Consider the following 67,753-nt stretch of genomic DNA (forward strand, 5'->3'; position numbering starts at 1 on the left):
TGTATTTGTCAATGGGGACTGTATGTAAATTTTTTCATAGAATAATCAATATGACGAGTGAAACACTTATGTATGACATCTATAATTCATTATATATTTTAGATGAAAAAGATAATGTAAAAAATATTAACGCGCGTTGATACAGTTTGCAATTTCTGTTCATGACTCTTACAAATATTTCGTTGCGGACATTACTTCCGAACACCTGATCACGGAGATCAGGGACCATATCAAACTCCTGTATATATCCTACCCATCTATGAGTAACCATGGACATTTATGGTTATTTAAAAAAAAATGATAGGATTTATAATCATATTTTGGTATAATATTATGTATAAATTATAATGAATTTGATATACTGTGGACCTCTACATGCGGAATCATCCGAACCAGATTTGAGATATTTAGAATTGTCTAAACGCCCGTTGGTGAGATGGTTCAGGCATCAAAACTTATTTAGTATATATTTTTTAATTTTATTTTAAGATATATTATATATATTTAGAGTTTAAAATTTTAAGATTTAAAAATTGGATTATAATGAATCTGAATCAATAAGAATTTTTCTCTAAAGTTCATACTTCTTTCTTAGTTTATAGTATTCCATATTAAAAATTTTAAATGCTCATTATATTATATATATTTAGGATTTAAGATTTTATAATTTAGGAATTAAGTTATAATAAATTTTAGTTAATAAGATTTTTCTTATACAATTTAAGTTTTTCTCTTAAATTATTCTCTTGGATTAGGATAAATAATTTTTAAAATTTTTTCTTGGATTATAGTGTTTAGGATAAATAATTTTAATGATAATATATATATATATATATATATATATATTATCGAGGATGCTTTAAAAAAAACATTTTTTAAAATAAAAACATAGAAAAAAAAAAAAGGAGTTTGGACGCTGGATTCAATCGAGCTCAACAAAAATAAAATAAAAAAATTAAATCGTATATATATATATATTTAATATCTATTAAATTTAATAGTTTATCAGATATAACAGAATATTTAAGGTGAATATTGTAGCTAATATGAGCATATTTACTTATTAAAAAATTAATTTTAAAATTTTTTTTATTAAATTTGAGTAATTTTAATTAACTTAATAAAAAAATTATATAAGAGTCAGCTATGTATATTGATTCTGTCCGAGCGCTGAGTCGATGTACGCTGAGAACGTGGCGCTCTCCGCTGTCTACGGCTGGTGAGGTGGATCTCCGCCGCTACCTGTAAAGAAGTCGGGCCGAGAGGAGTTTCCCTCCGACGATCCTCCGACGCTCAAGTCAGGCAAGAGGAAAACGATGAAGTGGCTCCAAAGATGAGAGATCGCATACCTCCGGTGAAGTTTGTGGGCTCTTATATAGAGCTCTAGGGAGGCTTGTGCACACCTGTCGAGACGTACACGTGTCCTTTACCATACATCAGTATGGGCTTATAGAGGAGCATGCCTGACACCATACTGCTACAGTTCGAACACCTCTCTGATGGGACAGCAGAACCTTCCGTCGTAGGATTTTGCATATGGCCTGGTCGTCGAACATGTTTGTTGTCAGAAGATGATGTTCCCCAATGTCCTTGTCTCTTTTTTCCCCGAACCAAGCGTCCAGCCGCTCGACAGGCACATCACATCCGACCGGGCGCGTGCTCGACTGAGACTGTTCCTTCACAGCATTGCTGCTTTACGCCTCGGCTGAGCGGGCTACCCGCTCGTCCCGACGACCCTATTCGCCATGAGCGTCGGAAACCCGACTCTTCGTCGGGTTTTCTTTGATTCCGCTCGGACCCGTTCAGCCGGTTGACCCGACCTTTCTCCGATCGACTGGACCTCATGCTGACCCTTTTGACTTCTGACCTCTACGTGTCATTGACTCCTCACAAAGGGGATCCCCATCCTTACTGTCGGATCATATATTAATTTTAATAAAGTAAGAGTAATTTTGCTCTATATTATATTTACTATAAATGAAAAATATATTAAGAGATTATTTTAATATATATTTTTTTTAAAAGGACATCTTTTTAAATTTTTATCCTTAAAAAAATTAATGCAAAGATATATTCAATGCTATATATGGAATTTTTAATATAAAATTTATTTGATGTGTTATAGCAATGATGATAGCTCACTCTTATCTAATTATTATTTTTTAAAAAACAGACGCCTTCGCAGTATATTTTGAAATATTTGTTTGTTGTATTTATTTGATGTTGTATTTATAGCAATTGATGCACAATTTTTATTAAATATGATTTTAATATATTTATTGACTTATGGTGATGGCGAGTGCGTCAATCTCGGGGGCGGCCGTCTCGTGCTGCCATTGGCTTAGTAGGCGCGGGCCCCGCAACAGTCGGGATGCCCGTTCCATTCCCAAGTCAAGCCGACGACCACCCACCCACCAACGGCCAGAGATGCGGAATCCACCACCTATAGAGAAACGTGGCATCGTTTTTACCGTACATCTTGAAAGCGTGTCGGAGAGGGAGGGCAATAATGGTAATTCAATCAGTCTGTTCTTTTATTGGCGTGGTGGAGCAGGACAGCGATGCCACGTGCTTAGATATATGTGGCCAGTGGCATTTTTTGGGATTGTTTATTTTACTTGATTTTCTATATCTACAACAAAAATGCTTTTAGAAACAATTTCGAAAAAATCATTTTCTTTAGTCATGTTTCTATTACTTTTCGTCATTGTACAGCTGGACCTGGTAAGATGCTAGTCGGTAGGTGAGCTCACCTGCGGTTACTCCAACGCGCCTTAAATCGACGGCAATTTCAGCAAGGCCGAACACTCTCAGATTTCGCCTTCCTTCCGGCTTTCCTGCGCGCTTGACTTTCCAGTTTCCAAGATCGGAGCCCCGTTCTACTCTGGGTCAGTCTTCTACCTCCCTCTCTCGGATCCGGTTTGTGGAAATCTTCTTTATAAATTCTTACTTTGATTTCTAGTTCATCGTCTTTGATTCTCAAGGAATCGGTTATCATCGAAATTTTGAGTGATTATTTGGGACTTTGATGTTCTTTTTCCGAACCAGTTGATCTTCGTTATTTCGGTATCGGATATCGAGTTGATCGGTGCAAGTTGTTGAACAGTGGCAGTTAAAGCCCTAGAAACATTGTTGGCTTCCAAATCTCCGCAATCACTAATTTTATTTTTCCTGTTCTGGTCTCAATTCGGTTACTATTGTTTGGTCTATTTTTCACGTTACTCAAATAATGGAAGGATTGGTAGTATGTGCTGAAAGTTGTTTTGCTAAAACTGGATGATAATGCAGGTCATATACCTCTGTATGTTCAAGTCGCATATGTCATATTTTTCACATTAGGATCTTCTCATTGATATATATATGAACAATAAAGAAAAATAGTCATTTCGAAACAAATCTGTGAGTTGAGTAATATTTTGTTTGTTGTTTCGTGTATGTCCTTTACATTAAGGAGTTTGCTGCTACAGTCTATTATTGCCCATATAGTTTTACTTTTATCTTTCAGATAAACTAGAAATAAGTCTATATTATTTATTTAATGGAATTTCAAATCTGCCCAGGAGACAGTTCATTAAAATTCTGTGATTTTTTTATATTTCATATTCTTTTAAAAAGTTAGTAATTTGTATGGTAAAGCAACATCATATGCATTGTTGTGAATAATACTTTTGATTTGATTGGTAAAAGGAAATTGGAGGATCTTTTACATTTATTTCTTTGCAAAATTAACAATATTGTTCTACCATCAGAGAAAAAGATTATGATTTTTTAACTACCTTAGTAGTTGTTCACTTGCTGCTGTGGCTATTTACTGTGGTTGTTGCCAAGTACAATATTACAGTTTGAATTAAATATTTATTTAGCTTATTTTTTGGAATATTTTCATATTTGTTTTCAATAAAGTTGCAAGCTAGATTGCTGCATTATCTAATACACTCATTTTGATTAATCTTGTTGCATTTTATTCCTTTCATACTTTGCCTACATAAATGATATACTTCCCAATCCAACCTATATGCATTCTGGTGACTTTTGTTTATTTTACAAACTTAATGAATAATGTTTACTGGATTTTTTTTTTTCTTTTGTAAACAGGTTTTCTTAGTTACAACTTACAAGTCTGGTAGCATCATCGCAAGCGCTCTTAAAAAACACAAAATGTCGTGCTTTGGATGTTGCGAAGAGAATGATAATAATCGAACTGCTGCCAGTGGTGGTCCTTATGTTGCAAGCCATTCCGCTGGTAAGGATACCTAAAATGGCCACTAGAGTTTTTTTATTCCAAATTAAGTCTTCTTCCATTTCAACTGGATGACTAAATCTATTTTAGAGGTATCATTAGCAATTTTTCAGTTCTAATGAATATGGATACCTATTTTGCAGGAAATGATGGAGCCTATCTTTCTGCCAATACTCCTTCTAAGGGTGCCCAAACTGTTAAACCGCAACCTATTGCAGTCCCAGCTATTCCTGTTGACGAGATAAGGGAGATCACAAAAAATTTTGGTGATGAAGCTTTGATTGGGGAGGGTTCATTTGGTAGAGTGTATTTTGGTGTCCTAAAGAATGAGAGAAGCACAGCTGTAAAAAAATTAGATTCAAGCAAGCAGCCAGACCAAGAGTTTTTGGCACAGGTTTTAGTCATACTTAGTTTAACCTTATTAGTTGGGGTGTCATGCTCATATGAACAATTTTATAGGTTTCCATGGTGTCACGGCTGAAGCATGAGAATGTCGTGGAGTTGGTTGGTTACAGTGTTGAAGGAAATCTCCGTCTGTTAGCATATGAGTTTGCTACAATGGGGTCTCTCCATGACATTCTTCATGGTATGAACTTTTCTTAGGCAAACTTATCCATTATTGCAACCATGTTATTACAATGGCACACTGATTAAAATCAAGTATTAGAAAACATATACAAACAATATATGATTCGTCACTTGACTGCATCGTTTATATAAAGGACACGAACACATGTGGACATATATGTCACCAAAATATTTAAACCACTCAACTGCATAGTTTATATAAGGAACACAGATACATGTGGACATCTATTGCGTCAAAATTTTAAAGTTAATTATGTTGATGAAAGTATGTGGCAATGTGTATGAAAATATTTAAGCGTACATCAGTTACAAAACATATCCTATGATAAAACCTAAGTAATCCGTTTAAAATAAATTTTCACATCTACCACCCTTATGTCATTTTAATCAAGCTAAGTAAACTAGAACTTTTCACATCTATCACGTAGCACACTAAAAATCAACATACTGTCTCAGGCAGTTTAAGATTCCCCTTTTTCATTAAGGAGAGCCTCATCCTTTGCCTTTGTCAATTGTTATTTGACAACTTGTAATTTTTGCAATGGATCTTAAGCAATACTATTTTGCCACATGATAATATCCATAACAATGTTTAATACAAACTGAACCTAAGTTCATCAATTAAACAGAGGGAACCATGTGGTGTTCTTTCCTTTGTATGCTTATTGAACAGGTAAATGTTCGGCTTAAGTTAATGTCAGGGATTGAAGATAAGTGGCTAAGTTGCTTTTTCATGGGAGCAGGACTGCTGGCTTTTGTCTATATTTCTCACCAACATGTACAACCTGTGAAGTACAAAGAAATGTGCTCATTAAAGAATTTAGTAGAATTATTCAAGGAACACAGAAAACTATAATTAATTAAATGTTATTCTGAATTTGTTTTCTAATCTCCTAGTACAACCAATTGTGTGTGGCCCATCTCATGATCATTCCAACTGTTGAAGATGTTTATCATTTATATGTCACATTAAATCCTTCTTTCTCCGTGATGGATAGTAAAACATCTATATGGTCAGATAGTCCAAAATCATTTATGTTTATTTTACTCCTGAACTAAATGATAAAATAGATACGCAGAGTGAAGCAATAGATGAGATTTTATCATCATTATGTTGATGCTCTATTCGATGATTTCATGTATCAAGCTTGCCTTGAGAGTTCTAAAGTGACAATGGATTCAGAAGATTAGCACTTCAAGTAATTTATTTAAAAGTAGTAAACAGTGATGTCTATAATTATGCACAGGACGAAAAGGAGTTAAAGGAGCACAACCAGGACCAGTGTTGTCATGGCTCCAAAGAGTTAAAATTGCTGTCGGAGCAGCAAAAGGATTGGAATACCTGCATGAGAAAGCCCAGCCTCATATCATTCATCGTGATATAAAGTCAAGTAATGTTTTACTCTTTGATGATGATGTTGCAAAAATAGCTGATTTTGACCTATCAAATCAAGCTCCTGACATGGCTGCTAGACTTCATTCTACCAGAGTTCTGGGAACTTTTGGATATCATGCACCAGAGTAAGTTTTTGTTAACGTATCATGCCAATTTTAGCACTAGAACCAATGTGCACCTGCATTGTATTTGTTTTCCATGCAATATGACTTGAGCTTTTTGTTGGAGCCTGCAGGTATGCAATGACTGGTCAACTTAGCTCTAAAAGTGACGTGTACAGTTTTGGTGTTGTTCTATTAGAGCTCTTGACTGGTCGTAAACCTGTGGATCATACATTACCGAGAGGACAACAAAGTCTTGTCACTTGGGTAAAGTGATTAGCCCTTTGACTTATTTCACTTTAATCGATTGGAGTGATGATGTTTGCAGCATCATAAAGACGTGGCAACAACATTTTGCAGCTTACCTTTTTTTGGAATATTGAAAATATACAGGCAACACCAAGGCTCAGCGAAGACAAAGTAAGGCAATGCATTGACTCAAGGCTAAATGGAGAGTATCCACCCAAAGCAGTTGCCAAGGTAATCATCCTATACTCCATTAGTGATCTGGTCAAATTGTGAGTTCTTTCAATCTCAACCTGAGTTCAATTTTCACATTAGGTCTTGTTTTCTAGAAAGCTTGGTAATCTAGAGCTAATTTTGTGTCTGTAGATGAGCTCAAACTTGAAGTAAAGAATTAAAATTTTCATTCATAACCTTATCAAATATGTAATGTAAACCTTTCTATAAACAAGTAAATCTAGGTCTTAGAACTTGTTCATGGGTGTTTTCCCATCAATAGTATATCTACGATCATACCAAATTTGATAAGAAAAAAATATCTAGTTTAAATTTTTGCTAATGATATGAAAATGTACGATATTTTACCCACTGTCTTAGGTATATATTTAATTTTTTTATAGTAAATCTTCAATTGCATTTTTAAACGACCCCCCTCTATAAGCACTAAATTATTGATAATCCATCAAAAAAATGAGCGAAATTTATTCATGCCTCTATATAGCCTACGTCATAAAATACTAAAACAAACAATAGGAGCTTGTAGGTGGACATAAAACACAGTGGGGAATGCATGAGTTTTAAGGCTTAAAAAGCACATGAAAGCAGGCAATAAACAATTAAGTTACTCCATAATCCATATATAGTATGTTGTGTATATGTGTCCCTCTTTTTAGAAAAGAAATAGTATTAATTTTATATTAATAGTTATATTAGCAATAATGTATAATGCATCTAAAAATGTTTTTATACATAAATTACATATTATATGAAGATAATCTACCTAATTTATTAATGAAAATAAAAAAATTATTATTTACTAGACAATCAAATGGATTCCCTAAGAAATTCATAACGCTGTACAAAAATGAATCTAATCAAATATCTTTAATATAAAACATAATATTCAAATATCCATGTTAACCAACTAACACAACCTATAGTTAAGAAATATGTATATGTTCATGATTTCATCATGAAGGTAAAAATGGTCATCTGTGTGTTTTAATCATCAGGAAGGTCAAAACAAAGTTATCGACAACTACTTCAGAAACAATTGCTTGTTTATCAAGCTATTTTTTAGAAAATGGTATTTAAACCCATCTCACCTACATCCATATGCATTTTATAAACCTCAGTTGAATTTTTAGGCCAAGAAGGGGAGCCTTGGCGTAACGGTAAAGTTGTTGTCATGTAATCAAAAGATCACGGGTTCGAATCCTGAAAACAACCTCTTGCAAAAAGTAGGGTAAGACCGCGTACAATGAATCCTTCCCCGGGGCCCCGCATGGTGGGAGCTTCGTGCACCGGACTGTCCTTTGTTTTTAGTTGAATTTTTAGGCCAAACAACTTTTTGGCGATTGTCTGCAATTATATCCCGTCAGTCATGAATAATCTTTGTAACTTTTAGCCATCTTCTAAGATTCCAGTAGCTTTCTTGTAAGATTCGTTTGGCATTGGGATCTTGTTTGTGTCATAAGGTTTGATAGGAAATATGCATAATCTATATTTGGTTATCATAGATACTTGATAGATATGATTCAATTGGTCTAAATAAATTTTAATGCTACCTGTGTAGACGTAATCAATTAACTTTAAAGTTGAATATTAAGAGTGATAGTTAAGAGTTCTAGGATTCGTATAGTCAATTTTTAAATGTAGTAGATTCTAAATAGTCGTCACTAATACAAGGAAACAATACAATGATGATTTCTTAATTGTGTTCAACAGTTTGCTGCGGTGGCTGCATTGTGCGTGCAATACGAAGCTGATTTTCGGCCAAACATGAGCATTGTCGTTAAAGCTTTACAACCGCTGCTGAATACTCGGTCTGGCCACCCCGGTGAAGGCCCCGGAATGTGAACCCTGATATGATTCATTGGCTCAGATTATGTGTGCAGAGTTAAGTGCAGTCCTAACCTGTAGATTATATATATCACCATTGGTTTCAAATGATCAATTATTTCAAACCTCTGCCCTCTAGCTTTGAATATCCTTTGAATTCAAACGTGCACCTCTAAGTTTGATCTCGATTTGCCACAATATGGGAAGGATTGTTTCACAACTTGTATCTTGCTTTCTTTGTTCTGAATGCATTTGTAAAATGCGATTCGATTTTGAAGAGATTAGGAATTGGTGGATAACAAACTCATGGATTTCTTCATTCCAAATGTTAATCGCAACAGACAAAAATATAATTCGTAAGGCACCATGCTACTACTCTTATTAACGGTACAATTTAATGTTAATCCCAAACGTGTAAATATGAGTACTATGCATATTTTCAACTTTTACCATTTAAACGACTACAAAACACACATTCCTAAAACAATCTTAAATCTATCACTCGCAAGATAACAACTTTGAAAAAACAAAAAATGAACACAGGCAAAGTAGATGCCCTCTAAAGTCTAATCAACATATCATTAAAATGAAATTAATATATGTTGAGCATCATCTGAACTTTAGTTGTCCCTCCTATCATTTATCTGCTTGTCTCTTGTTCCTTTGGATTTAGAATCAGGATTGGGATTTATCAAAATCTTCCAGTTTTGTTTCAGTATCTCCTTTCGCAACTTGATTGCGCAGTCTTTGGTCCTGTAAAATGAATTTGTTAGATATGAAGTATCTACAACGGCATGCACAGTCCAAGATCACAAAGGTAAACAATGTTACTCAAACTCATACTAGTATCATAGATAGTTGTAGATCCAAGTGCCATTTACAAACTTGATTCAATTTCAACAGAAAGTAGTAAAGATGATTTTCAAGCTACAGAACTTAACCCGCATCGAGTCTTGTGTAGGCAAATGCCATTAGTATAGTAGTACAAGATAACTAGATTTAGATGTTCGTGTTTTCAACAGATTTGGCTATGAAATTCCTTGAACGTATGCTTGTGTTTTAGATTTGCATAATTCCAGATTTAGATTATAGTTCAAAACCTTTGCAACTCCAGACTTGTTAACGATCAGAAAGGTTACATAAATTTTAGGACTGAATATCTTCTTTTTGTGAGTTAGAAGGCCCTATCACATAGCAATATGTTCTGAACTTTTAGCCCCATCATATAGGGAATGAAAAACAAGAAGGGTTGAAGGTTTTGACAGAGTTATTAATATTGTGCACAAGGAATAGATCGTGCAGAAAATGCAGTTGACATTCAAAATGTTTAGCATAAATAGAAATTTCTATCTTGAACTATCACAGCATCTTGTTGGATCGAATATAAGTACTTGTTACTTCATCCATAAGCAGATTTAGACTAGTGATTTCCATAACCCAGATTTTATATGCTGTTAACTCGTTAATTGTTATATTCCAGTATGATCATGGTTGTGCGTCAGCCTAGCCTTTCAAAGATCATAATTAAATACAAATGAACTTGGAAGCCTACTAGTCTCTTTTTATCGACTATTTATATTATTTATGACTGAATTAGGAGATTAAAAAGTGAACCTCGCATGATTTATGGTTATCAGGTTCCAGCATTTGAACAACCTGCCCCATTGTTGGTCTCTTCTCTGAATCAAGTTCAACACACCTCAATGCTACTAAAAGGGCTTTTTTCAGAGCCTTAGAAGTTGGCCTAGTCACTATGGTTGGATCTCCCACTTCTTCAGAACGGCGGTTGGCAATCATCCATTTAAGCCAGTCAACAAGATGTACCTGCAATCATAACAGGAAAATATATTAGTCAGATGTGGAAGGTTCACGAATTTGCTGAACTAACATTTTTTTTTTTTTTGCATAAAATACATAGCAACTCATATTATGTTCAACTCTTTCGCAATTATCATATCAATACAGGCGACAGATATTAACAATCAAACTCAAAGTTGAAAGTTGATGCAGTGAGATTCTTAATGTGGATTAACATATGATAACAATTAACTGTACTCGAAGTGTCTAACTTGGACAAAATTTATGTTATTGCAGTTTCCTTCCAATGCTTTACACGTAGATCAAAATGAATTTTCCTAAGATTTTGAGTGATTGAATCACAATTTTATACTATTACAGACACAGAATTCCAGTCAGAAATAGGAAGACTTGTTATTCTACTTCTCCAGATGGCAAAACCTGAACAATAAGAATCTTTGAGATATACTACCATAGGAAAAGTAAATCAGGCAGTGTTTATTAAATTTACCAGATCTGAAAAGCTTATTAGTAAGGATAAACCATGGTAGTATTTCAAGTTGAACAAGTGCATGTAAATATGAGATATCATGATTTCCTAAGAAAAATTAGGTTAGCAGCTTCCAGTATCAGAAAACCAATTCTGAACAGGAACTAGAGTTTTCATCATGTCGTGCATGTTGTTTAGGCAGCCTTCGGCATCTTGGAAAACAGAGTTGAGGCCTATAATTGGCACAAATCCATTCATTCTATTTGGTTGGCATGGAAAAGAAAAGGTTTAACGCAACCAGATAGTAGTTATTGAAATCGTTCAGAAAATATTTCAAGGTTACATAAGCACAGCCGAATGATGCTGTTTTGGATTGCTTATTTAAAGGAAAAATATTATTACTAGCTAAGATCAGTACTCTACCTCATCAGGAGGATGTTGATAGTTAATTGGGTCCCTCCCAGTAATGGCCTCCAGGAGAAGAACACCAAAACTGTATACATCGCTCTTTTCATTTAGACATCCAGAATTTGCATATTCTGGTGCAACATACCTGCATGTAAGAGATAAATGACAGTAAATAACATTGCTGTTTTCCGTTGCCTTCAAATTAAATAAGTTCATAAATATTTAGCAAATATAAACAGTTTGCCATTTCAGATAGAGCATTTACCCAAAAGTGCCCATAACACGGGTAGTGATATGGCTTTTCTCAGCACCCAACAACTTTGCTAAGCCAAAATCAGATATTTTGGCATTAAAGTCCTCGTCTATCAATATGTTACTGGACTTAATATCCCGATGGACGACTTTTGGTTCAACAGCCTCATGTAAATAGGCAAGCCTGTAAATGTACATAAAGGTTTAAAACCCACAAAACATGAAATAGTCTCTCCCATTAAGTAGATATGCTAAAGTATAAAGTTACACCTAAAGAAGTTAAGAGGTTGAATTAGTAAAAACACACGAGAGTTTTTAAGTTTTAAATATAATCAGAAAGTAAACTTCATATTACAAACATATGTATATGAGCATGCTGATTTTAGTAAAGTGTCATGATTTGCCAAAGAATCTCAATCTGTAAACCATGTCCTTTGACTTAAGCATGTGCAAATTGGGAAAAATGCGAGAGCAATCTTCAGATGATTTACTTACGCTTTAGCTGTTCCCAAGATAATCTTCATACGAAGATCCCAAGTAAGAGAACCCTTCTGTCCTACAGCCCCGTGAAGCCACTGTTCAAGATTCCCATTATTGGCATACTCATAAACCAGCATCCTGATAAAGGACGAGAACTATGAGGAATATACATCAGATACAGATAGAAAAGATTCATTATTTTGCACAATAATCTAAAGTTAGTTCGAAGCTTTGGTTTGATCCAAAAAGCTATCTCAAAGAAAATGCATTTGGTTTGATCCACTATTGTTGTAGCAACTTGTCGGTGTTTAAGTGAATGATGAACCTTTGAGTGCCTTCCACACAGAATCCAAGGAGCCGAACTAGGTTCTTGTGGCGAACATGACCAATTGCTTCAATTTCCACCCTAAATTCTTTTTCTGCTTGGCCACTGAAACCCACAATACCACAAAACTCCATAAGGAATGAAAATGCAAGGCAATATTTAACCTAACTGTATAGAAATATCGCACATGTATGTAGTCTACATGAACTTACAAATTGTTAAGGAGTCTCTTGATTGCTACTGGAGTTCCGTTGATCAGCTTCCCACGATAAACAACTCCATAACCACCCTCACCAATAACATTATCCTTCGAAAACCAATTCGTCGCAATTCCTAAGTCCCTTGTGGTAAACCAATGACCCCAACCAAGGAGAGAAGACTCTGGAATGCTTGATAATTGTGGAGCAGCAGCAGGGTTAGAAGAATGCTGTCTGTTTACCATAAAGTTTGCTGTCCTTATTTCAATACACTTGGAGTTAGTATGTTTCTGGACATAATGGAAAGAGTTGAAATTGATATTGTTTTCACCTTGTTCCAGTTTTCCAAAGTTCACACCCATGTTGGAACCATTGTCACTAGAGCCAGCATAGCCTTTAAGAAGAACAGAATCATTTTTTATAGGCTTCTCAACTGGGACTTCCTCGATGTCCCTCGTAAATGCAGGAATCTCAGTGGTGGGAAGATAACCAGAAGGACTTCTATATCTTCTTCTGTTCTGGCAACAGAGACGCATCATCAACAACGAGAGTGCACATAACAGGACAGCTCCAAAGCTAATACCAATTATCTGCCACACTCTAAGACCAAAAGGGCTAATTTTTCCAGATAGATGATCAGAAAGAGAAGGATTGGACGATGACATGTTTCTGATGGCACGGAATCTGCAAGAATCAAACGTCAAGATCAAACTAACTAAAATCATGAATATGGAGCAATCGTGGAAACTCAATAAAATAGGGTCACAATTCAAGAAAACAACTACGCCAGAAGCAACAGTAACTTCAAGTGCCCAAATCATGTCGAAATGCCAAATTTTCCCTCAATAACATCAAAACATTAGAATTTCAAAGGAGACACAGCAAGCGACGGCAATGACGAAAATCAATCTGAAAGCAAGAAATCAGGCGTTCATAATCCAACGAATGAATCGGAAAACATTCATCGGAACATGACGATCAATCAGAAACCCTAATTTGGCAGTCACCCTACCTCCAAAAATCCTACTTTCACGGACGTACCTCCTTCAATCGTCTCCCTTCGCCTCACCCGCTTATACCTCTGCCGCCGCTGGACCCCATACGGCACGGGCGAAGCTACAAGAAGTCTTCCGGGGGACAGGACGGAGATCACGTCGCACGGTAGACAGTGGTTAGCTTCCTATTCCCCCCGGTTGGTGAGTCGGCGATGGGTCCTCTTGGAGTCGCAGCAGCTGCTTGACGCATTGTCGGCAGAGACAGCAACATCTACCGTATAAAAAAAAGGGAGGAGCGGCGTTGTCTCACCTTCTTCTGGACCTCCTCCGCCTTTTCCTCTTCGTGGTAATTTGACATGGGAGTTGGATTTGGAGGGCACTAGGCAGTAGTGAACAACAAAAGGAAGAAGCGGGGGTTCTAAACAAGTAATAATAATATAATAACAATGATAATATAAATTGTGTTATAGTAAAAATTCTAATACAATATTATTATAGTATGATAGCTGTTAAGTAACTGTTATAATTGTTATAAAGTGATTTTGATCCGGTTGGTAAAGAATATATTTTGATATAATAATGTTTAAAATTTTGAATCGAGAGTTCATAATTTTAGAATAAAATTTAATTATAATGTGTAACAGCTACTCTATAATCAGTACAATATAAAAAATTATCTATCTTACCCAAAATAAATCATAAACTCATCCACACTATAACAACTACTAAATAACTTATAGTCTTCTACACGTTTAAAAGTCACTTAATAATTTTTATACATTATAACAAATACTGATAACTATTATCATGTAACTAGAACAAAAATTGTTTTCAAAATAAGAGTTCTTTTGATTTTTATTTTTCTTAAAATGCCTTTAGAGCATCACTTTTTCCCATTGTGGAGCTCTGACGTGGCCATGGGAAGGAACTCCCTTCCATTATTTCCCTTCTATGAAAGAGCAGCTCTGTGTTCTCTTTTTCCTTTATTTTTTTTATTTATGTCTAAAACAATAATATATATATATATATATATATATATATATATATATATATATATATAAAAAGTAAATGTCACATTTTAGTCGTTTAATAATGGCCATTTTTTTTAAGCAGTTGTTCAACAATTATTTTTTATTTTTTATTTAAAAAATTATCTATAAATATATTTCTAATCTTTCATTCTTCCTATAATTTTCTCAATTCTCTATTTCTTTCAACTATGAAAATATCTTGATTTATTTCAAATGACTGAAAATCTAGATCGATCTATATTTGTGAATTCTGGATAAATAAATTGATAGAAGATGCGGAGGACATAAATGAACAAAGAATGTTCCAACTATATGAGCAACGACAAACGGTATATCAAAGAGCTCAAAGTTCTTCATATAGAAGACAAAAGAGAATGTATTTGAATCGAGATTGTGAAGTCGGACATACTCGTATTTTCAATGATTACTTCTCTGAGGAGCCAGTATATCCTGATGATATTTCGACGTCGATTCCAAATGCAAAGAGAGTTATTCCTTTGTATAGTCGATGCCTTGAAAAATCATTCAGAATATTTTCAATGGAAAGTTAATGAGATGGGAAAAAAATATTTGTCGCAATTTCAAAAATGCAGAGCTATCCGTCAATTAGAGTATGGAGTCCTTGCTAATCATTTCGATGTGTACCTACGAATTACTGAAACAGTAGTCATCTAATGCTTATTCAACTTTTGTTGATGTGCGATTGAAGTGTTAGAGGCCAATATTTGAGAAGACTTGATATTGTTGATATCCAATACTTACTTGAAATGCATGAGCAAAGACACAGCTTCTCTGGTATGTTGGGTCGTCTTGATTGTATGTATTTGTTGGTCCCTTTGGAGGCCGGCAAGAGGGGAGGGGTGAATTGCCCTACAAAATAAAACCAAAAACCCTTCTCGGATATTCAACTAATCTTAAAAGAACTTGTAATTAAAAAGGCAGAGACTAATTAAAACAGAAAATAGACACAGAGGAATTACTTGGTTTGCAATCAGAGGATTGCTAATCCAAGGCAAAGAAGGCGCACTAATTGATTCTCCTCTGGGCGGAGTAGCCTCTTACAGCGTTGAAAGCACAGAAAGAAATAACACAAATGAAAGCACTGGATTACAAGTAGTTCGTTCTTCATTGATGATTGCTTCTGGACCAAGGCTATATTTATAGTCTTGGTCCGGGCGCCTGGAAGGGTTCCGGGAGCCCTAGGGGGGATAAATTTTATCCCCCAACGGTCGGATCGAGTCAAAACTCGATCCTGTTGAAAAGTCGATTCCGGGCGCCCGGAGCCCTAAGGTCAACTTAAATTGACTTTTCGACTCCGGTTCTGCTCGTCTCGATCCAGCTCATCTCGGTCCGGGTCTGTTCGCTCCGGCTCCGTTTGCTTGGGTGATCTCGGCCTTCCGGAATAGGGCTCACCCGAACCCATGTTCCGGCCTTCTCCTCGAGCAGCCTTCCTTCCCGGTTTCTCGTCCCTCGAACGCCGCGCACGTTCTTCTCGTCCGCCGGTGTACTCTTCCGCGGTCACCTCGTCCCTCGGACGCACCGAGCCCGTCGGCTCTCTCCCCGTGCCGTCCTTCTCGCTAGCCGCGTCTTCCGCTCGACTTCCTGTGTTCCTAAGCTCCTGCACACTTAGACACAAGGGTTAAGCAACGCAGGACCTACCTTAACTTGTTTGATCACATCAAAACACCTCGGGGTTCCAACAATCTCCCCCTTTTTGATGTGAGCAACCCAAGTTAAGCTAGGGTAAAACAGATGCAATAAAAACAATTTATTTGCAATTAAGTCCAAAGATATTTCATAAAAAAAATTTATATACCTCCCCCTTTGATCACATTAAAAATAGCGGTTCTTTAAACAAGTCTAAGGTAAACAAAATTTTAAGTGAATTTTCATAAAAAAAATTCTAAGGCAATTAATATTAATTTGTAAGGCAATGTTTCAAAAGAGAATATCTAGTTTTTTTAAAAAAAATTCTAAGTCAATATTCAGAAAAAATTTTAAGTTATTTTTTATAAAAGATTTCTAAGGCGATTTTAAAAAAAAAAATGTATAAGACAATATTCATAGAAAAATTTCTAAGTTAATTAAAAAATATCTAAGTCAATAATTTCCAGAAATTTTCTAAAAAAAAAAATTATTTTCCAAAAAAAATTATTATTATATAAATCAATTTTAAGTATTTTCTAACACAAATTGAATAACTCTTTTAAAGCATTAGGTAAATTAAATTAATGCTTTTTCAGTTAGTCAATTAAACTTTTCATTTCGATACTTGGCTTCCAGGTCGTGGCGAGGCACTAGGCCTTCTTGGTTATTGGAGCAACAACCACTTCCTTAGACAAAGCCTCATAATGAAATTAGTCGTTTAATTTCCTTGCTGAAAATGCTAAGTCTAATTTTAAATTAAACAAGTTTTTGGAACCCAGTAGAGGTTCCTACCTACAGGGTTAACCAAGTATTTCCTAGGTACATAGATTTTTGATATATTTCTAATTTGACTTTGATGAAATCTATAATACCAATTTAAACCTCTATAATTTCTAAAAGTAGAAAGATTTGAACTTTTATATTTTTTCAATCTTTCTATTTCTTCTTTAAGTTTTTCATTTTCAATTTTCAATTTATCAAAATCCTCTATAAGACATGATTTTGCTAAAATTCTTTTTGTTTCCAAAATTTCATTTTTTAATTTGATATTTTCATTTTCTAATTTATACATGGATTTAGTCATAACTTTAATACCAAAGTAAAGTTCATCAGGAGGTAAGAGGCATACCTCACTTACCATATCAGACTTGAAGCCTGAATCTCCCCCCGCTTCGCTACTTCCATCTGAGGTCGCTCCCCCTTCATCAATGCTGGGTTCTGATGTACTTTGTCCTTCGTAGCTTGCCATCAGTGCTATCCCGGCATATTCTTGAGCTTCTGATTCGGATGAAGAAGTGTCGTCCCAAGTTGCTTTTAGGTTGTGTTTCTTAGGTGCCTTCATTTTGACCTTCTTGAGTTCTGGGCACTCTTCCCTTAGGTGTCCGTCCTTCTGACACTGGTAGCACCGTACCTTTCTTCTACCTTTTTGATTCTTTTGATTCTGCATTTTAAATTTATTAGATCTAAAAAACTTTTTAAAATTTCTTACCATGTATGCTTCTTGATCGTCTTCGGAGTCTGACTCGAGTTCATCCTTCTGGGTTGCGTTCAGCGCCATAGTCTGAGTTGTATCCTTTGTCGTTCCTGCACACCTGGTTTCATGCAATTCAAGAGTAGAAAACAGCTCTTCTAAAGTACTTACCTCCAGGTCTTTTGAGATGTAGTAGGCGTCGACGATTGATGTCCACTCCGGAGTTCTTGGAAACGCGTTGAGCACGTAGCGTATAGTGTCCCGGTTTGTTACCGTTTCACCAAGGTTTTCGAGACAAGTAACTAGTTCTTTTACCTTCACATGTAGACCAGCTACTTTCTCACCTTTCTCCAGACGGATGTTCATCAGTTTGTTGTGGAGGATGTCCCTTTTAGCGAGCTTTGCTTCGGACCTGCCTTCGTGGAGTTCCAAGAACTTCTCCCAAAGTTCTTTAGCAGATAAATAGTTTCCGATGCGGTTGACCTCTTGAGGCGGTAACATGCTCAGCAGGTGATGTTCCGCACGGCTGTTTGCTACCGACTCATTCTGCTCCTTCTTTGTCCAATTGCTCTCTTCTTTTTCTTTTCCATCTTTATCTATTGGAGCTACAAAACCATATTTCATGATAAACCGAATTTCAAAATCTATTTTTAGGAATACCTCCATACGTCGCTTCCAGTCTGCGAAGTTCCCCTCGAATTTTGGTGGAACAATGCTTGGTCCGGCCATCTTTGTTGCTTCGATCGGCGGTTAGTCCTCCTGAAGCGCCTTGCTCTGATACCACTTGTTGGTCCCTTTGGAGGCCGGCAAGAGGGGAGGGGTGAATTGCCCTACAAAATAAAACCAAAAACCCTTCTCGGATATTCAACTAATCTTAAAAGAACTTGTAATTAAAAAGGCAGAGACTAATTAAAACAGAAAATAGACACTGAGGAATTACTTGGTTTGCAATCAGATGATTGCTAATCCAAGGCAAAGAAGGCGCACTAATTGATTCTCCTCTGGGCGGAGTAGCCTCTTACAGCGTTGAAAGCACAGAAAGAAATAACACAAATGAAAGCACTGGATTACAAGTAGTTCGTTCTTGATTGATGATTGCTTCTGGACCAAGGCTATATTTATAGTCTTGGTCCGGGTGCCTGGAAGGGTTCCGGGCGCCCTGGGGGGGATAAATTTTATCCCCCAACAGTCGGATCGAGTCAAAACTCGATCCTGTTGAAAAGTCGATTCCGGGCGCCCGGAGCCCTAAGGTCAACTTAAATTGACTTTTCGACTCCGGTTCTGCTCGTCTCGATCCAGCTCATCTCGGTCCGGGTCTGTTCGCTCCGGCTCCGTTTGCTTGGGTGATCTCGGCCTTCCGGAATAGGGCTCACCCGAACCCATGTTCCGGCCTTCTCCTCGAGCAGCCTTCCTTCCCGGTTTCTCGTCCCTCGAACGCCGCGCACGTTCTTCTCGTCCGCCGGTGTACTCTTCCGCGGTCACCTCGTCCCTCGGACGCACCGAGCCCGTCGTCTCTCTCCCCGTGCCGTCCTTCTCGTTAGCCGCGTCTTCCGCTCGACTTCCTGTGTTCCTAAGCTTCTGCACACTTAGACACAAGGGTTAAGCAACGCAGGACCTACCTTAACTTGTTTGATCACATCAAAACACCTCGGGGTTCCAACAGTATTAACAATGGAAAAATTACCCCGTCGCTTGAAAAGACCAGTTTACTTAGGGAGATCATGGCGTCTCAATAATTGTGCTTGAAGCAATCACATCTGCAAACTTATGGATATGGCACTCCTTTTTTGGGATTGTAGGGTCGTGTAATGCTATTAACGTGCATAACAAATCACATTTATTTAACAACGTCTTACCAGAAAATGCACTCGAGGTTAATTTTACAGTTAACAATACGCAATATACAAAAAGATATTATCTGACTGATGAGATCTATCCAGAACGGACTACTTTTGTTAAGAGCTTTCCATGCCCCTAAGATCCTAAGAGAAAAATGTTTAAGGAACGACAAGAGACCGTGAGAAATGATGTCAAGTAGGCATTTGGGATGCACCAATATCGATGGGTAATGATTGGAAGTCCAGGAAAATTTGGTATAAGGATAATTTGAAGGACATCATGTATACATGTATTATTTTGCACAACATAATTATTGAGAATGAGGGAGATGCAGTCAATGGGTCGGATGATGAAGGACATCACCCAAGAATTTCAAGAACATCTTTGGAGAAATTGTAAGCTACATGATAATCAATTGCATCATCAACTTCGAACCGACTTGGTTGAGCATAGATGGACACACTGTAATTGTAATTCATGAAAAAAAATAATTTATTAATTATGATATATTTAATTATCTTATGTTATGTTTAAATAATTTATAAGTATGAGGCCAAAGGATTTTTTTTTTTTTTTTTTTTTTTTTGATAGTTGAGAGGTGTATAAGATTTTTTTACTTTTATAAGAGCTTTCTAAAAGCAATCTAGAGTGAACTTCTACCACTATAACAATAAAAGAGCCTAGGGCTGTAAACAAGTCGAGACGAGTCGAGTCGAGTCGAGTTTTGGAGTGTTTAAGCTTGTTTGATAAAGTAACCAAGCCGAGCCGAGCCGAGCTTAAAATGAACCAAGCTTTTGAAATGAGTGTTCAAGCTTGTTTGAAGTTTGGCTTGAGCTTGGTTCATTTAGATGTTATCAACCTCTCAATTCAAGCTTGACTTGAGCTTGGTTCGAGCTTGGCTTGAGCTTGGTTCGAGCTTGGCTTGAGCTTGGTTCGAGCTTGGTTCGTTTAAATGTTACCAAGCTCTCAATTTAAATTTGTTTGATTGTTTGAAACTTTTAATTGTTTGATTGATTATTGAACTTGATAATTTAAATTTATTTATTTATTTTTTATTTATTTAGCATATTGAAAAGACTTTTATTAATGAATAAGGTTCGTGAACATTGTTCATGAACGTTGTTCACGAACATTGTTTACAAATATTAATGAGCTGAACGCATATGTATTCAAACTTGTTTATTTAGCTTAACAAACTGTTCAAGATTGTTTGTTTAATTAATCTTATGTATATTGAACGAACATAAACTTGTTCATTTACAAACGCTTGGTTCATTTACAATCCTAAAAGAACTAAGAAAGCATCCATAATGAGCTCTAACTATTATAGATGCTCTCATGATTTATAAAATATAAACACACTTTTAATTTTTACCTAAGAATTAATAATATAAAAATAGTATAATAATTAATAACAACCAGCAAACAAATATAAAAATATCAAATACACAAAACAATATCAATTCCAAAAAGCTGGATACTGAATAAAAAAATGAACAAAACAATACATGAAATGTGGATGATTCCATCAATAGAACCGCACGAGAGAATTATATAGACCATTCCATAGCATTGATATAAAGTCAGTATATGTTTTGTAATATGAAAAGAGACCTAACATTCATTTACAAAGGTAGGCATTCACAAAACAGCTCTTTATCTCTTAGCAAAAACAACAAGGACCAGCATAGACATGGAAGCAATGACCTTAAACCCTTGACTCTCCCAGAAATTCAATCTATCACCACAATTAGAACAATTTTGTTGCCGCATAGCCAATTGATCCTTCAACTCCTTGATCGCCTTGTCTCTTTTCTCACCCATCTGTTAAATGAACAAAGGCTTGTGTTTAAGATACATCATTGACAAAAGTCCCAAAGATACATTGAGCTTGAAGGAACTGAAGCCAATTAATGCTAACTTAAGTTAGGACCAAATGTATAGTTTAAATATACTTTTGATGCACTATATTAGACATAAACTAATCTGACAGAATATATAGATTTAAATTCTCTTCGTGGAATAATCTTTCACTGAACTATATTAAGTTATAGAAGAGGGAAAGACAGGAAAGGAGGAGACATGTCATAGCTTCAATTCATCAAATCTAGAGGTGTAGTTATTTAAATAAAGTCACAATGCTAATATTTTATAGGAGAAATTTCATATTCACCCATTCAATGTGGTACAAAACATTACTATAAAATTATGGAGATAACTAGATAGTATAGTGAAAGATAGACCTACTCCATCACAATCATTCATAGTTATGTATAAACAAATGTAGAAAAATACAACCTAACTACTTGAATTTCCCCCAAACAAGTTACCTTCTGGAACTTCTTCATCTGGGTTCGTGCTTCTTGAAGACAGAATTCAAGTTTCATTATCCTCTTCTTCAGCTCCTGATCATTCCTACGCTGTTGCTCTAGCTATAATACATATACTAAATAAGCAAAATAAAAAGAAAAACAAAATGTTGTTGAAACTCAGGTTTGCAATCAGATGACGACTAACCTGCACTTGTAATTCCTCAGTTAGTTGTTTCCAGTGTGTAGACAACTCTCTAATCTCATCTCTCAACCTGGCAATTTCTTCATCTTTTGCAGTCAGCTGCTTGGTGATGTTCTCAATGTTCTTTGGGGAAACTTCAGCCAAAATCTTCCTTAGTTCACAGTCTTTTTTAGCTCCAGCCATTTCAACCGCATCCATTATCTCTTTCTCTATTCTCAATACTTCCTCCCTTAGCTGCCTTTGTGAGGATTCTCTTGATTTGAGATCATTTTGCAGAAAATCTATCTGCTTCCCTAGTTTGTTTACTCTGTTTTCATGCGCTTCTAGCATACTATGTTTTTCATCAAGCTCTCTTAACAAATCCAAGCACTGAGATTGAGCTGACTGAGCTGATGCAGCACTGCCCTCAGCAGTTGCTTGAGTAAGTGCCAGTTGAGATTTAAGAACATCTAGCTCCTTCGTGTACTATATGACATGACGCAAGTTAAGAATATTTTTGAAAACAAATACTTATACTGCCAATGTAAATTATACAGAATGAAATTTTTTTAAATTCATGTAATATGGTGGTTGGCAGTGTGGAAGATATGTTCCAGACTAGAACATGCAGTCATCATTTAACAACATTATTCAAGTTTGAGAAGATAACACTGTTACTTAATTAGGTGACAAGCATTTATCGGCTGTAGCAGAAAACCTGAATTTATCTAAAAATAAAAAGAACACTAAGATATTTATTCAACACTATTCAAAGGGCATTAGTTATTGGAAGTGTGATGGCGTTTTTCAGTATTATTTTTCACTATTTTCTGTGAAGAATTTGCATTTAAACTGCTAACAAACCTCTTCAAAATTGGTATAAACACAGGAAAGTTAATTCTAGGAAAGTATTCCCAGGAAGATTAAAACTTTCAAGATTGTTAATTTAATAGCTTACTTACTGATGCATAATTATTAGACCATGAGAGTTATGATCTCATCAAATCCCATGATGCATGAAAACACTATAGATTTAACTGAGTACCTAAATGGCCTTTAGGTCAATACCTAGGGTTGAATTGTCAGTCAAAGTCAAGATGGGTCAGACTTAGTCACTAAGACAGTCAACTTAACCCAAGTGAAGTCTAGCATCTTCCCCACTGGAAATTAAGTCTGACTAAGGAACAAATCCTGAATTCTCTCGCTTGATCGTAGACTCTCTACTCAGGAGCTTTCTCAATATCAAAAGTCAACTCGGTCTCAGAAGCCGTCTCGGTCTAAGACACCATCTCAATCTTAGAAGTCGTCTTGGTCTTAGACATCTTCTCAATCTCAAAAGTCATCTTAATCTCAAAAGTCTTCTTGGTATAAAAAATAATCTCAATCTCAGAAGTCATCTCAATCTCAGAAGCTGTCTCGATCTTGGATGTTATCTTGGTCTGCTCTCATTGGACTTGAGCAACAATTTCGTCTTAGCCTTGCTCATTGATACACCCATCCTCCGGAGAAGTTATATACATCGTTCTCCTCAAAACCACTCCATGTCAATGTCACTTTCTCTATCCTTAAAACAGGTTTGTACCTTACATGCACTGGCAGGCAGTAGCTATAATATTCCTGGATACGTATCAATCAAGGAATGATGAGGTGGTTACAAGGATGTCAGGACTAGTCCCCTAGATACCTCCCTATTGACATGTGGCACTAAATGAATGGAAGGGGACTGAACCAATGGCTGCCGGAATAGTTTATAGAATCACAATTCTACGCAAAATCGATTTAGGTCAGGTTCAGATCGATCGGGATTATAGAATTATATGATCCTACCAAAAACCCTTAAGATCTTATCATACATGATTAATAATTAGAAAAAATATCTAAAAACTCATTTACATATAAATAGATAACTAATTTTGTATATATATGCAATCATTTACACTCAACACCTCATATTACATTACTACGTGTACACATTTGAATTAACTAGTAATTTAACTATCATTCTCGTACAATAATAATATTTATATTTTCTTATAATAAAATAAAAGAATATAAAATTTCTATTAACACAATAATAATAACACATTCAACCTCAAAAATATTTTCTTGGTTTATAAGATGATCCAATTTAAAGGACAACAAAACACCTAACGTACATAACAAAAGCTATTGAATCCTTTGATTCAAATACGAAGGCCGGAAATAATCTTCTAAAACTAGTTGATGTCACACAATACTAGACAATAAGCATCCAAAAACTCATCATTTTGGGGAAAAAAGTGATAGAATATTATTGATAAAAAACTAACTCAAAAATAATTAAACATATATTTAAATAATTTAAAACCCTAACAACATGAAAAAAGATAATAAAAAAAGATAAAATCTTCTGAGCCTCCAAAAAGAATTTAAATGATATTTTTGGGTTTGAAATACGATGGTTAAGGATAAACTTTGAAATTTATTAAAGATCTCTGAACGAACTTTGATTTGATATATTATAGGCCCCGTAGTTCAATCCGAGTCAAAAGTTATAATCTCTCAAAGCTTCTACCAATTCTACTCCGATTCTACTCTAATCATGTTACGATCCTACTTATTCTGTTACAATCCTACCGATGTTGTTCCGATCCAATCGATCCTACTACAATCCTATTACAAAAATCGATTCTGCACGATCCTGGATCGACTTGTGCTTCTAGATCATAGGATTGTATGATCCTACGATCTAGGATCGCAATTTTACAAACACTGGCTACCAGATGTGGTCTCCTCCCTAACCTCCATAATTATGACATCACAACTAACGTGAAGATGGTCTCAAGAAAAGTCATATAAGCACTCACGAAAAGGAGGAGAGGAGGGTCTCCGAATTAGGTTAGAGCTTCCTCCAACTTCTTGTTTACGCCTATCATCTAAAGAAAACCCTAACTTGGATGTCGGAGTGGCGACGAGACCCATTCTACGGCCAATCTAACCTTCCATTTGAGTATATTCCAGTTTCCTTCGATTGCGTTATCGATGGTCTCCGGAGCACACGCAACTCAGTAAGTTCGTTGACCAATGGCTTGACCCTCTATGATATTTTGGCCGGAACAAATACAAAAAAATCTGTCTCCATAGAAACAGTATATTAGGATAACATTAAGAGATTTCCATATTCTCTTATGGCCACATTCTCCAAATAATCCATCACCCACCGAACGCTAGTGAACCACTAAATTTGAAGTTTCTGATTCAAACAAGATCAAAATTCTAAGTGATTAAGAAAACTAACTTTCCTACTAAAATTTAGGTTCTTAACATGGAACTGCACAAAAAACTTGCTTACTTACAAATGGAACTTTGTGTATGTACATAATATACTTAATCAGACAGAAACGACGTCTAATGTGCAAGAAAGAAAATAGAAAACATAAAACTATAGAAAATAGAAAAAAGAAACCCTAGCATCCGTACCTGCTGAGTTGTACTCAAAGTTGCATTGAGCTTTTCATCCTTCTCTTGAAGGTACATCTGCAACCGGCCTATCTCTTCTTCCATGCTCCTTGCCTTCGTCTCTGCTACCTGTCAAAGACTTCACCACTTCATTCCCATTCACATACCAACCACACTACCTTGTTATCCGCCAATCCCACTCTACAAAACCAGAATCAAAAGCTACCTTTCTCGTGTGTGCCTCTTTTGCAAAAGACTGCTCCTGCAAGACCAAGCGGCGGCGCGCATCTTTCAGCTCCGCCGCTAATGTAACTACGTTCTTCTTAAAGATCAACTTTTTCTCTGATAGATCCTTGAGAAGTGGATCCACCTCTATTGATGATGAAGAGGAGGTCAAAGGCTCGACTGTCTCCGCCACGGACATCAGCAAATCACCAGTCTAACATGCAAATAAATGGGTACAGATACTACGGCAGGTGTCTTCGAGCTAGAATTTCCCTTCCCCTGCAAGATGATTCAGGCAACAAGTGGATACAATTTCCTCAAATCTGATGGAAATTCAAAGAGACAGCCACTGGTCTTTGGTCCAGTTGCAGAACTGTTTGCATTTAAATCCCAAGTGACACCAAAAGCCAAAACCGTAATATTCACTGTCAAATTAAAATAAAGAGGAATTTTCCAAAAAAAAATGTCAATTTGCGGGGACATCTCAAGAACCGCAGGGTAACCACGAAAGATACAGCTATTATGAAAGGTACAGCCACTATTTCAGGATGGACTTCAAGAACGAAAGTATATCAACACTGACCAAGCTTTTCCACGTTTCAGACACAGAAATCACGAGGAGAGAGTTCCCTCACTGCAGTGGCATCCACCCAGACCGCAAAACGCTGAAACGACGCTTCGATGCCAAAGATCTCTCTCCGAAGGGATTTTGACAAGAGATAGATGTAAAGGCGCAAGCTTCTGTAAGCGATTTACTCTTTTCGGGTCAGAACATGCAGCGTCAAATCGATTCAACTACTTTTTTATAATTGTAAATCGCCGCAAAACTCGATCGATCTCTAGACAAAGGGAACTACCAGGGAGAAGCAGTTGCTCAGATGATAAAATCCTTCAAAATATATATATAAAAAAAATACAATGTTGACTACTACTCCCCGTTCCTTCGCCTCTCCTCCACGTCTTTGTCAACGGACCCAAGTTCATTTCCCATTTCAGAAGCGCCGCCTCCGGCTGCGGAACCGAAATAGAAGAAAACCTAGAAAAGTGCACTCACCTAAAAACGGTGACAGGAAGCTCAAAATCTCCCCTTTCCGCCTTTCGCCGATTTCTCCTCCTCGGAGAACAGAGGCGGCGTTAAGGCAAGCAATAGCGCTCCGCCGCGGACCACTTGGCTCCGCTCGGCCTGGGCATATAAAATTGGAAGCTACCGAGCTATGGTGCGGATCCGGACCACATTTGCTCAGGCAAACTCAAAAGCCGAGAGCGCGCGCCCAAATCCAAATTTTGGACGCCGAAAGGAATGGACACGTGGCGGTTCGGGTACCAGTACGAACCTTTGTCACGTGAGAAGACTAAAATGCCCTTCCCTTGCCGGACTGGTAATTAAGGATTCTTGGTTGGATTTTAATTAATGCACGTCAAATATAATTGGCAGCTATATTTGGTTATTCCTTCTATTCTAAGCAGTGAGGCAGGCGAGAAAATATTTTTCTAAAAAATATTTATTATGGGCAAAGTATTTTCCACTCAACTTAGCAGTGAATAAATTAATTAAATTTTGTAATAAAATATGAGCCTGCTAAAGAAAACTATGTGAATATATAAACTTTGATAATGTGGGCAAGTAAACTCAAGGATGACTAGTTTGACCTTGAATATTATATTGTCAAACGAAAATAATAATTATTAATATTTAAAGATCTTAAAATTGAAACATGAGGTAATTGAAGATTTATAAGTTAAAAAACATGTTAACAAATTTATAGTTCAAAATAATTATATTTGAGTTCGAGCTAGAAAAATTTAAAATTTTATGTTTAAGTTCGGTTCGATTTAAGATTTAGGTTCAAGTTCGGCTCGAAAGATTTAAACATATTAACGAATTATTTAAATTATTGTTGAAAATAGATACTCGAAATGTTCGAAATTTATTTATTTAATATATTATATTAATAAAATATTAAAGCTCGCGTGCATTACACGGATTATCGAATAATATAATTTAAATTCAAATTCAATTTAAAAAAATCAAATATGTTCAATTTAAATTCGAATTCGATAAATCTAAATATGAATCAAGTATTTTTTAAACTGACTTGAAAAACTCATAAACTAATTCGATTCATTTACCGTCGTAGTTAAAATGGCACAAGATCTTTATCCATTATGGTAACAGATACAATAGCAGATACACGGTCACCTAGGAATATAGCGACATAGCTGACGGTACGTTTACAGAGAGAGACGCAACAAAACACAGCGGAAGCCGAAACGAGGAGGGAGTTCAGAGCAACCCCTCTCGAGAGGGGTTGCTCTCGAGATGCCTTCCAAAAGCCATAATTAATGCCAGTGTCTTAAAACAATAGTGCTGGTAGGTATATTCATTTTTAAACATATAAGAATCGAATTTCAATTTCACGAATTAATAAAAAAAAATTAATGGATAATTGTTGGACAGTTTCGGTTGTGAAACGCTGGTTAATTCCGCAAGTAAACCACATAAATTAGTTAAGAATAGAAGGGGAGAGGCCTGCACACGCAGTAGGAGTTCGATCGTGTTCCAGGTTTATGGACGAATAAAGGTAGACAAACTATGAGGAATCTTGAGGGAATTTTGACATGATATTTACATGTACAAAGTAAAAATGAATTGGTGTAAAACAAATTGTGACACATGCTAAAGGAAAAGTTTTCATGATGAAAATATTTCTATCATTTGTTTTATTAAAATTTTAAGAGGAGAAAAATACAATACATACGGGAAGCAACGGATGAAAAAAAATGACGCAAATATCATTTTTATTCACAAAATTAAATTATATATTAAAAAAAATGATGCATGTATAATTTTTAACTCACAAAATTAATATATCTAATGCATATACCCTTTTTCAATTATAAAAATTGTATCGCATGTACTCATCTTATTTAATCAAGGGAAACAAACACGTAGAGAAAGAGATTTTTCTCCCTTTCCATTCTCTTCCCATACTCCTAGATTTATTTCCTCCCTCCATCGTCCACTCCTTCAAATAAATAGATCATTAGGCTCTCCGACTTCTCAGACATGATAAGTAAGATATCAAAGCAACCTCTTCAATACTAGTGAAAGTACATGTACTAGCCCCGAGGCACGGTGCTATGGTAAGCAACAAGGCAAATAACCCAAACAGCACGGGTTCTATTCTCATGCTAGGTATTCTCGAACTCCTCCTATATATGATGCTTGAACTACTTAGTAACACTGGCCGTCAGGCTATGGATATATGTGTTCTCAGATTTATTTGATAGGCGGTGAGAAACTTCCATAAAATAAGGTTGTCTACCTCTAGAATTAATTGGATTGCAAGAATTGAATATCTTGATTATATAGCAAAAGACTATAAGGGGAACCCTCAAAAGAGAGAAAATAACAAACTATAACTGCTGCAAGAAATTATTATATACCTTCACAATAAGATGCGAGAGATCAAAAGCAGCTGATGTGTAGATTTTGCTTTAAAACAATTCTTCAATATTTTAGAGAGAAATATCACTTGTATGCTCCGCACATTTTCATCAGAACTTTATCAAATATATGAACCATTTGCAATGCAATTTTACTGAAGGCATCATGTGCTTTTGATGGCAAAATTTGTGAAGAAACTTAGCTCAAAAGGATTTTGTTAGTTCAAGAAAGAGAAAATATCAACTTCCTGGATTGCTCAAGGCAATCTAGAACCAAAGCTTAGTAAACCATATGCACTAATTTAGAAAAACTTCACTTTTCACAAGTATTGATCAACTAGAAGTCATAAAATCATGTTCTAGTTCATGATTGATTCTCCGAGCTATTTGACATCAAATAAATAAATAAATAAACTACAGCAGAAAGATTTACTAAAACAACTTGAAACTTGTTTTTTCTCAGCGCCACATATATGAGTTGAGCTCCTTGATCTGCAATCAAGTGGATGTTACACAGTAAAAAAAAATGGAATTAGAGAATAAAGCCAAAATCAAGGGTTCAATTAACTGACCATGGTTTGCTTCTTATTATCGAGCTGCTTAGTAACCTCAGGAGGATAATACTGAAGTTTAACTCCTTGACAGAGTACTTTCATCAGCGTGATTCTGATTTGCTCCACCAGAAGTAGTTGTCATGTGAGGGAACATGATCCACCATAGAAATTTACTGTTACTTATGTAGTAAGTACCAATGAAGCTAAAAAGACTTGTAGATTAAAGTTTCAGTTTTCAATCTTATCCGATGACAAGAAGATACGTTGAATCGATTAGGATTTATGGTGCAAGGATACTAAAAGTAGGAGACTTATGGAAATTATAAATACAAAAGAAAGCTAAAATGAATTCTACATGATGAATAATATAGGCTTCCACAAGGTCCAATGGATGGTAAAAAAGGATAATTGTCGACATGAAATAGGCACCAACAACATAAAGATGTTAGAAAATAAACTTAATTTTATTAATAGAAATAAATATCATAGAGTTAGTGGATAGGAATAGATGTGGTGACAAATGTTGATAGAATATTATGGATAGAGATAGAATAGATGAGGTAATAATTGTTGAAAAGAATAAGTGTTCGTGATAAAAAATAAAATGGTCTAGATTCAATGTATTTGATATTAGTGGTTATCCAATAAGCCTATAAATATGTAACTTTTTCAATGAATGAAAGTTGAGTTCATATTTTTTCTTATTCTCCTCTTCCACCTAAAGTGAATTTCTTTTCTCATATTTTTTTCTAACAAAGTGATATCAGAGCTATGACTAATGAAGGTATGACTCCCTTCCAAGTTCCAGTACTCAAGACGAGTAATTATGATAATTGGAGCGTCAAGATGAAAGCGCTTTTTGGAGCTCATGATGTTTGGGAGGTGATGCGGCGATGGAGGGAGGCCTACCTTGCATAGGGTCAACTGCCAGGGTGGAGGTCAAAGTCAAGGTGGTCAACACCCGAGTATCAAAGGGTCAAACAAAGGATCATTGCAATGGTCTGTCGGGCGGTCAGGCCCCGACCTGCAGGAGAGGGGTCTGAGCAGACCCCCAGTCCGAATCGAGATGATACGCAAGACAGCCAATGCTCAATACGGAGCAGCAGGACGCCGAGGGAGATTGCATAGCCGGTCTGAACGGGGGAAGATATGTTACTAGATCACCGCATAGAAGAACCACAGAGACCAACAGAGCGGAGGAGTCCTGGCCGAGTGGCTACTCCGCTCGGCCAAGCAGCGGGACCTGGCTATCGACGGAGCGAAGTCCCGGTCAAGCGACTACCCCGCTCGGCCAAGCAACGGGACCATTGTAATATCTCTCAACATCCTTTTGGAAGATAATGCCGCTAACATAAGACATGATCGACAAGCGGATCATACGGCAGAAGCTTCTACTATCGCGTCAGGGATATGCATGCCTTGTTATGGTATGGTGTCAAAGGTACTTTCCTGACAAGGCTCTTTCATGGGATACATGGGAGAGCGTGCCCATGCCTCGAGAAGCGTGCACGCTGACCACCGGGGCTCTATATAAAAGGGGGTCCTTAACTGACGGAGGTACGCGTTATTCATGAGTTCTACGGTTGCTATTGTTGCTCCACTTTTCTCCACATTCCGGTGACTGACTTGAGCATCGGAGGACCAACGCTGGAACCCCTTCCCTGGCCCAGCACTGATGTCGTTTGTTTTGCAGAGCGGAGCGAAGTCCACATCCGGTCAGCGAAGCCACCACCTCCCAGCTTTCCAGCTTCATGCTTTCGGACAGGATAGGTTATGGAGAAAGGCTACGATGAGCCTCGTGATGACTCGACGATATCTCCTACTGAAAAAGAGAGTCTGAGAGATTTAAGAAAGAGAGACATGAAGGCTCTCTTCGTCATTTATCAAGCTTTAGATGAGGATGGTCTTGAGAAAATCTCAAGTGCTACTTCAGCCAAGCAAGCATGGGAAAAACTCCAAGTCTTGTATCAAGGAGAAGAAAAGGTGAAAAAGGTATGACTTCAGACATTACGAAGTCAATTTGATGCTCTTCGTATGAAGGAAGGTGAGTTGGTATTTAATTATTTTTATAGAGTCTCTACCATTTCCAATCAACTAAAGAGAAATGGTGAGAAACTAGAAGAAGTAACTATCATTGAGAAAATTCTTCGATTATTAGATTCAAAATTTTATAGTATTACAACCATCATCGAAGAGGCCAAGGATTTACAAGTCATGATGATAGAACAACTCTTGGGTTCTTTACAAGCCCATGAAGAAAAGAGGAAAATTAATACAAAGATTACTCAACAACTCCTTAAGACTTCCCTTCAGCCAACTAAGAAGGATGAAAGCTTCTTTAGCAATAGAAGTCAACGTGGAAGAGGCCGTGGATATGAACGAGGTCGTGCTAATGAACAAGGATGGGTTTTCAACAATAACAATGAAAGAGGAGAACATTCAACAAGAGGACGTGGAAGAGGATACACAAATTCGAGGTACGATAAATCTCAAGTTAAGTGCTACAATTGTGACAAATTTGAGCATTATGCTAAAAAATGTAGATCGTTTAAGAATAAAGTATATAAAAGAGCAAACTATATGGAAGAAAAGAAAGAAGAAGAAAATGACACCCTACTGCTAGCATATAAAGATAATGAAAGAGGCGAAGATACAATGTGGTATCTCTGACACTGGCATAAGCAATCATATGTATGGAAAAAGAAGCATGTTCATAGAGCTTGATAAATCAATTGACGATAATGTATCCTTTGGAGATGAATCAAAGATCGATGTGAAAGACAAAGATAACATTCTTATTCATTTGAAGAATGGGATACATGAACATATTTCGAATGTTTTCTTTTGTGTCAAATATGAAGAGCAACATTTTGAGCTTAGGACAACTCTTAGAAAAAAGATATCATATTTATCTAAAAGATAATATGCTCATCTTGAAAGATGATATTGGTTACTTAATTGCTAAGGTAACTATGTCAAGAAATAAAATGTTCTTGCTTAATATTCAAAATGATGTTGTCAATTGTTTCAAAGCTTGTTATAAAGGCACCACTTGCCTATGACATCTTCGATTTGAGCATCTCAATTTTAAAGGACTAGAATTGCTTTCAAATAAAGAGATGGTGAAAAAACTATTGGAACCCCAGGGTTGTTTTGGTGTGATCAACAAGTTAAGTTAGGTCCTGTGTGTTTTTAACCTTGTGTCTAAGTGTGCAGGAGCTTAGGAGCACAGGTATTCGAGCGGAAGACACAGCTAGCGAGAAGGACGACATGCGGTGCGTCCGAGAGATGAGGCGCTGCGGAAGAGTACACCGACGGACGAAAAGAAAGCGTGCGATGGTTCCGAGGGACGAGAAGCAGGAGCGGAAGACTGCTCGGAGAGCAAGAGACGTAGCTAGCGAGAAGATCGGCATAGGGTGCAACCGAGGGACGAAGAGTGCGGATGAGTACGCTGGCGGACGAGAAGGAAGCACGCGACGATTCCGAGGGACGAGAAGCTGGAGCGGAAGCCTGCTCGAGAAGATCGGAAGTTGGGTTCAGGTGAGCCCTATTCCGGATGGCAGAGATCACCCAAGCAAGCGGAGCCGGAGCAGAAGACCCGGACCGAGGCGAGTAGCACCAGAGCAGAAGGCTCGGATCCATTCCCGGCGCCCCGACCGTCTGAGCGCCCGGAACCATTTTGGGCTCCCGGAGGTTGATTTTTGACCGGATCACGTCAAGCGCGATCCGTTGCGTTGGGAATAAAGTTTTATCCCCCCAGGCGCCCGGAACCCCTTCGGGGCGCTCCGACCAAGGCTATAAATACAGCCTTGGTCCAGAAGCTTTTCAACAACTCAAGCAATTCATTTCCAACACTTGTAAGCTTTCATTTAGAGTTTAGCTTCTTTCTCTGTGCGCTTCATTGTTGTAAGAGGCTTTTCTGTCTGAAGGAGATAGTTAGTGCGACACTTTCCTTGGATTAACAACCTCCCTGGTTGTAACCAAGTAAATCCCTGTGTGCCTCTTTCTTTTCTATTTTATTTGTTCAATTATTTTATGCAAGTATTATTCTGTTGAAAAGTCGAGAAGGGTTGTCTTTATAATTTTGCAGGCTATTCAACCCCCTTCTAGCCGGCCACAACGGTCCAACAAGTGGTATCAGAGCCGAGTATGCCTCAAGAGGACTAACTGCTGACTGAAGCAACGAAATGGCTGGAGCTAACATCTATCCACCAACTTTCGAGGAGGAGTTCGCTTTTTGGAAGCAACGAATGCAGGTTTATTTTAAAACTGATTTTAGTATTTTATTAATTATGAAATATGATTTTGAAGTGCCCAAAAGCAAAGATGGAGAAGAACTTGAGGAACATCAATGGACTGACGAGCAGCATGATGAATTTATAACAAATGGTAAGGGTGAGTCTTGTCTTTTGAGCGTATTACCTGCCCAAGATCTCGACAGAGTCGGAAAATACAAAAGCGCAAAAGAACTTTGGGAAAAGTTCTTGAAGCTCTACGAAGAACCACTTGAAGTCGAATCCAACTCCTCGATGGACACCAAACCACCTTCAGAAGAATCCGAGACGGAGGAAATTGTCGGAACAACACTCAACGCCGAGTATCTACTAGAAGATGCAATCAACTCTTCCTCAATAAGCATCGAGAGCATTGATGAAGGGGGAGCAACGTCGGGAGAAAGCAGCTCAACAGGGGGAGAATCAACAGCCGACAAGGTAAGTCAGGTATGGTCTCCACCTCCTGACCTATTGTTTGATTCGATTAAAAAATTGTCAAAAGATTTTTTTCGAATTAGAAAATATATGGTCAACAGATTTTTGCAAATCATAAATTATTTTATCGACATGATTTTGAGAATTAAAACCCAAAAAATTATTTAAAAATAGTGGGTTAAAGGAAACTTATGCAACAGCTTGTCGATTAAAGAATTTCGACAAATTAACAATAGAAAATAATATGATAAAGGAAATGATACAATTTTCTGCATGTTCAATATTTTTTGCTTCAAATTTAAAAAATTGTGATTTGAGAAATTATGATAAACTAAAGTGGAAATTTAAATATCACAATGAAAAAAAATTATTAGAGAATTTGATCTAAATTAAAAACTTAGATTTAGCACTTTAAGCGAGAAAATTGAACTTTTAATTTCTGTATGCGGCTTTGTCTAAGAAAGTGGTTGTTGCTCCAATAACTAAGAAGGTCTAGTGCATCGCCACTGCCTGGAAGCCAAGTATTAAAATAAAAAGTTTAATTGACTAACTGAAAAAACATTAATTTGAAATTGAATAATGCTTTAAAGAGTTACTCAATTTGTTTTAGAAAATTCTCAAAAATAATTTTTGCTTGCAAAGACTCAGAAAAATTTTTGCTAAATATCTTTTTTACTTAGAAATTTTATTTAAATTTTCATTCACTTAGAAATATCTTCAAAAATTCATTGAAATAATTTTCAACATTTTCTAAATTTTAACCCTTAGATTTTTTTCTTGGAACCTCATTTTTTTATGTGATCAAAGGGGGAGAAGGAAAAATATAAGTCTAGGGGGAGGTAGACCAAAATTTAAATTTTATATCTTTTTACATTTTATTACAAAATTAGTTAATTTATTTTTATGTCTATATACCCTAGCTTAACTTGGGTTGCTCACATCAAAAAGGGGGAGATTGTTGGAACCTCAAGGTTGTTTTGGTGTGATCAACAAGTTAAGTTAGGTCATGTGTGTTTTAACCTTGTGTCTAAGTGTGCAGTAGCTTAGGAGCACAGGTAGTCGAGCGGAAGACGCAGCTAGCGAGAAGGATGACACACAGTGCGTCCAAGGGACGAAGCGCTGCGGAATAGTACACCGACGAACGAGAAGGAAGCGTGCGGTGGTTCCGAATGAAGAGACGCCGGAGCGGAAGACTGCTCGAAGAGCAAAAGACGCAGCTAGCGAGAAGGTCGACACGGAGTGCGACCAAGGGACGAAGACTGCGGATGAGTACGCTGACGGACGAGAAAGAAGCACGCGACGATTCTGAGGGACGAGAAGCCGGAGCAGAAGCCTGCTCGAGAAGACCGGAAGTTGGGTTCGGGTGAACCCTATTCCGAATGGCAGAGATCACCCAAACAAGCGGAACCGGAGCAGAAGACCCGGACCGAGGGGAGCAGCACCGGAGCGGAAGGCCTGGACCAGAAAGTCAACTTGGTTGACTTAGCAGTCCGGGCGCCCGGATCCATTCCGGGCGCCCCGACCGTCCGGGCGCCCCGAACCATTCCGGGCGCCCGGAGGTTGATTTTTGACCGGATCGCATCAAGCGCGATCCGTTGCGTTGGGGATAAAGTTTTATCCCCCTAGGCGCCCGGAACCCCTTCGGGGCGCCCCGACCAAAGCTATAAATACAGCTTTGATCCAGAAGCTTTTCAACAACTCAAGCAATTGATTTCCAACACTTGTAAGCTTTCATTTAGAGTTTAGCTTCTTTCTCTGTGCGCTTCATTGCTGTAAGAGGCTTCTCCGCCTGAAAGAGATAGTTAGTGCAACACTTTTCTTGGATTAACAACCTCCCCGGTTGTAACCAAGTAAATCCCGCCTCTTTCTTTTCTGTTTTATTTGTTCAATTATTTTATCCAAGTGTTATTCTGTTGAAAAGTCAAGAAGGGTTGTCTTTTTAATTTTGCAGGCTATTCAACCCCCTTCTAGCCGGCCCCAGCGGTCCAACAAAAACTACCTTGCATCAAACATCCTGACTAATTATGTGAAGCATGTCCATTTGGAAGCAATTTAGAACAGGTTTTCCAAAGGAGTCAAGTTCAAGAGCCCAGAAGCAACTTGAACTTATACATATGGATGTTTACGGTCCGATAAAGCCAAGTTCACTTGGTAAGAGTAATTATTTTATTCTTTTCATAGATGACTTTTCTCATAAAACTTGGGTATATTTCTTGAAGCAAAAATCGGAGGTCTTCAGCATATTCGAGAAATTTAAAGCTACTGTAGAAAAGGAGAGCGCTCTCGAGATCAAAGCTATGTGTTCTGATCGAGGAGGAGAATTTATCTTAAATGAATTTTAAGAATTTTGTGAAGCCAATGGAATATGACGACCCTTGATAGTTTCAAGATCTGCTCAACAAAATGGAGTGGCAGAAAGAAAGAATCGAACCATCTTTGACATGGCGAGGAGAATTCTCAAAAGCAAGAGGCTATCAAAAGAACTTTGGGGGATTTCTCATCTAAAAGTTTTTGGGTGTATAGCTCACATTTATGTGCCTACGTTCATGTGCCTAACGAAGCAAGAAGTAAATTGGATGATAAAAGTAAGAAGTTCATTTTTATTGACTATAATACTAACTCAAAAGGGTATAAACTATACAATCTAGATATTAGAAAGACAATCATCAGCCGAGATATCGTATTTGATGAAGGAGGAGAGTGGAATTAAAAATTTCAAAATGAAGATTACAACTTCTTCCTATACTTTGAAGAAGAAAATATGGAGCAACCAAGGGTGGCGAAAACAAGAAAGGAGCCTACTACTCCACTAGTAACATCAACATCAAGTACTCAAGGAAATTTATCTGCATCAACTTCAAGTGAAAATTCAAATGAAATAGTACCACGCTTTAAAAGCTTATGTGACCTTTATGAGGAAACTGAAAATCAAGATAATATTACTCTATTTTGTCTCTTTGCCGATTGCGAGTATATGGATTTCCAAGAAGCTATAAAGAGCAAAAAGTGGAAAGATGCGATGGATGGAGAAATCAATGCAATCGAGAAGAATGGTACATGGAGTTAACTCCACTTCCTGAAGGACATAAGGCGATTGATGTGAAGTGGGTGCACAAAATAAAGAAGAATGCCAAAGGAGAATTTGAAAGATATAAAACAAGATTGGTGGCAAAAGACTACAGTCAAAGATCTAACATTGACTATGATGAGGTATTCACTCCCGTTGCTCGATTAAAAACTGTCAGATTAATCATTTCTTTAGCAACCCAAAATAAATGGAGAATACATTAAATGAATATAAAATCTTCTTTTCTTAAATGGAATTCTTGAAGAAGAAGTCTATATTCAACAGTCATCAGGTTATGAAATTAAAGGACAAGAAGATAGAGTTCTAAAATTGAAGAAGACTCTCTACAGGCTAAAACAAGCACCAAGGGCATGGAATAACCGGATAGACAAGTACTGGCAAGAGAAAGGCTTCATTAAATGTCCTTATGAACATACATTATACATTCAAAATAAGGATAAAGATGTTTTGATTGTCTATTTACATGTCAATGATTTGATCTTTACGGGAAGCAATCCAAGTATGTTTGGAGAATTCAAAGAAGTGATGACTAAGGAGTTTGAGATGATTGCTATTGGGCTCATGACATGCTATCTGGGCATCGAAGTGAAACAAAAGGAAGATGGAATCTTCATCTCACAAGCAGGTTATGTAAGAGAGATATTAAAGAAACTCATGATGGATAACAGTAAGCCCATAAATACCCCAATAGGATGTGGAGTTAAGTTATCAAAGCATGATGAAGGAGAAAAAGTTGATCCACCATTTTCAAGAACTTGGTTGGAAGCTTATGATACTTGACATGCACAAGGCCTGATATCCTTTATTTTGTTGAACTTGTTAGCAGCTACATGGAAGCTCCAACTACCACCCACCTTAAGAACGCTAAAAGAATTTTGCGCTATATCAAAGGTATGATAGATTTTTTATTGCTTTATTCAACATCTAACCATTTCAAACTTGAAGGATATAGCGACAGTGATTGGGGTGGAGATATGGATGATAGAAAGAACACTACAGAATTTGTATTTTTTATGGGAGATACCGTTTTCACTTGGATGTTGAAGAAATAACCTATTGTCACACTTTTTACTTGTGAAGCTTAGTATGTGACTGCAACCTTATGTGTTTGTCATGATATTTGGCTCAGAAATTTATTGAATGAGCTAAGTTTACCACAAAAAGAGGCAACCAATATTCAAGTTGATAATAAGTCTGCAATAGCACTAGCAAAGAATCCAATTTTCCATGATAGAAGCAAGCACATCGATATGCGCTATCACTATATCAGAGAGCGCATTACAAGAAAAGTGGTGCAAGTGGAAATGTGGAATACATAAAGTCTCAAGATCAAGTTGCTTATATTTTTATCAAGCCACTCAAATTTAAACACTTCATCAAGATGTGATATTTGCTTGGAGTCACAAAATCAAGTTTAAGAGGGGGGTGTTGGAAATTAAACTTAATGTTATTGATAGAGATATAATATTATAGAGTTAATGGATAAAGATAGAATATCATGGAGTTAGTGGATAGAGATAGAATAGACGAAGTGACAATTGTTGATAGAATATTATGGATAGAGATAGAATAGATGAGGTGATAATTGTTGATAAAAATGAGTGTTCGTGATAAAAAATAAAATGACCTAGATTTCAATGTATTCGAGATTAGTGGTTATCCAATAAGCCTATAAATATATAACTTTTTCAATGAATGAAAGCAAGTTGAGTTCACATTTTTTTCTTATTCTCCTCTTCCCTAGGACCCCACATAGCGTGGGAGTTTCGTTCACCGGACTATCTTTTTTTTATTTTTTTCTCCTCTTTCACTTAAAGTGCATTTCTTTTCCCATATTTTTTCCCCAACAAAAAATCGACACAGTTCTGCAAACAAATCAACTCTATATATTGATGGTAATCATAATTTCCCTTAATTGATGTCCAATGTCCTCCCTACTTCAAAAAGTAATACACCATAAACAGAAGAGAAGCAAATCCATCAAATCTACATTAGGGTTACAAAACAAAGATAAATCTTACTGATAAATGTCCTCCAGCTCCGCGATAGTCGCCATTCCTTTTCCTCCCGAAAACAACGAGAAATGAAAGCCAGCCGCGGCCGCGCAGCACGACTCTCACAAATTCTAGAGCGTAGAAGGGATTACACTCCCCAATCCTCCACCTCAAAGGAGAAGAAGATCGATTCCCTATCGGAACCAAGAGCAGATCAATCCCTCGCGACTGATCGAATCATGCTTTCCTAACTGAAACAGTCAAAATCGTCGTATGCCATTTTATTGTGCTCTCTCCATTTTTACAGGAAACGAAGACGTACGCTATGGAAGAAGAAAAACAACGACCCGTCCGATCGTAATTTAACGGCTCCTGTGGAACCTCGAACGAGGCCTATCAAGGAGTCCTCTTACGGGCATTAAATGGACCGCGTCGAGTTGGCCCATCGACCGCGAAATCACTGGGGGCCCGCGCAACAATAAAGTTCTTAAGTGTGTGTTTACTAAATCCAAGCCCGTGGCCTATTTTGACCTTTTTATTTTCTTGTATTAAATTAGGATTGTAAAAATCAGTTAATATTCTAATTAGATCAATTTTTATTTAAATATAATGCGGAGTGTTAAATATTTCAAACTTGACCGACTTTAACAAACTCCTGGATACCTCGCCTAATCTCAACCTAATTTATCTCATTTTTATTTTTTATTTTTATTATTATCAACTAGTGCGAGTCATTCTCAACTCTATTTATTTACTTGGTCGGTTTGTTTGGTAGATTTACACATGCATGATTCACTTTGAACGATCATCGTTAACACTAACAAACACATATAGCGTATAAATAGAGAGAAAGCGTCCAAAGAATACCTAAAAAAGTATAGCAAAAATAGAAAATACCTATTGTTTGTGAACTCTTAGCCTCTTACAAGACAAAACGCCCCCGGATTCCTTTCTAAAGTCTAAAAAGCGATCGATCCACCATGAGTGCCACGTTTGTCAAATTATGAAGATCGATTAAGAAGATTTAGTTAAATACGATTGCGACCGTTCAAAGCCCCACTCAAAAGAGAATTAAGATTTAGTTTAGAATGCCACGTTTGAGTTGTAGATGTAACAATTCAATAGCATTGTCATCGTTTTATTATTATCATTTATTGATTAGCTTATTCTCTTGATAAGAGAATTAAGATATGGAAAACTTTCTTTTTCAAAAGTTTGAAAAAAAAAACCCCTTAAGAGTTACGCTGTCGGCTTATGCATTATTTCATTCATTAATTAATAATTATTTTTTAATTAAATAGTCATTTAATTCATTCTTAATAATTACTTAATTATCTCTTAAAATTTTAAAATAAATTTTATTTCTAAATTATTTTCTCATTGATTAATGGTCCCGCACCCATACTGGTTAGATAGATGATGGGCAAGTATAAATTTTATAGAAAATTTTAAATATTTGATTATTAAAAATAATACTTTCATTTTAAATTTATGTCAATAAAGTAAATATTTATTTGTGACTCTAATTTTATTTGATTATTAAAAATAAATATTTCATTAATTAATATTTTTTTTTCTAAAATTATTGTCAATAAAATAAATATTTATTGGTGACTTAATTCAGTTTCTATAAATAGACCAGTTGTCTGTTAAAATTTCTTAGGATATGTGATTAATGTTTGATTATATTTTGCTTTTAAATGTTTGATTAGTAAAAATTATTCATGTTTAATTATAGAAAGTTTTAAATATTTAATTATTAAAATATTAATGTTTGATTATAGAAATTTTTAAAATTTTTATTATTAAAATAGATATATCATTAATTATTCCTTTACAAATACGTGTAAACAAAATAATATATATTTATTTGTGACTAAATATTTATTGATGAGACCATATTTTTTATATTATTTTTTTTTTGTATTTCATGATTAATTGATCTAATATTTTTTCTTATAACTTACTGTTTTTGTTTTCAAGATGCCATTGGCCAAATGGTTCAACGAGACTTATCACAAAATAAAGAATTTGATTATGGTCTTACAAAGTTTCTTGATTTTATTTTAGGAGATTCAAAGTAAATATGTTTAACTTTGTTTTTGATTTTATTATTTAATATATTTTAATAATTTGATATTTTATTATTTTAGGAACAATAGTTTATCATGTATTTTGTAGGGAGACTTTGTCAATGACATTATGATATACTTGAAACAAATAGGTGAAGAACTGGTTATTATCTATAAGTACCCTGAGTAAGTTTTGACGTGATCAATCGCATTAAGTTATGTCATGTTATATTTGATGTCTTGTGTATAAGTGTCTAGGAGGTTAGAAACACAAGAAATCGAGCGGACGACGCAGCTAGCAATAATGATGGTACGAGAAGAGAATAGATGGGTTCGGTACATTCGAGGGATAAGATACTGCGAAAGAGTACATCGATGGACGAGAAAGATGTGTACAACGTCTGAGAGACGAGAAGCCAAAGCAGAATGCTACTCGAGGAGAAGGTCGAAGTTGGATTCAGGTGAGCTCAACTATGGAATGTCAGAGCATCACCCAAGCAACTGGAGACGAAGCCAGCGATCGGAGAAGGTGTCGGATGATCAGCACGAAACTTACCGATCTGGGTGCCCGAACCACCACAGTGCCCCGGAGGGCGCCTCATCGTTGCAGATCGACTTTTGGGGCTGTGTTAGCACTAGTAAAGACATGGTCCATGTAGAATATATTGTTCTAAATGCATGATAGACGAATTAATTAAATGCGGTAAAAACTTACAGCGATCTCCCGCAGATCTGCAATCGACAATGACGAAGCTCGCTATCGGAAGAGCGATCACAGGATCGGAAAGCCCTCCGCAATTCCACAAACCAAATCCCGTCGCCTTGGATGTACTCCTTTTACTCTCGTCACACGCTCGCGATTTCACACTCCCTGAGCCTTGGACGGACCCCCTTTATATAGGGAAATACCCTAGGGGCATAATGGACATTTCCATTATGTGTAGTGGGGAACATGGGCCACGTTCCCCACTATCCCCATTTCTAACAGTCCAGGCACCCGGAGATGAAAAAGTCTATCTTCTTGCCGTTGTGTAACCATTGCGTGGGGATAGAGGTTGCCTCGCTGGGGCGCCCAGAGAGGGTTCGGATGCTCGAACTGCACCACGTCATCAAACGGCTAGTTTCGACTAATGGACTATAAATAAATCCCTAGTCTTCTTCATTAACACAACACTTTCTGTATTCAACTTCTTTCACTATGTTCTTCATTTGTCTATGTGTTCAACGTTATCTACGAGGCTCCGACTTGTGTTGAAAAAGTAATTGATTAGTTAAGTTTCATTTGCCTTAGATTAGTAACCTCCCCAGTTGCAAACTAAGTAAATATTTTTGTCTCATACTGATTTTATGTATTTTAGTTTATTTTATTAAAGTGTGTCTTAATCAAAGCTGTAAGTTTCGAGAAGGGTATTGTTATTTTTTTAGGGCAATTCACCCTTCTCTTGTCGGCCGCACGGGACCTATAATTGGTATCAGAGCGAGGACGTTTCAGAATGACTAATTGTCGATCGAAGCATAAGAAATGGCTAGAGCTAGCATCTATCCATCAATGTTCGAGGGGAAGTTTGTGTTTTGAAACATCAAATGGAGATATACTTTAAAATCAATTTCAATATTTTACTAACGATTAAGTATGGTTTTGATATGTCTAAAAGAGAAGAAGGAAAAGAACTAGAGGAGCATTGATGGATTGAAAAGTAGCGCAATAATTTTATGGCTAATGGTAAGGTTGAGTTTCACCTTATGAGCATTTTGTCTGCTAAGGAACTCGACAAAATCGACAACTACAAGAGTACAAAAGAATTTTGGGAAAAGATCTTAAAGCTCCATAAAGAACTAAAAGAAACCAAATTCAACTCTTCGATGGACACCAAGTCGTCGTCAAAAAAATCCGAGACGGAGGAAATTGAGGGAACAACATTTATAGTCAAATACCTACCTGAAGACAAAGAAAGCTTGTTCAAGATGAGCATCGATGAAAAGGGGAGTGTTTACAAGACAACAGTGACAAAAGGGGAGCATTGGACAACAAAACTTACATGGTGAGTAAGGTATATCAACTTTCTCCTGATCAATTATTTGAGTGTATTAAATGCTAAGTAAATCTCTAGGCAAATTACAAACCAAGGTTACCTCCTTGAAAAGAGTTAATATTGACTTAGAAAACAAAATAGACAACATATACCTAAAAGAATAATTTGAGAAATTAATATCTGAAAATATAAAATTAAAAGATAAAATAGAATTATTAGAAAAAGATAATTCATGATTTCATGCTTAAATTTTTTACCTACTCTAGAAAGAAATTTAAAATATCAATGAATGCTTAATTGATATTTTAAATATCACAAAGATCAAATTAGAAAAATTATAATAAAATTTATTCCTAGTAAATATCTGATTAATTCAGTAGGTAGAAACTTATATTAGGTTTCAAAATCATGCTTATGTTAAATTTTGATACATGTGTTAAATTTTAATTTGCCTTAATATTTTATTTACATGCTTAAAATTATCTAATTTTTCAAATAAATTGTTGCATACCCTTTCTCTCCAAAATTAATTAGATATTATTTTTTTTGTGAAAAAAATTATTAGTTATCTGTAGAAAAAATTTTAAAATTTTTTTACCGCAGTATTATTTTTTATAAATTTTTCAACAAAATTTGTATTTTTGAAATTAAAATTATTTTATAGATCTAATTTTTTAAAAATTTATTTTTTATGATAAATCGTCTTCTCTATCAAAGAAATTTTTATCAAATTTTTTTTTACTGTTATTTAATTTTCTACAATTTTTTTTTATCAAAATACTAATTTTTAATATAAATTTTTTTTAAGCATTCAATTTTTTATTTTATAATTTTCAGAAATACTTTCTATTTCACATACTTATAAACAATTATAAGAATTTTAGAGCTCAAAATCTATTTATTAAGTATTTTTCTTTGTAAATACATCTCTCTATATAAAATAATTTATTACTACTTATATAAATTCTGTCTATTCATGAAAATTTTATCCCTATTTTGGATAAGTATGTTTAACATTGATTTTTTTTTTTAGAATTTTTCAAGAATTTAAAATAATTATAAAATTATTTTCATAAGAATTGGTTTTTAAATTTTGAAAATTTAGATTTTCAAAAAATAATTTCCATAAATTTTGTAAGTGTTTGTCACTATTTGTGTAAACTTTATAAATTTTATCCCTATTTTTAATACGATCAAAGGGAAGAATATTAGATTAAGTCTAGGGGAGGAACAATAATAATTTTTTTGTCATTATTTTGCAAATTCTTTACTTATTGCAAAATCTTTGTAGTAAATTGCAAAATCAAATTTTACTTTTCTTTTTATTACCCTAACTTAACTTATGGTGGATGCACATTAAAAAATGAGACATTGTAAGTGTTAGGATCGATGGTCGCGGCTAGAGAGGGGGGGTGTGAATAGCCGACCCCAAATCTTCTCGTTTCTTTCTACAAACCAGGTTAGCGCAGCGGAAATAAAAACAAGAAACGAAGACAAGAAATCAAACCTCAATAAGCGTCGATGTAACGAGGTTCGGAGATGAAACTCCTACTCCTCGGCGTGTCCGTAAGGTGGACGAAGCCTATCAATCCGTCGGTGGATGAGTCCCCGGAAATCCGGCTAATAACCACTCCTTCTGGGTGGAGAAACCTCGCCACAATGTCTTGCAACAGCAAGATAAACAGGAGTACAAGAATACAGCAAGAAACTAAGTACAATACAAAAATGTAATAACCCTAGCTTGCCTTCTTGTCAACTGGATGAAGCAGCAGCTTCAAACGACGCCTACAACAGCAGGAACCCAGCCGATGAAGCTCACACGAAGCTTCAAGTAGAAGCGAGCTCAGCAAAGCTCAGATTACAGCAGTGAAGAAGAACAGCAGCTCGAGAAGGAAGAAGAAGAAGGAAGAAAGAACAGTAGCTCCTCAACCCCTTTTATAACCTGCGAAGAAGACACAACAGAAACTAGCCGTTGCTACGCAACGGCTATGATGTGGACCGATCAGGCTTCATCCTGATCGGTCCACAAGGGTCCTGATCGGTCATGGTGACCGATCAGGTCCTTCCCTGATCGGTCCCATGATCGATCAGGGCCTTTCCCTCCTTCTGATCGTCTCCTTCTGATCGTCTCCTGATCGGTCTGCAGACCGATCAGGAACTTCACTGTATGCTACTGATCGATCACTGATCGGTCTTCAGTCCGATCAGATAACACACAGAAGCTCACTGTGTGGTTACTGATCGGTCACCAGACCGATCCAGATACCCAGTGTATCACTGGATCGATCCACTAATCGATCTAGAGCTTGGTTTTCGCCCAAACCAAGTCCCAAGCCTTCCAAACCAACATCCGGTCAACCTTGACCTGTTGGTACATCATGCTTAGCATCCGGTCACTCCCTTGACCTGCTAAGTCTCCCCACCAAGTGTCCGGTCAATCCCTTTGACCCACTTGGACTTTTCTCTTCGTGTCAAGTATCCGGTCACTCCCTTGACCTACTTGACCTTCTCAACACCAGATGTCCGATCACCCTTGATCCATCTGGATTTTCCCTTGCCCGGCTTCACTCACCAGGACTTTCACCTAGCTTTACTCACTAGGGTTTTCACCTGGCTTCACTCACCAGGATTTCCAATCTGCCCGGCTTCACTCACCAGGACTTTCCAACTGTCCGGCTTCACTCACCAAGACTTTCCGTCTGCCTGGCTTCACTCACCATGACTTTCCGACTGCCTGGCTTCACTCACCAGGACTTCCCGAACTGCCTGACTTCACTCACCAGGACTTCCCAACTGCCTGGATTCACTCACCAGGACTTTTCCACATCCGGTCTAGAGAACGAGCTACCGAGCCCTCTCTGACCACAGTTCGGAGAACGAGCTACCGAGCCCTCTCCGACTTCCATCCGGTCCAGAGAACGAGCTCCCGAGCCCTCTCTGACCACAATTCGGAGAACGAGCTACCGAGCCCTCTCCGATTTCCCATGTGCCAAGCTTCCATACTTGGACTTCTCCGTGCCAAGTCTCCATACTTGGACTTTTCCCGTGCCAAACTCCCTGCTTGGACTTTTCACATGCCAAGCTCCCTGCTTGGACTTTTCCCGTGCCAAGCTCCCTGCTTGGACTTTTCCGAGTCAGGTCAACTCACCTCGGGTCAACCAGGTCAACCTTGACCATGGGTTGCACCCACAATCTCCCAAGCTTGTATTCGTCAAACATCAAAATACAACTCGAGTCAAGTCAACTCGAGTCTGGTCAACCAGGTCAACCTTGACCTAAGGTTGCACCAACAATCTCCCATCATGTTCTCGTCAAACATCAAAATACAACTCGAGTCAGGTCAACTCGAGTCGGGTCAACCAGGTCAACCTTGACCTAAGGTTGCACCAACAGTAAGTACCCAAGGTAAGATTTGATGTGATCAACTGGGTTAAGTTAGGTCATGTTATATTTGATGTCCTGTGCCTAAGCGGAAGATGCAGTTAGCGAGAATGACACGGGAAGAGAATTGATGGGTTCAGTGTATCTAAGCGACGAGGTGCTGCGGAAGAGAACACCGGTGGACAAGAAGAACGTGCGTGACGTTCGAAGGACGAGAAATTGGAGAGGAAACCTGCTTAAGAAGGCTGGAGTTGAGCTCGGGCGAGCTCAACTCTGGAAGGCCGAAGTATCACCCAAGCGACCGGAGACGAAGCCAGCGATCAGAGAAGGCATCGGATGGTCAGCACGAAGCTGACCGGTCCAGGCGCCTAGACCATCCAAGCGCTCGGACCACTAGGGTGCCTCGTTGCTACGGACCAACTTTTGGGTCCATGTCAGCTTCGGGTCGGGCGCCCGGAGATGAAAAAGTCTATCTTCTTGCCGTTGTGTGTAGATAGAGGTTGCCTCGCTAGGGCGCCTGGACAGTGTCACGTCAGCAAACGGTTAGTTTTGACTAGTGGACTATAAATAAAGTTCTGGCCTTCTTCGTTAACACAACACTTTATGCACTCGATTGCTTTCATTCCGTTCTTCATTTGTCTGTGCGTCCAACATTCTGTATGAGGCTTTTCCGCCTCCGACTTATGTTGAAGAAAGAATTGATTAGTTGAGCTTTATTTGTCTTAGATTAGCAAACTCCTTAGTTGCAAACTAAGTGGATATTTTTGTCTCGATTATTTTAATATATTTAGTTTATTGTATTAAAGTGTTTGTCTTAATCAAACCTGTAAGTTTCGAGAAGGATATTGTTATTTTTTTTAGGATAATTCATCCCTCTTATCGGTCACACGGAACATACATTATCTTTCTTCAAATGTGTCGAGCAAAACAATTTTATGGGTGAAGTTCGTGTTTCAAATATTTTCCATGTTACCAAGAAGATAGTATTATGGGAATTTGGATGAAATTATAAAATTTCATAATATATAATTTCAATTATTCAATTTCATTTTAATATTTAATCATTATATATGGGTTTGTAATCGGCAATAACTTAAAATGGATATTGTATATATATATCTATAAAACCCAAATTCAAGACCCCAAATTCAATCCGTACTACTTTAACATCATCAACTCAAACAATCTTGAAAGAACTTTCAAATGCAATTTTTTTAATCAGTAGCATGGTTAGCTGCATGTCATTGTCCAAAGTTACGAATTCTAGGGGTCTACAAATTTTAATATGTGATAGTGATAGCAATCAGAAAAGTTCATCAACAAAATCTTGTATTTAAGGAAGTTTTTCAAAATTTATAATTTTTTTAAATAGTAGAATCTCTAATCAATTTAGTTTATTTGTATTTTAATTATTTATTCAAATGCTCCTACTTACAGATTTTAACAGTTGAGTACATCGCACAGGTAAAATACTAGTACAAATTACAAAATAGTTTTTTCTTATGATTTAGATATAAACAAGTTTATTTTTTTTAAATAATATGATTTTTAAAAATAATTTAATAAAACAAATTAATATGAATGTGATTTAATAAAAAATCATCATGATTAACACTCATTCAAAATAATTAAATTAGTGAAGACCCTTCGCAATTCTCCCAAACGAATTACCTCTAATATCTCATTAAATATATTAATTAGCAGTGGCCCATGAACATAAAATCCTTTTAAAAAAAACCACGTGGAGGGGCTACATGGAAATCGCTTAAAGGTAGCGTTTTAAAACTACTTAGTAGATTATTAAAGACTTGTCTTGTTCCACATATATAAAATCATTATTTGCCTTTATATGTTTTATTTTCTAATCTTTTACGCAAACAATTTTGACGTCCAACCATTTAATTTAGACGTTTTTAAAAGTTAAATGAATAATTGCTCAGATATTTTTTTTGGGTAATCTGACACTAAGTATATTTATTATTAATATTATTCATTTTTAATATATATATAAAAGGAAAATTGAAGAAAAAGAGGTCTGAGCGTTTTAAATGATTAATTTGCCATGAAATGGGGCCCACAAACTATACGATGATGAGTCAGCAATCCGACAAATCAAAATCCGCAATCGCCGTTGTATATGAGCTGGCAACTCTACCGCTCGGATCGGGGACCGTTAATAAAATTGAAGTTTTTTTTAAGGACGGAACTGGGACATCAAGACTTTTAAAAGGTACGTGAAATAAAAAGTTAACAAAACAGTTCGAATTATTATGGGGTAAAATTTAAAGTTTATAGTTCAAGAATAATAATAAAATTTTGAAGTTGTTTTTTTTATCTTAAAATTAATGTAATATGGATATAGCTATATAATTATATATTATCAATTTGATCATAAAAAATTACATAGAGCTTTACTATTAGAGATAGTTTCAATAAATTTTTAAAATATTAATGTGGTACGATATATCATATCGAGATCATAAAAAAAAAAAAAAACTATTGTAGAATTCTAATCATTAGAAATACTTTGAGGACATCGATAGTCATTGGAGCTCTTAGAGAGATCCTTCGTTGTCATACGTAAGTATTTCGAATTAGTTTTGATGTTGCCAACTAGGTTAACTCTTATTATTTTTAATCCTCGTGTCTAAGTATGCATGAGCTTATAAACACAAGAAGTCAAGCAAAAAAATACAACTAATGAGAAGGATGTCACGGGAAGAGAGTCGACGAGCTCGGTGCGTTCGAGGGACGAGGTACTGTGGAAAAGTATGTTGGCAGATGGGAAGGAAGCACGCGTCGTTTCTGAGGGACGAGGTGCTGTGGAAAAGTATGTTGGCAGATGGGAATGAAGCACGGGTCGTTTCTGAGGGACAAGGTGCTGTGGAAAAATATGTTGGCAGATGGAAAGGAAGCACGAGTCGTTTCTGAGGGACGAGAAATCAGACTGGAAGAGTCGAAGACTGCTCAAGGAGAGAAGGCCGGAATTGGATTTGGGTGAGCTCAATTTTAGATGGTCGAAAAATCACCCAAGCGATCGAAGCGGAAGATCGAACAAAAGTCAGCTCTGAGTTAACCTGTCCGAGCACCCGGAGCTGGTCCGAGCACTCTCGCCACCAGGGTGCCGATCATACACCCTTTGGTACGAATTAATTTTTAGTCCATGTCAGCATCACTCCAGGCATCTCGATTGGGTCCAAGCGCTGGATTGTGATAAAATTTTATCTTCGTACTGTTACGTAGCCATTGCGAGCAAATAAGACGCATAGTTAGGGGCGCTCGGAGAGAGTCAAGGTGCCAGAAGTTGCTATATCAACAAACGACTATTTTCGACCAGTGAACTATAAATAAAGTCCTAATCTTTTTCATTTAAAGACAACACTTACGGTAATTGAATTTTCATTATGTTCTTTATTTATCTGAGTTGTCAACGTCTTATACAAGACTTCTCTACCTCCTACTTATGTCGAAGAAGGAGTCGACATATAGAGATTAATAACTTCTCCTATTACAAATCAAATAATTCCCATAGTCTCATATTTTGTTTTAAGTATTTTTTTTCTTTATTTAAATATTTGTCTAATTTAAAAGTCGAAATCTTTAAAAAAGGGTACGTTTTTCATTTAAAATAATTCACTCCTATTTTATCGATTGCACTAGGACGAACACCATATTCATACCACGTTAAAAATAAACAAATCTTATATACCTCTTCACTTTAACCCAAAAAAAAAAAACAAACAAAAAAAACACTTTGCACCAACTCCTTTAGAATCATGTTATTAAAATAAAAATCTCTCATCAACTTTTTAACAATATATATTTTTAAATAAAACTTGAAAGAAAAAAATTATTTTAATATTAAATAAAAATATGGAGCTGCTTCTTCGAAAATGGGGGGAGCTTCTTCAAATTATCCACATTATGACTATCCACATCACAATACAATGGGAGCTCAGATTTCTTGGACAATTTTTTTTGTCTAAAGAATGGATCATTTATATTTACGATCGGATCATGATCGAAATTTGATCATAATTTATTGTGATTTTTTTTTAGGTTCACCGTCTCCACCAGATTATAGTTTGATTCGGAGCGAGTGGTCGGAGGCCGCCCAGAGGAGACCCTCGCTCGGCGTCCAATAACCTGGTCACTTATCCACCACTGATATCCTCCGGGCGACCTTTGACTATCTGCTCTGAATTAAATTATAATTTAGTGAGAATGATAAATTTAAAAAATGATCATAATTAATTACAATTTAATCATGATCATAATTCAACCATAAATATGAATGATTCATTTCTTGAACCATACAAAATTCATCCAAGAATCTACTCTGCTCTCATACAATGGAGCTCCGAACATGGCCTAAAGGCTCATTCATATCCGCACAGCAATTCACATACAACACGTCAATATTTTACTATTATCCGGAAGACCCACGTCAGTACGTCACGCGATGGAAATATTTATAGAAACGTGCTCAGATAGTCGAATATTATGCCCTACCTGTTCCGAGGACGATTTCGAGAAGTTAGTTACTGCACATAAAGGGTCCGGATTCAAAATTATTGAATTAATTGTACTATTACAGAAAAGTGCTGCCCGATCTCCGGGCTCACTTCGTTCCGCGGCCCGTCTCTCTCCTCCGCTTTTAATCCCCTTCCTCCGCAAGGGCCTTCCTTCGACACCCTCCGCTCTCCTTCGATGCCTTCGCCGCCGTGGCCTCGTTAACTTCGCTTTCTGCCGTTGCTTTTTCTTCTTTCCTCCTCCTCGTCGTCGCCTGTGATTTGAGCTTCTTGGCCAAGCTATGGCGGCGAAGAAGGCTGCCGAGTCGTTCTCCAAGACGCTGGCGGAGGAGGTACAGCGATGGGGAAGCATGAAGCAGACTGGGGTCAGCCTACGCTACATGATGGAGTTCGGAGCCCGGCCCAACCAGAAGAACCTCCTCCTCTCCGCCCAGTTCCTCCACAAGGAGCTCTCCATAAGGATCGCCCGGAGGGCTACTGAGCTGGAGTCCCTGCCTTTCGGCTTGTCCGAGAAATCAGCTGTTTTAAAGGTAATTTAGATTTCCCACGATTTTTCTGCTGTAAGATTCCCGTTTCCTTTTTTTCCCTGTGCGTTGGGTCTGTGGATGCGCTTTCCTGTTCTAAATTCCGACTCGTTTATGCATTTGTATGATGAATCTTGCCTTTTTTTTTTGTTGCAAATTTGAGGAATAAAATTATTTGGTTGTCACTTACGGGGAACCTTCTCATTTTTTTAAGCCTAAGATTTCACCATGGAATCTCGTGTTGCAGACTTATACCAATTCAAGGGAAAGATTCGGCTTTCTTTTTTTATGTTGGTATTTTGATAGTATGTCATTGGATTTTTTTCGTTGGAAAATTCTTTTCCTACCGAGTGATTGGATAGAATCTATCGGACTATTTTGCGAGTAGACTGTGTGGGAAATTAAATTTTCTAATGAATGAGAAATTAATTTCCAAAACTATTCCAGATAGAGAAAATCGTGATAATCATTGGTTTGGTCCAGCTTGATCGCCGTTGGATTTTCTGTTGGAAATTGCTTTCCTAACTGACTGTGACCGCGGATCATAGGATTTTCTGTTGGAAATTGACTTTCTAACCAAGTTAGCGAATAGACTTTAGCATGTGTTCAATTAATTTCCTAGGAGAACGAGAAATGAATATCCAAACTATTTGAGAAAGTGAGGAAATTGTGATATTCATAGGTGTAGTTCAGCTTGATGAAACTGGGGCATGAGCTTGTATATTAGTGTGGTTTGTGAATGTAAATGAGTTGTCAACGACAAATTCACCACCCTAACAAGGAAAATCTACTTCAACAAACATTTTCTTTTGTCTCTATGTCTCAACAAGCAGTGGCGGAACTAGAGTCATCAGAACCACCTAGTATGGTGGTTCGTGACTGTGGGGGCTGCTTTTGCAGCCCCAGTCTTCTTCTCCGGCAGCTGGGCTGCCGGAGAAGAGTTTTTTTTTTTTTTTTAATGCCCAAAGGGTATTAAAAAAAAAAGAGCCTTTTCAGCCTTCACGTGATTTTCCTCCCAAATTCCTCCATTTCCCCATTCTTCTTTCTCTTCCCCATTTCAAATCAAAACCTAACCAGTAACCACCCAACCTCCAAAAAAAATTATATATATTTATTTAGCCGCACAAAAAAATTATCAGTGCAACCCCCCAAAATTTTTTTCTGGTCCTGCCCTTGTCAACAAGTATTTTAATGTAGACAAGTCCTCACCTAATATTGTACACAGTTACATTTGGGAGTAAATATGCCAGGATGGGATTTCTTTGCTGCAGAGATAACTGTATTAAGTAGGTTGCATCTTGTTGTGCTTTGAGACCATAGTTTAATTAACACTGTATCGAAAGCCCTAGGGCAATGGTAGGTTTAAGAAATTATGAGTTAATTATATGGGTTTGGAATTCTGTACAGTTACAGCTGACTTTCTTAAACAATTTTTTGTTGCATTTTTTGGGTAGTTCGATATGCATTTGTTATGTTTTTGACATTCACTTCCCCCTCTTGCTTAAATTGGTTTTTAAGAAGGTTTCGTTTATTGCTTATCATATGACATGCTAGTTTGAGCTATTTTATTCTCGTTTGTGCTCACTTGATATAGGCTTCCGGATTATTTGAGCATGTGCCCAGTAAAACACCTGGGACATGATTTTGCAATTGCATTGCTAGGTACTGTTGACGAGCCAAAGATTTTGTAAATGCAATGTAATGCAAGCAATTTTTGCAAAGTTGCATTAGGTTGATGACCATAAATTAGTTATTATTATTATTATTATTTTGGTTTTGGGTTCTCCTTCTTTATGGCTTGTTTCTTTTAGTTAATCGCAAGTCTAACTGACAGATAATCAGTAGAATGTTGTCTCATTCAATATTCAGCTCGAGTATATGCTAGATTTATATTTATGAAGGCCTAATTAAACGAGCCCCTTCTTTTAAGGTCAGAGATTGGTATCAGGATTCTTTCCGTGATATGCGGTCATTTCCTGAAATTAAAGACACAGGTGATGAATTAGCTTTTACCCAAATGATTAAGATGATCAAAGTGAGGCACAACAACGTCGTACCAGCAATGGCTTTAGGAGTACAACAACTAAAAAGAGACCTGAAGCACAAGGTTGTGCCAGCAGAACTACAAGAGATTCATCAATTTCTTGATCGTTTTTACCTGTCAAGAATTGGGATACGCATGCTTATAGGTAAAAAAAACATTTTCTTAATTCATTTATCCTTTATTTTCAGATTTCACTATGCTGTGCGTGTATTAACTACATGGAAACACATTTATGCATGATCTTTTTTCACTGTTTAGCGAACCTCAAAAAGTTGAAGTTTTGATATGGAAGGATAAAACTCATGACATATTTGTTAAACTCAGGGCAGCATGTGGCATTGCATGATCCTGACCCAGAACCAGGATGTGTTGGGAATATAAACACTAGACTTTCTCCAATGCAAGTTGCACAAGCTGCCAGCGAAGATGCTCGCTTTCTCTGTTCCAGGGAATATGGGAGTGCTCCTGAGGTTAATATATATGGTGATCCAAATTTCACCTTCCCGTGAGTGTTACTTGTAAATTCATTTATTTAGCATTCCTTAAAACAATTTTTTAAAGCAGTGTTTTCAAGTTTTTTTTTTCCCTTTAATCTCTTGGTTTTAATCAGTAGTAATATCAGATTAAGGCGTGTATAGTGTATACTAATTAGGAAAACTTCTCTCATGGCTAATGCTTCAGTTTTCTTATTTTATTTGTTGCCATTTCTTTCCCAAATTTGATATGCTTTCTCTTATTTTTCCTGGTGCATGGGCAGTTATTCATAAGTACCATTGATAATGCCATAATGTAGTGATCAATAGGCTTGGACTTGCTTTCCATATATTATCTCTGTAACAAAGCTGGAGTAGTTGTTGCATGACAGTGCATGATAACAATTCCAACTGAATATATACCATGTCAATTATTTAGTATTTTGTAAGATCATGATTTTTTTCCCATAATATTATGATGATAATTTTCTATTTGAGGTCACATCCTTTCTGTATAAATATTTCTTTGATGATAGAGTACATTTGTCACTTATCTGATTATATCTTTCTACTTGTTTCCATGGACCAGGTATGTTCCTTCTCATTTGCATCTTATGGTCTTTGAGTTGGTTAAAAACTCTTTGCGTGCAGTTCAAGAACGTTTTATGAATTCTGACAAGGATGCCCCTCCTGTTAGAATTATTGTTGCCGATGGGATTGAAGATGTTACAATAAAGGTACATCACCAACAAATAATTATATTTTCAGTTTCTATTGTGTTACTTGGTAAGCAGAAATGCAAGACATAAAAGAATTGCAAAAAAATAGTTGAAATTTCATCCTGTCTTGATGAGTTGCAAAATTTGAATTTAACACAAGGTTATTTTCAGTACATCTGAAAATAGAAACTAGATGTAGTGGAGAAGAAAATAAGTTTTGGATTATGTTTCCTTTGGGAATTGTTTTCAGGTTGCTGATGCGAAATGTGTTGATATTGCAGAACTTCCAAATGTAGCTTTGAGAGACCGAACAATTTACATTGAATAACATAATTGGATTAAATCCTCACTCTTTAAAGTGGTAGTTTAGACTTTACAAATAACATAGGAACCAAATATTTCACAAATTTTGGGCTCATTGCCACCAGCTTACTTTTAAACGGCAATCATTATGTGAAATCCAAGAGCTTTCCACTACATTCTTGTGTATATGTGACCACATGCACACAAGGAGACGTTAGAGCCTGTTGAAAATCTTTTTATGCCAACTACATGTATATCAGCATCTGCTGTAGATACAAATACAACCATATAGAAGATATATGCAAAACAGTTTGCTAATGTTTGTAATTTATCTTCTACTTAGTATGAGCGAATTGGTTGCATTTTACTGTTTGCTAATGCTCGTCATATGAGTTTTAAGGTTTACTGATGTAATCATCTAGTTTCTCTATCTTTGGAGCACTGTTGATTTTGATATGTCATCAATTATTGCAGATATCAGATGAAGGGGGTGGCATACGAAGAAGCGGTCTTCCAAAGATTTTCACATATCTCTATAGCACTGCAAAAAATCCTCTGGAAGAAAACTATGAAGGAAGCTCAGATGGAGTAATTATGGCAGGTTATGGTTATGGGCTCCCAATTAGCCGTCTCTATGCTCGTTATTTTGGTGGTGACTTACAAATTATCTCTATGGAAGGATATGGTAGGCCCAATTCTTTCTTTTATTCAATAATCCAAGTTCATTCTGTGCTGCTTGAATTACTATATGGCTCTTTTTATTTCCTAATTATTATCGTATTCAATACATAGTTTTTATGGCAAATGCATAGTGTAATCCTGGTGTAGTATTTTTATTGTTAGTACTAACTTGGGCTAATATCAAGCAATCATGTGGAACAATTTGGCCAAGGAGTGAAGTAACACCCAAGTCATAAGAGATCCATCATCTCTGATGTTTTCTAGTTTATAGCATTTGCCTTGTGATCTGAATATAAAGCTCATCTTATTATGGTCCTTTGGGTGATTTTTCACATATAATTTCCAGCTTGTTTCATGCAAACACTGCAAGCTTAGCTCTTTTAAGATTCCTCTTCAACGTTTAACAACCTTGAGATGGATCTTTATCGTTGAGGTCTTGGTTAAAGGATAAGTTATATTGCTGAAAAGGAATATATAACTCTTAATTCATAGGAAAAATGTGTGTTTGAAAGAGAAAACAACCCAAAGCAAACATTGTCTTTGTTCTTTTTTACTACTTGCAGCTTGGATTTCATGCTTAAACCACACTGTTTCAATTATGTCGTCACTGAGAGTTTCCTTCCATCTTCTCTACTCAGGAACAGATGCTTATCTTCATCTCTCTCGACTGGGAGACTCGCAAGAACCCCTGCCATAGGGTCATTTCCTGCTCATTAATAATTTGCTATCAACTGTTGATCTACTTATGTTGTGAGTTGCATCTTGCTGCTAGTTCACCCTATTGTACTCGCATATTTGTATTGTGCTACTCTACAGATCATCTCGAGGTGATCTCCCCGAGAAATCTCCTTGCAACTAAGCGAGTTCTTTGGGTTAGCTTTCGCGCCGAGTTTTTCTTTTTCTGCCATTTCCCGCAGCCGTTTCAGCTTAAGAATTCAGTAAATTATCTTCAGTGTGTACTGTGTGTTCATCTTTATGAGATGACTAACTCTTCTCCTGCAGGAGACTCACTTGCTGGTGAAGTTTGGTAAAACAATACACAATATGGTTCTTATGTGATTCTAACTACAAATTCGGTGCAAGCTCAACCTGTATAGATTAGAGTATAATTTATGATATAATATGATACTATTTACAATATAAATTAATGTGATTATAAAAAATATTTAATGATTTAGAGTAATTGTTTAATATCTATATAATTTTATAACACTTGATATCTAAATTTAGTAGCTAAATATGATATAATTTGGTTAATACTTATAATATAATTTAATAACATCTCTAACACTTAAGATTTGAATACAACATTTATTATTGGGCAAAAATCAAAATGGCATCCCAAATAATATTAGGTTAGCGTTCTTTTTATGAAAAAGTCAAATGAACGCCCTTCTATGGTTTCATCTTGAAAATACTTTTAGATTTAACACTATCGTAGAAGCTACCAGTTAATTTTTATAATACGTAGAACCTAGTAGATGGTTGCTACACGTTATAGAAGTTACATGTTAGATTCTACACACTTTGTTATGTTTAGATTATGTTTATTTGAAATGTAATGAGTGTGATGGAGTCTCCATCGTTTGGTTTACTTGTTAAAATATTATTTTAATCATGTTATCACTTAGAAAAATAAATTCAAAATAATATAAAATCATCGCTAATAAATTCAAAATAATATAAAATCATCGTTGTAGAAGCTAGCAACTAGTTTCTACACATTGTAGAAGTTAGCAATTAGCTTTTGCACGTTGTAGAAACTCAATGTTAGCTTCTATATGGGCAATTGTAATCAAATAATATTTATTTGAAATGTAATAAGTGTTATGGAGTTCCAGTCATTTATTTTGCTTGTTGAAATATTATTCTAACCAGATTATCACTCAGATAAGTAAACTCAAATGTTATAAAATCACTATTGCAGAAGCTAGCAACTAGGTTTTACAATATTAGCTGTCACATGGTCGAATAATCAGATAATATATTGTAGAAACTAGTTGCTAGTTTCTACACATTGTAGAACCTAAATATTAGATTCTACAATTATAGAAATTAGTTGTTAGTTTCTACAGGACTGAATTATTATTTTAATATAAGGATATTTTGAGCATATCATTTTAAAAGGGGTACAGAGAGTGCTTATTTGACTTAATCGGAAAATGAGGTGTCTATTTGAGGAAGAGAGGTGCTTATTTGACTTAATCGGTAATAAGGTGTCTATTTGATGAAAATAGACATGATGGATGCCCATTTGAATTTTATCCTTTATTATTTTATGATTTAATTGGATGATATATATAATACAATTTAGTAGCATAAATAACATATCTAAATATTATAAGCATAAGATCCTCTATTTTCAGGATTAGGCGTGTAATTTTTGCAAGTATTTCATGAAAGCTTACAATGTTACAAATCGAAATACACTTGATATATATTTTATAAATATTTTATTTTATTTATCTTAATATAAATCTATTCCAAGTCTAGAAACAAGGGTAGGGTTTGCTGCCGTATGTGGTCACTGCTATCGGCATTAATGGAGATGGAAGGCATGATTTTCTCTGTGCAGAAGGTTGGCTTTCAACCTCCACTGGGTGATACGCTAGATGGGGAAGGGAGTTCTAATGGCAATGCTCAGAAGATTAAGTTTGGAGGTACTGGTTCGAAGGTGGCGCTTGCTGTTTCTTTTCGAGATAAAGCATTGGGAAATAAACAAGCTCCACCTTTAAGGGAGTAGTCAAATTTGATAACACAAAAAATGGTTCGTGTGGAATATGAGAATGGAAATAGGTTGTTGCCAAAGGTGTACCTAGATGATCGGGTTTTCTAGGAGTTTTGTAGCCCTTGGCACGATGCCTTGGTTATGAAACTACTAGCCAAAAACATAGGGTAATATTAAAGGAGAGACTATACAAGTTGTGGAAATTGAGTGGAGGTTTTGATAGTGTGGATCTTGATAATGGTTTTTACATGGTTAAGTTTGAATTGGAAGCAGATAAAGTGGAGGTCAAGGAGGATGGTCCTTGGATGGTTTTTGATCACTATCTAGCAGTGACCAAATAGAATCCAGAGTTTGTGTCCCCCTCAGCGACTATTGATCATACCTTGGTCTGGATTCGGTTTTTGCGATTAAATTTAGTTTATTATGATGAAAGCTTCTCTTGGCTCTTGCTTCAACGATTGGAAGGCCCATCAGAGTGGGCAGTGGGCACAGATACGTAGAGAATACGTAGAGGGTGGAGAGAGAGAGATTTGTAAGAACATGTGTGGAGATTGATCTCACTAAGCCTGCATGTATGGCTGAAGGATCATTTGTACAAAGTACAATATGAGAGTCTTCATCTTATTTGTGCAAGGTGTGGGTGATACGGTCATTTGGCTAGAACTGTCTGGTAAAAAAACCATTGTGAAAGGATATGGAGAAAGTTTCAGAGACGACTAACTTGTGGATTGCTAGTGAACCATTAAAGGAAGTTGTTACAATCGTGGAGAGAAATCCGAGATTGGAGGCTACCTTAATTAGCTCGCATAAGGAGGAGGAAGAGATTCATGGGGAGTGGATGATAGTTATCTGAAATAAACGCTTAGCTTTAAATGGGAAGGATAAAAAAAGGTACCGTACCATCACGAGGGAACAAATATGAGAAACTTTCAAAAATTGACAATTTGACATTGCATGATTATAGGAAGGAATTCCATGATCTTCTCGAGCAAGTTAACAAGTCAATACATTCTAATAGGGACCTGAAAAATTGTAATAGAATGAAAAAGAGGAGACATGACACAGAATCTCCCTTGGTGGGTCAATTAGTAGCTAATGTAGCTAAGGCACAAGATTCTCAACAAAATTCTCACATGCCCTCTGAGTACTATGACCCTTTATCAAGATGTGTCTATAAAAATAAAGAATGGGGTTGTTAATTCTCCTCATACACAACAAGAGCTGATTGTTCCCTCTCCAACATTGATGAATATTGAGCAGTTTGACCCACACCAATTCTGATTTATTGATGATGATCATCCACCTGATCCTAGTTCGTCTTATCCTATGAAGATAAATGACAACACTACTGACTCTAGCAAAGAGGAAACTCATAAGGTTTATGATGTGGAGATGGAGGTCTCCAAGGCTTGACTCTTTTTTATTTGACATCTTTGGATATTGGATTTATTGATAGTATTTATTACTTGATTTTTATGCCTAATCTTATATGTATAAATTTAATGATAGAATTTAAAGATATTACTATCCTCTCCTGGAATATAAGGGGGGCTTATAAGAAGGCAAATCAAAGAGGTTACTCGATATGCCATCCTATCTTTATTTTTTTATGAAGACACAAATTCAATTTGAAAGGACTAAAGCTTTCTGGAATAAGATTGATTACAAGCCATAGATATTGTTTAAGCTCGAGGCCAAGCTGGATGTCTTTGGATTTTAGCTCAAAATTCGATCAACTATATGGTGACAGTCATAGATCTCTCCGTTCCTTCTAATTGTATGCGAGTCCCGTTCCTTCTAATTGTATTGCTTTTTGGTATCACATTTGTAAGTTTGGATAATCATTCTCCTTCGGTCCTTCTGAGAGATTTTAACGAAATGATGGTTCTTAAGGATCAAAGAGGTGGTGTCTTTTGCCAATCAAGAGCTGATGCCTTTGTCAATGTTTTGGAGCATTGTAATCTTGTTGATATACACACTATCGGAGGTAGATATATCTTGCATAGGAATTGTAGAGGGAATATAGCATTTCTAAAAAATTTGATAAAGGACTGGTCAATGTTCAGTGGCGTTTAGCCTTTCCTTAAGCTTTTATCGAGGTTCTTACTGTTGGATCGTAAAGTTCGCTAGAGGGGAGGGGGTGAATAGCGATCTTCGAAAATCATTATCAAGTAAGCAGCGGAAACAGAAAACACAACGCTAACAAAACTAATTTTACTTGGTTCGGAGCCTTTGTCGACTCCTACTCTAAGGTCTGCACGTGAGAGTACTTTCGTTGGACAATCACTAATAATTCGTAAAATGCTACACGATTGAGTACAAGAATTATATAAAAAGAAATACCGACAACAACAATAACAAGAAATTGAACTGCAGGTTGCCGGAAGAGCTTTGTAGCGTCGCAACAACAACAAGAAATTGAACTGCAGGTTGTCGGAAGAGCTTTGTAGCGTCGCAGGAGCAGTGTGCAACAGAGCAATCGCAGAAAGAAATTGTTGTCTCAAAGCTCTGGTGGAGGCCTTCTTTAATAGGAGTGCTCCGGGCGCCCAGATTCCTTCCGGGCACCTGGACCGTGACGTCGTCAAACCAATTGGCGCTCTCCTAGTTGATGGGGATAAGATTTCCTAGTTGATGGGGATAAGATTTGCCTTCCGAGCGCCCGGACCAGTTCCGAGCGCTCAGACCAGTTTCGGGCGCCCGGACCACTATTTTTTACCAAATCATTTTTCCTGCAAGAAAATGTTAGTCCGAGGCAAATACAAATTATACTACCCTGCAAAACAAAGTGTTAGCACAATTATAGTCAATTAGAGTAGTAATTAGATTCTATTTCCTCGAAACCAAAATCTAGTCAAGATCTCAACTTAGATTTCCGAAATGGATCTAAGTTGGATCGACGCTTACTATTCCCTCGAACGGGGAACACGTCTTCACCAAGTCACTCCCCTCCAATGACTTACCTTTTGCCAGACATCCAGTCAGCCTGTCGATCAGTCTGGACTTCGTGCCAGCTATCTGGTCGGCCCGTCGACCTAGTTGAACTTCCCTGCAGCACTGAGTTAGCACAATAGATAAAATGCTAAGGTAAACAGTGTTAACATAAATCAAGATTCATTGGTCCGGTCGACCGTGCGCGGTCGATCGAAACCAGTCGGTCACATATAACTTAGGGTTATCTCCCCCCTAGGGTTGCCTAGCTTCACTCACTAGGACTTCCATTGTCTGGCTTCACTCACCAGGACTTCCTCCACCTAGCTTCACTCACTAGGGTCCGGCTTCATTCATCAGGACTTCGACCACCTAGCTCCACTCACTAAGGTCTGTCTTCACTCACTAGGGTCTGATTTCACTCATCAGAACTTCCACTACCTAGCTTCACTCACTAGGGTATGACTTCACTCACCAGGACTTCCACCACCTAGCTTTACTCACTAGGGCCCGACTTCACTTACTAGGACTTCCACTATCTAGCTTCACTCATTAGGGTCCGTCTTCACTCACCAGGACTTTTATTTTGCCTAATCTCCAGTTAGGACTTCTCCTTGCTAGTCATCTAGTTCTGACTAGACTACTCTCTTTCAAATATCAAATCCTGTTTAGATTAACCCTTGATCAAACTGACCAGACTTGGGTGCATTTTCAAATATCGAAACCCTAGAGGTTAATTGCACCAACACTTACATGGTCTGCTCAGATTATAATCCCATTCTCCTTTGCTTAGGAGGCTTGCCTCAAGCTGGAGGCCCTAGATCCTTTAGGTTTGAAGCTGCATGGATTGTGCATAGTGATTATATACGTGAAGTGGAAAAAGCCTGATCTAACAAGAGAGGAAGACTCGTAGTTGCCTTAGAGAAAGTTAAAGAAGAATCTATTAAGTTTATTCATGAGGTCTTGAGAAATATTTTTAAAAGAAGAGAGATATTGAGGCCAGATTAAAGGGGATCCAAAAGAAGCTAGAAAGGGTAGATTCGTTTGCCTTAGTTCATCTTGAACAGACTCTTCAGCATGAATATGACCCGGTGTTATTTCAAGAAGAGCTACATTGGTTCCAGAAGTTTAGAGAGTTGTGGGTTAAACTTGGTAACAAAAATACTACCTTCTTCCATGCACAAACAGTCATAAGGAGAAAACATAATAAAATTCATGTTCTTAATCTCCCTAATGGTATTTGGTCTTCAGATGAAACTATTCTTCAAGAGGAAGCCCTCATGTTTTTAAATCTTTATCCTGCTCTTCCCATCAAGGTAATCATCAACAATTTGTGGTCTCTAATATACCTTTACTTGATGAGCTTAGTAAAACTGTGCTTACAGATCTGGTTAGTAAGGAAGAAGTATTAAGGGTGTTAAACTCTTTGAAGCCGTATAAAGCACTAAGGCCGGATGGATTTCAGTGTATCTTCTTCAAACAATAATTACATATTGTGGGAGATGATATTTGGAAGCTTGTTAAGGATGCCTTTGCTATTGGTACCTTTGACCTAGCAATTGTAGAAACTTTTATTGTACTTATCCCTAAAGTTGATAACCCAGATAATTTTAAAGAATTCTGCCCCAGTAGCTTGTGTAATATAATTAATAAAATTATTACCAGGTAATGATTTTGAGATTGAGTCCCTGCTTGATGATATTATTTGCTCTTGTCAAAGTAGTTTTCTTCCTTAGAGGAGTACTTCAGATAACAGATAATGTTATTATTCTCTAAGAAATTGCTCATAGTATGCATAAATATAAGAAGAACAAAAGGTGATGTTGCTTTTAAAATGGATCTTGAAAAGGCTTATGATCATGTGGATTAGGGTTATTTAGAAACATGTTTAAAGGATTTTGGCTTCCCTCCCATAATGGTCAAATTAATTATGCACGTGTTTCTTTTTCTTCTTCTTCTTCTTCTTCTTCTTTGTCTGTTTTATGGAATGGAAAAGACTTCCAAATTTCTCACCTATAAGAGGGCTTAGACAAGGGACCCTTTTTCTCCCTATCTTTTTGTAATTTGTGTGGAAAAGCTATCATTAGATGTTAATAATGAGGTCGTCATGAGAAGATGGATCCCTACCCAGGTCTCTAAACATTGTTTGGTGTCTCTCATTTATTTTTCGCTGACGATATCCTCCTATTCACTAAAGTAAAAATTTTTTAATTCAGCAATGATGGCTAAATTTTTTTTAAGAATTTCAGTGGAACTTCGGAGTTGAAAGCTAATGAAGGATTGAAATAACGATAGAGGGGTGAGTGAATATCACTTATTATAAATTTTTTTTTTCGTAAAACTAAATCAAAGTATAACAGTAGAATTAAAAATATAATAGACAAGGTGACAAGGTTGGTTACTTGGATCGGAGTCTACTCCTACTTCAAGACTCGCGATCCTTGATCGCACCGTTGGACAATTTAATATAATTCGTAGAATGAAGTTTACAAGTATTATGCAAGCTAAAGTAAATATAGCGACAATGAAATACAAGATGAAGATTGTCAGAACTTTTTAGTGTCGTAGATTGCACAGAGTTAAAGCGTAGATCAGTAGCACGAACAATAGAAAGATGCTCAGAAGATTACACAAAAGTGTTGTAGTCAACTCGAATCTCGAGGTCCTTTTATAAGTTGTGTTTGGTCGATTGATTCTTTCGGCCAACCGATCTCCCTATCAGTCGACTGATCACATAGAATTTCTTCTTTGCCGAGATTTGATCGTTGCCTTATTAATAACATTTATTGTTTGGTTGACTAATCCTTGGGTTCGACCAACCGATCCGTCTGATTTCCTTTTTCGCTGAGATTTAATCTTCTTCGTCATGAATGCCTTTAAATGTTTGATCGATTGATCCATGGGTTCGGTCGACTGATCCACCTGACTTCCAAATTTTGCTCTGCATGATATGAACTTTGCCACATCAGCTAGGTTCGGTCGACTGAACCTCTTATTTGGTCGACCGATTCCTTCGACTTATGCAAAATAGAGTTAGTTCCACAGTATAAAGGATATCTCTGCAATACAAAGTTATAACAATAGTATAATACTGCATGAGTATGAAAAGATAGTAAAACATGCATTGATCTCAACTTAGAAATCTCTTAATTTCTTTAATTGGATCAGTGATCTAGGGTTTGTCCCTTCTCGGGACATGACCTCCCCGTCGCTCCACTCCAGTTGTTTACCTCAACCTATATGTCAAACATTTGGTCCTCCAAACTTGTTCGAACTTTCTCCGCTCAGTGTCTGATCATCTGATCTACTAAGACTTTTCCTGCAATACTAAATTAGCCAACAATAATAATAATAATACAAAATATTATGGTAAAAATAAACTTAGGTTTGCCAATATTCGTTGGTTTGGTCGACCGCTTAGAGTTCACTCCTCTAAAATTTCTCGTTATCTAAGGTTATCTCCCTCTATGATTTTTACCACCTAACTTCAGTCACCAAGTCTTGGGTTACCTCCCCCTAGGGTTTTCACCACCTGCTCCACTCACCAAGACCTAGGGTTATCTCCCCTTAGGGTTTTCACCACCTGACTTCATTTAGTAGGACTCAGCATCAGATCGGTCCGCCAGTGATTCGATATCGGGTTCTTCAGACTTACCGAATCCTACCTGATTTTCATGATCTGCCGAGATTTTTTCCTTGCCTAATGTCCGACTAGGACTTCCCTTGTCTAACTATAGTTAGGACTTTATTTGCCTAACTGAAGTTAGGACTAGTCACTCGGTAGACTTCTCATTTTATCCTTGCTAGTCATTCGGTCAACTTTGACCTAACTAGACTTTATTAAACATATTATCAAATAAATATTAAAATTCTAGAGTCGATTGCATCAACGGTTAATGTGATCAAATTCAAGGCTTACTATTCTTCTGGTGTACTAAGACAAAAAGTGGAACATCTCATTGCTATATGGTCCATTCGTAGTACTACTAACTTAGGCAACTATTTGGGTTTTCCAATTCTCAAAGGGAGAACTAAGGAGGATTTTACTTTTATTATAGATAAAATATAGGCTAATCTAGTAGCTTGGAAGAATAGGTGTTTAAAGCTGAGAGAATAGCTTTGTCATCTTCGATTCTATCTTCTATTCTCACATATTATATGTAGATTTCTTGGCTCCCCCAAAATATTTGTGCTTTGATTGACCAAGTCATCATTTTATTTGGAAGGGGAGGAACAATAAGGGCATGCATCTTGTTAGATGGGAGAAGCTAATTAAGAAAAAGAAAATGGTAGGCTCGGAATTCGTAGAGCTAGGGAGGCTAATGTAGCTCTCCTTGGTAAGTTAGTATGGGATATGCAACATAAGACAGAGAAACTATGGGTCTAAATTTTATCCCATAAATATGTCCATAATGGTGTTTTCCTTTATGGTGATCAAGCTAGAGGCTCTCATGTTTGAAACTCAATTTTAAAAGCCAAACTTGTTCATAGAAAGGGCTATAGCATGCACATTGGAGTAGGTGACTCTCTTTTCTAACATCATCCTTGGACACCGTTTGGACCATTGTGTAATTTGGTATATTTAGTATGTTAATCTTAGGGTGCGTTTGGTTGGGGGTTATCCTTGATAATCTTGGTTATCCATCTAAGGTTATCAACAAAAATTCTATTTGATTTAGATAATCAATGATTCATGAGTAATGTTCTATATCCGACACGTCAACAAAAAGGACATGTAATCCGGAATCAGAAAACCTTGAAAAACTGACGTTTTCTTGATTCTGGGATTAACGAATTTTTTTTATCAAAAATAACTTCCGATAAAAGAAAAGCGTAAAAAATAGAATAAAATAGAAAAAATATTTTAAAAATAATAAAAAACATTAAAATAAATAAAAGAATATTTTAAAAATAGGCAAATGTAAAAAAATAAAAAAAAGTAAAAAATAGGAAAAAGTAAAAAAAATTTAAAAAAAAACGTAAGAAAATATAAATAAAAAATAGAAAAAACATAAAAAATAAAAAAAAATAAAAAATAAAAACATAAAAAAATAAAAAAACATAAAAAAATGTAAAAATATATAAAAATTCAAAAAACTAGAAAATTTAAAAATCTTTAAAAATTAAAATAATAATAATAAATAAGTAAAAACGTAAAAAATAAAAATAAAAAAATAAAACAAAATAAAAAATGCAATAAAAAGAAAAAAATAAAAAAACATATAAAAAAAATAAAGAAAAGCGCGAAAAAGAAAATGTTATTACTATGTATAGTTGGTTTTGTAACTGAGGGTAATACAGTAAAATATTAAACTAGGTTATTAATTAAAATCTTCAAACAAATAAATTTTTGTTACATTACCTAGGTTGAACCAAACAATATTTGGTTATGTGTTATTTCTCATAACCTTGATTATGTGATTACCTGGTAATCATATTACCAAGGTTATACATGATAAGATCATATAACCAAGGTTATATATGATAATTTGAACCAAACGCAAAAACTCTGTTTGGTTTAGGTAATCAATAATTCCTGAGTAATGTTCTATGCCCTACACGTCAACAAAAGTGGCATGCAACCCGGAATCAGAAAATCTTGAAAAATTAACGTTTTTCTTAATTATGGGGTTAACGAATTTTTTTTATCAAAAATATCTTCCGATAAGAGAAAAACGTAAAAAAAATAGAACAAAATAGAAAAAACATAAAAAAATAAAAAATAAAAAAGCATTAAAAAAATATTTTAAAAAATAGGAAATTGTAAAAAAATAAAAAACATAAAAATAGAAAAAAGTAAAAAATTATAAAAAATAAAAAAACGTA

At 36.4% G+C, this 67,753-nt stretch overlaps 4 protein-coding genes and 2 long non-coding RNA genes across 7 annotated transcripts; 2 read left to right on the forward strand and 4 right to left on the reverse strand.

Annotated features, from left to right (window-relative positions):
- Positions 1 to 2,737: 2,737 nt before the first annotated feature.
- On the forward strand, positions 2,738 to 10,616 carry LOC121989076 (pto-interacting protein 1-like). Of its 2 annotated transcripts, none has more exons than XR_006114163.1 (9): positions 2,738 to 2,888; positions 4,096 to 4,243; positions 4,384 to 4,634; positions 4,700 to 4,826; positions 6,076 to 6,349; positions 6,460 to 6,592; positions 6,719 to 6,805; positions 8,516 to 9,446; positions 10,267 to 10,616. XR_006114163.1 is itself a non-coding variant. In XM_042542898.1 (9 exons), the coding sequence occupies exons 2-8, from the start codon at positions 4,159 to 4,161 to the stop codon at positions 8,645 to 8,647; spliced, it is 1,089 nt and encodes a 362-aa protein (XP_042398832.1). In that variant the 5' UTR covers positions 2,738 to 2,888; positions 4,096 to 4,158; the 3' UTR covers positions 8,648 to 8,687; positions 10,267 to 10,616. The 2 variants fall into 2 exon arrangements, 1 of the variants encoding a protein (XP_042398832.1); XM_042542898.1 differs by having other exon boundaries at positions 8,516 to 8,687.
- On the reverse strand, positions 9,043 to 13,962 carry LOC121989067 (probable receptor-like protein kinase At5g18500). Its single transcript, XM_042542887.1, has 8 exons — positions 13,620 to 13,962; positions 12,594 to 13,262; positions 12,382 to 12,486; positions 12,072 to 12,194; positions 11,590 to 11,760; positions 11,340 to 11,469; positions 10,244 to 10,453; positions 9,043 to 9,382 (listed from the first exon to the last, which is right to left on the reverse strand). Exons 2-8 carry the CDS (start codon positions 13,241 to 13,243, stop codon positions 9,305 to 9,307), a joined length of 1,467 nt encoding a protein of 488 aa, XP_042398821.1. The 5' UTR covers positions 13,244 to 13,262; positions 13,620 to 13,962; the 3' UTR covers positions 9,043 to 9,304.
- Positions 13,963 to 21,093: 7,131 nt separating this feature from the next.
- On the reverse strand, positions 21,094 to 26,940 carry LOC121989084 (nuclear envelope-associated protein 2-like). The gene is made up of 6 exons (XM_042542910.1): positions 26,772 to 26,940; positions 25,719 to 25,996; positions 25,514 to 25,621; positions 22,079 to 22,540; positions 21,892 to 21,993; positions 21,094 to 21,385 (listed from the first exon to the last, which is right to left on the reverse strand). Exons 2-6 carry the CDS (start codon positions 25,914 to 25,916, stop codon positions 21,218 to 21,220), a joined length of 1,038 nt encoding a protein of 345 aa, XP_042398844.1. The 5' UTR covers positions 25,917 to 25,996; positions 26,772 to 26,940; the 3' UTR covers positions 21,094 to 21,217.
- A 2,504-nt stretch (positions 26,941 to 29,444) lies between these two features.
- LOC121989093 lies at positions 29,445 to 39,835 on the reverse strand. Its single transcript, XR_006114170.1, has 3 exons — positions 39,537 to 39,835; positions 29,737 to 29,830; positions 29,445 to 29,656 (listed from the first exon to the last, which is right to left on the reverse strand). It is a non-coding gene; the product is annotated as an uncharacterized LOC121989093 (long non-coding RNA).
- A 2,437-nt stretch (positions 39,836 to 42,272) lies between these two features.
- LOC122018219 lies at positions 42,273 to 51,289 on the reverse strand. Its single transcript, XR_006121698.1, has 3 exons — positions 51,279 to 51,289; positions 43,872 to 43,876; positions 42,273 to 42,562 (listed from the first exon to the last, which is right to left on the reverse strand). It is a non-coding gene; the product is annotated as an uncharacterized LOC122018219 (long non-coding RNA).
- A 359-nt stretch (positions 51,290 to 51,648) lies between these two features.
- Positions 51,649 to 57,147, forward strand: LOC121989095 (pyruvate dehydrogenase (acetyl-transferring) kinase, mitochondrial-like). The gene is made up of 6 exons (XM_042542931.1): positions 51,649 to 52,057; positions 53,982 to 54,240; positions 54,420 to 54,600; positions 55,158 to 55,305; positions 56,065 to 56,275; positions 56,910 to 57,147. The coding sequence occupies exons 1-6, from the start codon at positions 51,809 to 51,811 to the stop codon at positions 56,966 to 56,968; spliced, it is 1,107 nt and encodes a 368-aa protein (XP_042398865.1). The 5' UTR covers positions 51,649 to 51,808; the 3' UTR covers positions 56,969 to 57,147.
- Positions 57,148 to 67,753: the final 10,606 nt, after the last annotated feature.

Source organism: Zingiber officinale, chromosome 1B (assembly GCF_018446385.1).
Source record: "Zingiber officinale cultivar Zhangliang chromosome 1B, Zo_v1.1, whole genome shotgun sequence".
Classification (NCBI taxonomy): Eukaryota; Viridiplantae; Streptophyta; class Magnoliopsida; order Zingiberales; family Zingiberaceae; genus Zingiber; species Zingiber officinale.

Excerpts from the sequence above, each read along its gene's own strand:
- LOC121989076 (XM_042542898.1), top strand. The coding sequence starts at position 4,159 with ATGTCGTGCTTTGGATGTTGCGAAGAGAATGATAATAATCGAACTGCT. Across the intron at positions 4,635-4,699 it reads ACCAAGAGTTTTTGGCACAG|GTTTCCATGGTGTCACGGCT; the intron begins GTTTTAGTCATA and ends ACAATTTTATAG. Across the intron at positions 6,350-6,459 it reads TTTGGATATCATGCACCAGA|GTATGCAATGACTGGTCAAC; the intron begins GTAAGTTTTTGT and ends TGGAGCCTGCAG.
- LOC121989067 (XM_042542887.1), bottom strand. The coding sequence starts at position 13,243 with ATGTCATCGTCCAATCCTTCTCTTTCTGATCATCTATCTGGAAAAATT. Across the intron at positions 10,454-11,339 it reads ATCAACATCCTCCTGATGAG|GTACATCTTGTTGACTGGCT; the intron begins GTAGAGTACTGA and ends TTATGATTGCAG. Across the intron at positions 9,383-10,243 it reads ATAACCATAAATCATGCGAG|GACCAAAGACTGCGCAATCA; the intron begins GTTCACTTTTTA and ends TTCATTTTACAG.
- LOC121989084 (XM_042542910.1), bottom strand. The coding sequence starts at position 25,916 with ATGTCCGTGGCGGAGACAGTCGAGCCTTTGACCTCCTCTTCATCATCA. Across the intron at positions 25,622-25,718 it reads AAGAGGCACACACGAGAAAG|GTAGCAGAGACGAAGGCAAG; the intron begins GTAGCTTTTGAT and ends AGTCTTTGACAG. Across the intron at positions 21,386-21,891 it reads AGATGAAGAAGTTCCAGAAG|ATGGGTGAGAAAAGAGACAA; the intron begins GTAACTTGTTTG and ends TTCATTTAACAG.
- LOC121989095 (XM_042542931.1), top strand. The coding sequence starts at position 51,809 with ATGGCGGCGAAGAAGGCTGCCGAGTCGTTCTCCAAGACGCTGGCGGAG. Across the intron at positions 54,601-55,157 it reads GATCCAAATTTCACCTTCCC|GTATGTTCCTTCTCATTTGC; the intron begins GTGAGTGTTACT and ends TCCATGGACCAG. Across the intron at positions 56,276-56,909 it reads TATCTCTATGGAAGGATATG|GAACAGATGCTTATCTTCAT; the intron begins GTAGGCCCAATT and ends TTCTCTACTCAG.